This window comes from Schistocerca gregaria, chromosome 5 (genome assembly GCF_023897955.1).
Source record: "Schistocerca gregaria isolate iqSchGreg1 chromosome 5, iqSchGreg1.2, whole genome shotgun sequence".
In the NCBI taxonomy this organism is placed as follows: domain Eukaryota; kingdom Metazoa; phylum Arthropoda; class Insecta; order Orthoptera; family Acrididae; genus Schistocerca; species Schistocerca gregaria.
In genome coordinates, this window is record NC_064924.1 from 515,281,070 (window position 1) to 515,353,158 (window position 72,089).

A 72,089-nucleotide genomic window follows, 5' to 3' on the forward strand; every position below is an offset into this window, starting at 1 on the left:
ATCTGCAGAGCTAGTTGGCATATAAACTTGTACTACTGTAGTAGGTGTGGGCTTCGTATCTATCTTGGCCACAATAATGCGTTCACTATGCTGTTTGTAGTAGCTTACCCGAATTCCTATTTTCCTATGTGCAGTACCCGTCACTTATATGACTGCATAACAGATACTGAAAATTTTCATTACTCTCTTCTGTATTTCACATTAATTTTTAAAGGTATTTGATTATAAATTGCGAGAGAAACAGGCTGAGCCTTGGCCAACACATGTCCCATACACCCAATGCGTGTTAAGTTCAGCACACTGTGCGTGGTCCTGATCTAAACCAAACCATGTACTGAAGGCTTATGGATTCCAGGAAAGAACTCCCCCTCAAGCGATTCATGAGGAAGGAGCCATCCAGTTTAAGGTGAGCAGGAAGGGCTTCAAAGGTTTGGAATCAAGTGAACACCAACTGAGAAAATGTTCACAGGGATATTGGCATAGAGAGAGGTGGCATCAATGATAACAAGCAAGGTGGGCGGTGGAAATGGGTTAACTATCTAAGAAATGGTTGGTGTCTTTAATATAGGAGGGAAGTCTTCGTACTCTGAGTTGTAGCTTTTCATCAACTAAGGCAGATATACATTCGGTCGGTGCTTTGAAGCCAGCAACTCTGCGACTGCCAGGGAGACTGGGTTTGTGGGCCATAGGAAGAAGGTAAAAGCTGGAGGTGCTTGATTTACTTGGGCCAAGAAAGTCCAGGGAGTGAGGTGTTAACCCTTGTGAGGGGGCCTGAGGTTTTGAAGAGGTACTATAGATAAGTTTGTGTCACAGTGTTGGGACCTTGATGACAGGTGCTGTATGTAAAGTTGTCAAGACAAATGGTGTAGATCTGCGATTACATGCTCCCATCAGTCAAGTACCACAATGGTAGATCCCTTTCTGCTGGGAAGATAATGGAGTCCTCAGTTTTTAGTCACATTGCACAACAGTGTTTTGCATTTAGTAACGAATGAGCTACCATTAAACTAAAGTCAGCTTTTCCATTTTGTTTGAGTTTGCATAAAGGTTTAATGGAAAATACATAAATATTTCAGTTTAAAAGTGAAGTCATTTTCTTTAAACAACGATTTCAGAAAAAGTTTTTTTCCAAAATTTAAATCCATTCACGTTTCCTTCAGAAATGTTACATAAAATTTGCTCCCTAAGAGCTGGTGAACAATCTCTGTAGTTTTAGTTTGATTTTTCAGGGAAGTATTACTTTGGACAATGATTAGGGCATTGTTCTATTGCGGATTGAACCATCCGATCAACTCCCACACTTTGGTGATAAAGTTTGATGTCAGAAGTTCAGTAAATATTTTGTTGCTTAAAAACAGCAAGAAAAATTCATTGTCAAGTGCAGAAATCTACATCTACATAGCTACCCCACAAGCCACTGTATGGTGTTTGGTGGAGGGTACCCTGTACCACTACTTGTCATTTCCTTTTCTGTTCCTCTCGCAAATAGAGATAGGGAAAAATGGCTATCTGTATAAGCCCTAATTTCTGGTATCTTATCTTTGTGGTCCTTAAGTGCAATGTATGTTGGCAGCAGTAAAATCGTTTGGCAGTCAGCTTCAAATACCGGTTCTCTAAATTTTCTTAATAGTGTTTCTCGAAAAGAATGTCACCTTCCCTCCAGGGATTCCCATTTGAGTTCACGAAGCATCTCTGTAACACTTATGTGTTATTCAAATCTACCGGTAACAGCCAGCCTCTGAATTATTTTGATGTCCTCCTCCAATCCAACCTGGTATGGATTCCAAACACACTAACAGTACTCTAGAATAGGTCACACCAGCATCCTATATGCAGTCTCCTTTATGGCTGAACCACTTTTTCCTAAAATCCTCCCAATAAACTGAAGTAGACTATTTGCCTTCCCTACCACAGTTCTCACATCCTCATTCCACCTAGTAATACTGTATCTAAACCTATACTCCATATTGCAAGAGAAAATCTCTGACAATTGATGCGGCCTTGGCACACATGCTTTGCACATCCACAATGGTCAATCAGATCATGAGCTTTTGTTTTCGTTTCCGTGTCAACGCCCCAGTGTTGCCGCAGCGCTGGGCAACTGCTGCTTTCAGTCAGTTGCGCCACATGCTACGTTCAAGTTTGTGTGCATACATGTGCATTTCGCTACCTACTTCTGCGAGTTTCTTGCCGTGCTTATAAGTGAAGAAGCATGTACAAGTGGAAAGCTGCTGCCTGTAGTGCAGAGAAGAGGGCTTTTGGGAAAGGAACTACGCTGAAATTCCAAGCATGCAAATTTATATACAGATTGCTTGTTTACTTTGAAAGGGAAAGGGACAATGGTGGGCCTTTGATATCAGTGAGTAAAGTAGTTGACAGAGTGGCAGAAGCATTGAACATCTCTACAGCGGCAGTGAAGAGTGTCACAAATGAAAAGAGGCTACCAATTCAGCTATGAGTCCTGTTATTGTGGCACATGGAGAGTCAAGGAAGAGATCGTGTCGTGTGACTGAAACAGACAACTTTGACGAAAGTGCTATCAGGCAACACATAAAAGCATACAACAGTAGGAAGGAATATCTGACATTTAAAATGTTGGTGGCATCAGTGTCAGACAGGGGTTTGTTCACAGGCAGAATGACAAGTCTCTCCATTGTTTTGAAAAAAAATTGGCCTCTGTCGGGAAAGCTTCTCAGGATGAAAGGTATTAATGGAACGTTGAGACATTGTAGCAACGAGATGTTTCCTGTGCGAGTTGCTAGCAGTGAATCCGGAAAGTGCAATGTGGATTGACAAAACATGGGTCAACATGCAATATGCACATTCTGTTGTATGGACATTTGACATGTGCCACGGAACTATGTGTGTGTCAACTGGTAAGGGAGAGCAACTAATTATAGTTCATGCTGGCTCTACGAATGGTTTTATGGCCTGTGCTATGATGATGTTCCAGTAAAAACTGTCGACTACCACGAGGAGATGAATGCAGATACATTCAAAGATTGGCTCGTTACTCGTTTGCTACCAAACGTCAGTTCTGGTAGTGTTTTTGTAATGGACAATGCACCGTACCATTCTGTACAATTAAATAAGGCGCCAAAGGCTGCTGCAAGGAGAGATGAAATAGTCAGCTGGTTGAAAGATAGTAAAATAGGCTTTGAACAGAGTATGTGGAAAGTGGAACTTCTGGAATTAGTGAAGTGATACAAACCACAGAAGACGCATTATGTGATTGTTACGTTAGCAGAGAACCATGACTACAAAGTTGTATGTTTTCCACTGTACCACTGCCATTACAAAGCAATTGAACTCATCTGGGCTCAAATAAAAGCAGATGTGGAGCAAAACAAAACCTTTATGTTGCAAGACACAGAGGCTGGTAAAAGAGGCTGTCACACGAATAACACCAAAAAATTGTAAGAATGTCGTGACTCATGTGAAGAAGGTGTAAGAGAAGAATCTGTTCATAATATCTTAAATTTCTTTATCAGATGCAGCAGCGAAGATACTGAAGACTATGTGGTTGTGATGAGAGTTGACCAAACAGATGACAGTGATCTTGGAGTTCCTGTTCTCCTGCCCAAAAAATAGAGGTAACATCCTTATTCAATATTTTACACATAACATTTGTGCAATTTGCTTTATCTTGTTTATGTTGAAAATCTGATTGTGAGTCATTTTTATTTTGGCTGGAACCACAGTCATGGTAACTTTTTTTAATGATGTTACCGCTGTTTACAGTAATAATTTTTATTTTATTGTTAAACGATCCGGAGTTTGGCCATAGGCCAGTTTCAAGTAAAGTAACTTATTTATATGTCAAAAAGATATCAAACTGGTATCAAATACAGCAAAATCTGAACTGTATAACAACAACATAAAAATTGTCACAGTCGAGTGGCTGCAACATCATCAAAGAAAATATTTATGTGCAGGTTTGTGTAAGGTGACAAACACTGATAGAGCATGTGAAAAAATATTCCATGAAGGAACACATCGACAGCAGAATGCTGCCCCTACAGGAATCCTGCAATGAATGAATCGGCATTTTTAGGCGCTGAAGGAGCTGAGTGTTGCCACCGACTGAAGGGTAGGACGGGAAGGTCTGTCACACCGCTCCACTCCCACTGCTGGCTTGCTACCCGTCCGTGTCGAATACTGGCAACTGTGCTGCCAGCTGTCAGAGCTCTTCTCTCAAAATATGGAGTATAATCAGCTGTATTAACATACATTTTTCCACATTCAGGGCTAGCTGCCTTTCATCACACCAACTGGAAATTTTGTCCAAGTCATCTTTTATCTTCCTACAGTCACTGAACTTCGACACCTTACTGTACACCACAGCATCATCAGCAAACAACTGCAGACTGCTGCCCACCCTGTCAGCCATATTATTTATATACATAGAGAATAATGGTGGTCCTAACATACTTCCCTGGGGCACTCCTGACGATAACCTTGTCTCTGATGAACACTCACCATTGAGGATAACATACTGGATTCTACTATTTAAGAAGCCTTTGAGCAACTCGCATATGCGTGAACTTATTTCATATGCTCATACCTTCATTAACAGCCTGCAATGGGGCACCGTGTAAAATGCTTTCCGGAAAGCTAGAAATATGGAATCTGCCTGTTGCCCTACCTCCATAGTTCTCAGCATATCTTGTGAGAAAAGAGCAAGCTGAGTTTCGCACGAGTGATGCTTTCTAAAACTGTGCTGATTGATGCACAAAAGCTTCTCAGTCTCAAGAGAGTTTAATATATTCGAACTGAGAATATGTTCAAGGATTCTGCAGCCAACAGAAGTTAGGGATATTGGTCTATAATTTTGCAGGTCCATTCTTTTACCTTTCTTATATGCAGTCACCTGAGCTTTTTCCAGTCAGTTCGGACATTGCTCTGGGGAGAGATTCATGACAAATGCAAGGTAGGTAATGGGCCAATGCCACAGAGTACTCTTTGTAAAATCGAACTCCGATTCCATTCAGACCTGGTGATTTATTTGCTTTCAAACCTTTCCGCTATTTCTCTACACAAGGTACACTTATTACTATGTTGTCCGTATGGGAGTCTGTCCGATGGTCAAGTGACGCTATGTTTGTACAATTCTCCTGTGTGAACGATTTCTTAAAGGTTAAATTTAAAACCCCAATTTTCGTTTTGCTACTTTCAACTGCCACACTAGACAGGTCAACCAGGGACTGAATGGAAGCCGTAGACCCACTTAGCGATTTTACAGATGACTAGAATTTTCTTGGGTTTTCTGTTAGATCTTTTGCTAAGGTGTGATGGTGGAAGTCATCGTTTGCTTCGCGCAAGGATCTTTTCACAGACACACGAATCTCTACCAACCTTGCTTGTCATCATTTATGCATTCCTTTTGAACCAAGAGTGCAATAACCTCTGCTTCTTCAGCATCTGCAGAATTTCGTTATTAAGCCGTGGGGGGTCTTTTCCATCCTTTATCTACTTACTAGGCACATAGCTCTTCTGACCACGAATTACAATCTGCTTAAACTTTGACCACAATTTCTTTACATCTATCTTACTGGAACTAAGTGATGCCTATTCAATGTCTAAGAGCGTTGTTAATAACTGATTATTTGCGCTATCTAGCAGAAACACATTCCTAGCCTTCTTGACTGATTTATTAACTTTTGTAATCATAGTAGCTATGATGACATCATGATCGCAAAGCCCTGTTGCTATAATGACATTGTCGATAAGGTCAGACGTATTTGTAACCACAAGATCTAAGGTATTTCTTCTGCATGCAGGCTGCCGAGCTAGCTGCTCAAGACAGTTTTTAGAAAACATGTTCAAAAGTATTTTGCATGACTGTCTTCCTGTACCCCTCACAATGAATCCCTAGACATCCCGGTCTAAATTCAACATGTTAAAGTTGCCTCCAACCAATATACAAAGAGGCCCAGCTGTGTGAATGCATGCAGGGCAGCGACACACAGAACTTGGGAATTGCATGGCCAGCAACAACAGTGAGACGAGTCAGCAAAGTTTGGATTGAATGGTTGCAGATTATTTTAATGTCTTCCACGACACAGAAAATACTATCAATGAATGTCACAATAAGTGTAAAGGTGCATAAGCCATTCTTTATCATAGTTAAACTTAAATTACAGTACTATGAAACGATATAGTATGTCACACTTTCACTAACTTAAATTTCTAACCCTTCAGATATGAGCACAAGTGGGATATGAGGAAAAGTTGCTACGAATTGTTGTAAGAAGCTATCCATTTGTTTTCTAATGTACTCCTTTTGCCTTTTTCAGCCTGTTATTGCATAATGCTCCCTCAAACTACCCCATTTCTGGTTCTTTCAATTTGTCCACATCCCATCTCCTTAGTTTCTTCTTCTGTGGCTCTACAACTCAAGAGTCTTGGCCTCTTCAACTATCTCCTTCCGTTTATCCTAGTCCCTTGGTAGCATTTTCCATTTCCTGTAGCCCATCTTCCGAAGGTCTTCTATGACTCCTTCCTCCCATCTAGTTCTTGGTCAACCATGTTCTCTCTGTCCACCTGGCTTTTTTCCTTGTACAATATTTTTTGGTATTTCTGTATCATTCATTCATGTCACTTGTCCAGCCCATCTCAGCCTAGATGATTTCAAGATTCTTCTAACAGGCCGGTCTTTGTAGTTGGCATATGACTCATGTTTGTATCTCCTCCCCCACCTTTCCCTTTCTCAAACTGGGCTGATGATTCTCCAGAGTATCCTTCTCCTGAATGCATCCAGTGATTCAGCATCCTTTGCTGTGAGAGCCCAGGTTTCAGAGGCATATGTAAACACTGGTCTGATCAGTGTTTTATAAATGGTTAGTTTTGTCTTTCTAGTCAGGAACGTTGAAGACAGAAGCTTCGCCAAGGCAAAATAAGCTTTGTTGGCTGATGGTAGTCTCTGCTTTATTTCACATGAGATGCCATTTAGGCCGGTTACAATCAAAATCAGGTACCTGAAATGATCGATTCTTTCAAAGGTATGACTACCCATTGTTATTCCGGCTGGCAATTTCGCAGCAGCTAGGTATTTTGCTTTCTGTTCATTGATATTTAGTCCTACATTCCTGTCGACCTGTTCAAGTGCAGTGAATGTCTGTTCAATTGCCGTTGGAGGTTTTGCTACTTTGTCGACGTTATCCACATAGGTCAGTACATGCACAGATTTATGAAAAATCGTTCCCCCATTCAAGATATTTGCTTCTCTCATCATCTTTTCCAAGACAGCATTGAACAGGAAGTATGCCAGTGCCTCCCCTGCTGTACTCCACTTTTAATTTCCAAAGTACTCCAGTTTTTTATGCAACCTTGCGTTTCTCTCACTGTCATCCGTGCTACTCTTATCAGCTCTTTTGGAATATCCAATTCATCTAGAGCTTGATATAGTTGCTTTGTCTATATTATTGTATTCAATTCAAAAATTATAGCTTTCTTTGTTTTTTTCCAGAATTTGTCTTAGGGTAAGTAGGTCAATAGTTGACTTACCGGGGATAAATCCACATTGGTGCAGCCCCACTTCCATCACTATTGTTGGAAGGAGTTGGACGTACAGTGTGTCACAGAGGATTTTACATCCCAGTTTAAGCAGTGTGATCCCTCTACAGTTACAACAGTCCATCTGGTCCCCTTTCTTATATGTAGGGAATGTAATTTCCTCTTTCCATGTTTGAGGCATTTACTCTTCTTCCCATATCAGATTAACCAATTTCAGGATGTTGATTTCCAATTCAGTGCCTCCTCACTTGAAAAGTTCTGCTGGAATGCCGTCTGTTCCTGCCGCCTTCTTGTTCTTTAATTTCCTCATTACAGTTTTGACCTCTTCTAAGTTAGGTGGGTCCATACTGCAGCCTGGGTTCTCTTCCTCCAGTATTTCTATTGGGTACTTTAGTACAACCAGTTTGGATTAAGGAATTTATTAAAGTAGCGACACCATTTCTAACATATCTCTTTCTTGTCACTTATAATTTCATCATTCTGATCTTTTATTAACCTTGTGCTGCCTTTGAAAGGCTTCCATGCCTTATTCACCTCCCTAAAAAATTTCCTTGCCTCATTTACACTTCTTAGAAACACCATATCTTCAATATTTGCCTTAACCAACTCCTCTTTTCCTTTGATGGGTCCTTTTTCCAATTCTCTATTTTTCTTTATGTTATCCTCCTAGTACAATGTGGTTGTAATGTCCTCCTGTATGCTTCATTTTTTTCAGTTGTTACTGTTTCATATTCGGTATTGAACCATGAGGTTCTCATTTGCCTTATGCTGTTTCCAAGTGTCTTGCTGCTGTCTGCGCCTTTTCCCATTGATCTTCAATGCTGTTACATTCTCCAGCATTTTCCTGGTGTTGTACCTTTATTGCTTCTGCTTCTAAAGCTGTAGTGTTATATTTCTGGGTCTCGGGCCAGGTTCCTTTCACTGCATTAGATATTCTTGCCCTCACCCACTCCCAAACTAAGAAGTGATCCATGTCAATATTTGGACCTCTTAAAATTCCTTACATCCAGTAAGTTTGACTTGTGCCTCTCATCAATTAGTACATGGTCGATCTGATTTATTGTATTTCCATCTGGTGCTGTCCATGTTCCCTTATGTATTTCCTTGTATGAGAACAATGATGAGCCTACCGCCACATTTCTAGATGTTGCAAATAGTATCAACCTTTTCCAACCGTCATTACTTACAGCATGTTCAATACAGATGTCGATTATTGGCCTATAGATCTGTTCTCTTCCCACCTGGGCATTTAGGTCTCCAGCTACTATTTTTTTTATCATGCCCAGGAAATAGCTTACATGCTCTTTCCAGAGATTCATGGAAAGCTTCTTACTCCTCATCCTATGTTTCTTCAGTTGGTGCGTAGGTGTTAATTATGGAGTAACTGAAGAATTTTCCTTTTATACCAAGTGTCGACAGTCTTGGGTTTATGGGGTTGACTCCAATTACTAAGTGCTTTAGTTTGTGATGCACCACAAATCCTGTCCCGAACTCATGGTTTCTTTCGCTACAGTTATAAAACATGTTTGCTTCTGCCTTTTCTAGGATTCCTCTACTGGTCCATCTTATTTCTTGTTTGTAATGCTATGATGCTCTGCTTCAGGTTCATTATTTGGTCTAGCATCACTTTTAGAGCTCCTGGGCAGTGTAGTGATCTCACATTCCATGAATAAATCTGATTTATGCTTCATAATGTTTTTCTTTCTTTTCTTTTCTCCATTGTTTGGTTGCCTGTCCTCCATAGCCTTGTCCATAATCCTTTATCCATCTGGCTTTTCTTTGTTGAAGTTTTGTAACAGCTTTGTTTTTACAGAGTGGGCTGTCAACCCTATGTCCAACCTCTACCGGAGGACGGGTTTTCTTCCCTTAGCCTTTGGAGACATAACTCTCAGATGCAAGGCAGCATTTTGCTAGTTTTGATCCATCCCAGGTATTTTATTTCCTCAGTGTCCACCATATCTGGTTAACATTCCACTATCCGCCACCTGAGAAGTTGCCCTGTGGATGCAAGCAACTCTACACGGGACTTCTGTTAAGTCATAAACTTATTGTCTAAAGTGGGCCCTCACTCCTAACAGGAACTAGCTGGTCACTGTCCAACAACGTAGATTTCATTGATGTAGCTTTCATATTTTAATGACAATTTTATGAGTAATAATTTTAAAACTCTATGGATTACCAGATTTACATATTTTGAATGACAATATACTACTAAAAACCCTTCAAGCTTATACTATCATGAATTATACTTCTAGAATATATGGCATTGTACTTTGCAACATAACTCAGGTTCAGCATAGAATCTGCATAATTCACTCCGCCGGAACCACTGAGGCGGAACCACTGAGGCAAAACTTAACATTGATTGCATTTTACATGTCCCTCGACAGTCTTGTGATCTGCAAGTTTTGTTCATAGTAATATGCTAGTATCATCACAAATAGACTACTAGAAATATATAATACCATCTTCTTACTAATGCTGTGGCGAATGTGTGTTTTCAACTTTCTTTTATTCATAAAAAAAAAACGTCTTCCTTTCCAACTCAATATTTCTATATAGCAGTTGAATGATAAGCCTGGAAAATTTCAACACAATTCTTTGTCTAAAAGAAAGTATATCATGATGCAGATAGAGTTAAAATCATGGGAACTACTCACCAGCACTACATACCACTGAAGATAAATTTAAAAGCACTCACATGTGTACTGCAAATCTGACAGTCCACATATGTATTTTAGGCTTCTTAAGGAGGACTGATTGATACGAATCATGCTATCCTCATAGTGCAGAAATTTGAGATGGTGGACATTTTATATATACAAGGTAGTGTGGCACATGTGGTAATGTCAACTACAGGTGGCATTTCCTTTCATATTTTGTTTGCTTAGTCAATAATTATCATCAAAGTGTTGGAGCAAGCTTGGAAATTACAAGGGAACTGTCCATGATGTTCCTGGTTGGTGTTGATAAAAAGTGGTATATAAGTCTTCCAAAGCACAGCACTGCTCACTTTGTTAGTAAATAAGAATCTGTGACTCAAGAACTATACAACAAATATTGTCGAAGTAAGAGCTTTTTGGACAAAAGTATAGCTTTATAAGAACTGTTGCCCTTGAGCCTGAAGTCAGGCTTCTTCTCATCAAGGATGCACTGGACTAGGTCTGCAAATTCACAACCTAATGCCAGGTGCATTTTGAATCCTTCACTGCAATTAAATGGATTTCAGTCTGCTGGTCACAAAATTCATTTGCAATCTTGTTTCTGGACAAATCTTGTTTCTGGACACAGTACCCACTGTTAATCTGTTCCAGTTTTTCGTATTAATTGGTAGTAATGCAGTTATCTTTCAACCCTTTATTTCCAACCACACAAGACTGATCAACTGAAAAATACAAGTTGGTATTAAAAAATCCACAAAAATAAAAATACACATTTTGTGGGTATAATTTCCTACCTAAGAAAATCTTAGTAAGAAAAATGATGAACTGACATTCTCATTCATTCCCTTCTTGTTGGACACATTTGCCCATAACATGTTCACAATCCACATCTAAATTACAAAATGTAACAGGAATGTTTACATTGTTACAATTATTGTTATGTAAAAAAAAATATATTTCTTCAGTGTTTAGACCAATGGCATAACGCTGAGTATAATACTTCATTTCTTCTGACTAACTTTGATAATGCTTACGGTCAATGAGGCAGCATGATACTATTCTTGACAGTCTCCTAAAAAAAACAATATAAGTTTACACTTTACATTCACAATAGACAGAATCTAAAAAAATAAAAACCACTATGTTAATTACCCGTAATCCATCAATAGTATTATCCCACTGATGCTGGGCAATTAGTGTCACTGAATGTGAGATTAAATCCACAACTTTCTCAATATTTTTTTTAAATGTCTTCATAACATCTTCAACACACACAGTCTCACCAGTTTCTTTCCAACAGTCATAATCTGTGATCAGGGCAATTGCAACATAACACAGACCAGCTTCCTTAGCAAGAACAACCTGTAACAATATTCACAATGTAGACAAAGAATAATGAAAAATATGTTGCTCCTGTACAATAAAGAATTTTTACCTCTGGTACAGTGGTCATATTTATTGAATCTGCACCCCATGTTCGAAAAAGTTTGCTTTCTGCAAGAGAAGAAAAACGAGGGCCTTCAATGCATAAGGATGTCCCAGTAGGATGACACTGAATTTTCAGATCCTGTGCAGCTTTCAAAACAACTTCCCGTGTTACAGGACAATATGCAGGATTCATGGGGAGGTGACAGATCCCAACAGCTAACTTTGATGTATCATCATAGAAGGTCTGCTTCCTTCCTTGGGTCCTGGATTTTTTATCCATTAAAAATTAAATGAATGATCATTCCACTTTTTACAATCTTATAACAACAAAAATAATCAATTATTGATAATATAATGTAAATGGACAGATAAAAATAATATAATCATCAAGTGGCAGCAGTGGAACACAAACACAAAAGGATTTAACTTTTACAAGCTTTTGGAGCCAAGTGTGTGTGTTCCCCTGCCGACACTTGAAAAGTAGATTTTTCTTATTTATACAATCTTATGTAATATACTTACCTATCAATAAAGGAATCTAATACAACTATGTCACCAGGATGTAATTCCTCTTTCAAGGAGCCACTTGCTGTTGAAGCAAGTATGTGAGTACACCCAGCCTCCCGAAGAGCCCAAATATTTGCTCTGTAATTTACAGCAGATGGCATAATTGTGTGTTTACGGCCATGCCTGAAATGGAAAAAACTATGTTCAGCTCTAAAGACAGTATAAGCCTATTACATGATACACAGTTTGTGAATCTATAGGTATGAAAATGTGTGTTAATTCAGGTACAACTTTGGAATGACTGGAGCACTTTCGATCAAATATGAACAACAGATTTTGCTTGGTTGCAGCGAGGACAGTAATTTTGTAACTTCTACGTTTACAACCGACCATATTCAAAAAAGTTGTTCAAAAACAGAGCAGCCTAATGGATTGATATGTAGCACAGCCCTCTACTGGTGAGGGAAGGATTGACCATCACAATCTCTGCATGTGCGGTGAGGCATGTCATCTGGTGACGTCACATATTCAACATTTGTCATCCACTGTTGGGGCATTTCCCAACATTTGCAGCCCTGTATGTGTTCTGTTATACGACTTCTCAGGGTTATGTATGTCGCTTTGGTTTTTTAAACATTACTAACAAATTTATAATATATATGAGTCGATTACTGGATTATTCACTTTTGGCTTCTTAGTCTTTATTATTGTGGGACTTGTTTTCAAGACGTACTGCAAAGGCTCCATGAGGACTTGTATATTTTTCCTATGGGTCAGATATCTGAAAGTGAAAAATGGTGTACGTTTTAAAATATGTAGACAATGAAAACTTCTACAGTGTGGGTAAACAAAAAAATTAACAATTTTCATTACATAACTGTTTTTCAACCAGAAAAATGACATCTTTATCACAGAAGGAAAGTACAATTGTTTTGACATTATTTGGTACTTCAGAAGAGAGACAGAGAGAGGGGGGGGCGAAGGGAGTCAGGTATAGTAGTACTCAGTGGTTCTATATATACTTTGATGTATGTGTGTGCATATACCTTCTTTTAACAAATAAATGTCAATGTTTTTCCTATTGCTTTACTTCTCAACAATTTACCATGCAAACTTTTTCAAGAGCATTAATTACTAATTTTTGCTTTCACCACTGATAAACCTTAAGATTGATTTTTATATCATATCCCAACTTTTTCTATCAAAGATGATGTCATAACCTCACTTTCAATGTTTGGTAATAACAAAAGGTCTGTAACTAGGGTAGACAATGGTTATTACTTACAAAAGTTACTTATTTCTCATTCACAATTATATTTTACAGAGGTTACTTATTTCTCACTCCCAATTATATTTTGCACAATTGTGCCATTATAAAGGATGAAAAGCGCAGGTCAATCAGAAATTTTGGAACACATTAATGTGAAGAAATACAAGCTTGTTACTATATTTGTACTAGCTATGCCCCAATGATGCTGCCAAAAAAAGTGTCCTCTATCACTGTGACAAAGCTTTGCTCGAAACAGCTAGCTCGAGTGTGCCATTCCGGAGTTTTATATTTTCAAACAGAATTTTATAAAAATCAACACATGTAGTATTCTTTTCATCAGTCCACATAATTTGCAAATTTTTGCAGCAGATGTCTTGAGATGTAAAGAAGTTGAAAATGGTAGATCATTTTTCACTAACACATGGAACAGTCCTTAATTCACGGATTTTCACTTCACGTACTTTTTAATATGGTTAACTTCTTAAAAAGTTCTTCTTATACACTTCTTTCAGAATATTTCCATCAAACTATGTTAAGTTTAACAGACTTTACTGAACCAACTTCCAGAGCGGAAGATATCTGAGCTGAACCTATTCGAATGGTTTCAAGCACAGGAAATGGTTAAGCCCATTTTTCAGTAAAGTCTGTTAATGCCAAATAAAATAATCTTGAACTGTTCAAGGAATCAGAATCTTTGAGCATGCCACATTCTTGCAACACACTTATCAAAGACAGAATTTTCATTGTTTCCTCATTTTGACTTTCCTTATCAATACTTCAGCCTCCTCCAAAACTTCATTTGTAGACTTTCTTGCTGCCTCAATAGGTTTTTATTCTCGATAAAAGCATTTTCATTTGGCTCTGAATGAAATAGAGCCAAAGCAGTGTTTTGAGGATCCCTAAAGAATAATTTAAAGATAGAACACTTTTCTTGAGACAAAAACTACGATTTTAGTATTAATAAATCTATCAAAAACAAACAATGGAAAATCTAGGATGGAACAAAGACAATATTATGCAAAGGACAGATTAAACAACGGAAAATGCAGAATGGAATAATAACAATATTACAAAATGGATAGACTGTTATTCACCACACAGCGAAGATGCCGAGACGCAGACAGTCACAACAAAAAGATTACTTAACACATAAGCTTTCGGCCAGGTGGCATCCTTCTGAAATAGACAACATAAACACACACATTCACGCAAATGGTGATCAGCTCACAAACACATGGCCACTGTGTCTGGCTGCCGAGGCCAGGGCAGTCTGGCTTCGGCAGCCAGAGACCGTGAGCTAAGTTTCTATGAATGTGTGTGTCTATTGTCTATTTCAGAAGAGGGCCTTCCGTCCAAAGCTTGCGTGTTCACTACTCTTTTGTTGTGCCAATTGGTGACTCATTGTTTCCTATATGTGTTTTGTCCCTTTCTCTTTGCACCTCCAACATTTGTGTTGCAGTTGTCACCACAGACTGCAACAATTTCATCCCTCAGATGATATTTATTAAGAACTTTCATGATAAAATCTGTTATAACATCAACTGTTTCATCTGTTATATTCTGGATTAAATCACCCTTACTTGTCAGAAAACATCTAACAAGTGCTGATATCAAATTTACACTTTTGTGATTAGAAGCGTCCATCATAAATGAAATGTACTTCGCATTTTTCAGTTCCTATCAAATTTAATAAAATGGTCACAGTCAATTTATCTGTTGACCTGAAGGAATGATTATGTTTCATCACATGTAAACCACTTCAGGGTCCCGAAACACGTCAAGAATTGATAGGAAGGGACAGCTGAGAGCGGCAGGAGTAACGGAGTCCTTAGGGCCACATGAAAGGTCTAGACAAAGCTGTGGCCAAGGCATATGTGAATGGACTGCAAGTAGAGGTGGTAAGGGGAAGGACTTCAGTTCAGACAGAAGGGACCACATGTGAACCGCAATTGTTAGCCCTGACCTGGGCAGGTGTTGGACTACTGCGTGTGGTGAAAGGAGACGGTAATTCGGATGCTCGGTAGAACTACGAATGTGTGCAATGTAACTGGCGAGCAGTTGAGCATGTTGGATCCGCAATGGAGGGACTCCAGCCTCCACCAGTACACCAGTACGCTGGTCACCAAGCTCGTCCTACAAGTTCCTGGGGGAACCCCGCAGTGGGGCACAGGGTCGAGTAAATGCATCTCTGAAGGCACTGTTGAACCATAAGCCACACTCCCATAGTCAATTCGGGATTGGACAAGAGCTCTGTAGAGCCGCATTGTAAAGCATCGAAAACCAGTCCTAAGAATCGATATGTCTCCACTACAGTGAGTGGGTCCAGATGAACAGTACGATGCTGACAGAAGTGCATGACACGACTTTGCGGTTGAAAACTGGAAGCCGTGAGCTCGAACCCACGACTGCGCCTTGTGGATTGCTCCCTGTAGGCGATGCTCCACAACACCAGTACTGGAGCAGCAGTACGAAATGCAGAAGTCATCTGCATACAGAGGAGGTGAGACGGAGGACCAGACAGCTGCTGATAAACCGTTAATGGCCACTCCATTCTGCTGGATATGGATGGGAACTATGGGAGGCACCAACATGGAAATGGAAAGTACGGAGCGACAGGAATTTTTGGATAAAAATCTAGAGTGGGCCCCGGAGACCCCACTCATACGATGTGGCAAGGATATTATGTTGCCAGGTCGTGTCGTATGCTTTATGTAAGTAAAAAAAGACAGCAACCAGGTGTTGCCATCTGGAAGAGGCTGTTCAGTTGACAGACTCAAGGGATACAAGATTATCAGTGGTAGAGTGACCCTGGCAGAAGCCGCCCTGACATGGAGCCAGTAGGCTACGTGACCCCAGGACCCGACCCAATCGCCGATGTACCATACGTTCCAGCAACTTACAAAGAACCTTGGTGAGGCTGATGGGCTGATAGCTATCCACATCAAATGGGTTTTTACCGGGTTTGAGCACCAGAATGATGATGCTCTCATGCCATTGCACCAGATCAGGTTGAAGACAATGGGGAGATGTGGCTTGCAGTCAGATGAGAAATGTTTAATCATCTGGCTGTGGATCCGATCAGACCCAGGAGCTGTGTAGGGGCAATGTGCAAGGGTACTGAGGAGATCCCACTCTGTAAACGGGGCGTTGTAGGATTCACTGTGGTGTGTAGTGAATGAGAGGACGCTCCCTTCCAGCTGCCATTTGAGAGTGCGAAAAGTTGGGGGATAGTTCTCCAATGCAGAGGCTCAAGTAAAGTGCCCAGCAAAGTGCTTGGCAATCGCGTTTGTGTCTGTAGATAACTAGCCATTTATGGTCACACCAGGAACACCCGTTGGGGTCTGGTACCTGAAAAGATGATTGATCTTGGCCCAAACTTGGGAAGGAGACATATGGCACCCAATGGCCGAGACTTATCTCTCCCAACACTCCTGCTTCCGTTGTTTGATAAGGAACACGGGCATGGAGCTGTTTAAAGGCTATGAGGAGCTCCAGGAAGGGGTGTCGCTTATGCTGCTGTAGAGCTCACCAACATTCCTCAATTGCTTCAGTAACTTCCAGTGACCACCAAAGGACTGCCTTACGCCTTGGGCATCCTAAAGGGCGAGGGATCGCGTTTTCTGCTGCAGAAACAATTGTTGTTGTCATCTGCTCAACCATCACATTGATGTTACCATGTGGGTTATATTCAATGGTGACAGCAGAGGTGAAAGTTTCCAAGTCCGTCTCGTTTAAAGCCCATCTGGGTAGGCATCCTTGGGCCTGATGCCGGGGCAGTGACAGGAAGATGGAGAAGTGGTCACTACCACACAGGTCGCCATGTGCTCTCCAGTGGACAGATGGGAGAAGTCCTGGGCTGCACACTGATAAATCAATGGCCGAATATGTGCCATGAGCCAAACTGAAATGCGTGGCGGCCCCAGTATTTAAGAGACAGAGGTCGAACTGAGATAGTAAAGTTTCGACATCTCTGCCTTGGCCAGTAAGCACTGTGCCACCCCACATGGGGTTGTGGGAGTTAAAATCTTCCAAAAGTAGGAAAGGTTTATGGAGTTGATCAATCAGTGCAGCTAATACATTCAAGGGTACTGCACCATCTGGTGGAAGATATACACTGCAGACAGTTTTTCCTGTGTCGTCCTTACTCTGACAGCCACAGCTTCAAGAGGGGTTTGAAGATAGAGAGTTTCACTACAGAGTCAGTTTAGGACATAAACTCAAACTCCACCTGACACTAGATTACAGTCGATACAGTTCCAGTAATATCCTTTATAGCCGCAGAGGGCAGGGGTCCACATTGCCGGGAACCAGGTTTCTTCGAGGGCAATGCAGATAGCTTAACAGTTGCCATAGCTCAGCCAGGCGGTGGCAAAAACCGCCGCAATTCCACTGGAGGATAACATCATTGTGAGACTGGGAAAGCATGGAACATTCAGTGAGGTAGTTTATGACTCAGAGTCACCTGTTGCCACCAACTTATTGTCTGAGCAGTCTATATCCATTGTGCCTGAGGGTCTGGTGAGATCTAGGTTCTCAGCAGATGCCAAAATCTCCACTCCATCCTCAGACACAGAGCTTGTAGGTAGCGGTGGTGTGGGTGCCACCACAATTTCCTTGGTCTTAGGGCTGCTTTTGGGCTCTTCAGCCACTAGCAGAAACCTGGGAAGGGAGTGACCCAAGGGACCCCTTCCTAATGAGTGAAGCCAAAGAAGACTTGCACATCTCCGCCTCAGAAGTGGGGACCTATGTCCCCGATGATGGTTAGAGGGGTGTTGCTACCAAAGTAACTGTTATAGCGGAGGCATAAGACGATGTCATACGCACAGGATGCAGGCGTTCAAATTTTCTCTTAGCCTCAGTGTAAGTCAGTTGGTCCAGGGTCTTCTAGTCCATGATTTTCCTTTCTTTCTGGAGAATCCTGCACTCTGGCAAACAAGGCGAATGGTGCTCTCCGCAGTTGACACAGATGGGAGGCGGGGCACATGGAGTATTGGGATGTGATGGGTGTCCGCAATCTCGACATGTGACGCTGGAAATACAGCGGGAAGACATATGGCTGAACTTCCAGCACTTAAAGCACTGCACCTGCGGAGGGATATAGGCCTTCTCGGGCAATGTATCACCCTCGAAAGCCAAGATGAAGGCACAGGTGGCAACCTGATTATCCTTCGGACCCCGGTGGACACGCCGGACGAAATGTACACATTGCCACTCCAAATTGGTGTGCAGCTTCGTCATCAGACTTGAAAAGAAGGTCCCTGTGAAACATGGTATCCTGGACCGTATTTAAGCTCTTATGGGACGTGATGGTTACAGAAACATCCCCAAGCTTGACACAAGCGAGTAACGCCTGTGACTGGGCAGAGGATGCTGTTTTGATCAAGGCTGAACCAGATCTCATTTCGGACAAGCCTTACACCTCCCCAAACTTGTTCTCTAAATGCTCAACATAAAACTGAGGCTTCGTTGTCATGAAAGATTCCCCATCAGTTCTCGAACAAACAAGGTGCCAGGGCGAACAAGATCTGCTGCCATTCTCAGCCTGACGCTCCTATGATGGGGACAGGGAGGGGAACGATTTGGGGTTGTACTTCTGTGCACTGAAATGAGCTCATGAACGCTTAAAGACTGCTGGTATTTCACCACCAACAAGAGATGATGGACTATACTTCATCGTGTGTCATCCGCACTGATGCCATCCACTCCAACCAGGGCCCCTCCCCACGGGTGCCAACTAGCCGTAGCAAAGGCCACATGGCAGGATGACCATTGCCAGGAGTCCCGATGCCCCGGGGTGATGGACATCTACCCCTTGGCATATTTGGGGAGTTAACGGTGCTGGCATCATCAGCAGAGTGATTCCTGTGTGGTCAGGAGGCTACAACGAACAGGGTACATGGTGGCCCCACCACAACAGACTGGATACCGTGCTGGATATCAGGTGCAATGAAGTCCAAGGTCATCATCGACACAGAAAGCGACACTGCACAGTGCTTCGTGGGAAACGCACCCAGGAAGGTGTCCTCGCCCAAGAGATGGAGAATGGGCGGGACTGTAATGCGACGATGAGAAAGTGGGCTAAAGATCTCAATGCACGATGGATACAATGCACCATGTAAGGCGACCTTCCCCAATTGACTCGCTCTTCAAGAAAATTTTGAAGAATGGAGGTCAAACCCTACAGGGGACCATCACACACAGCCAAAACATGTGAGACACTCTTACAACAGGCAGGAATACCTCGGGCTGATTCTAATCCCTGGACCCACAGGGGGAGAACCGTATGGTGATATCTACACACAATCACGTTCACCATGACACAGCATTACATAGTCCAACCAAAGAATTTAAAAAATCCTGTCTCACTCTCTTTGGTTTAATCAAAGTGTTGAATCCTGCTTAGTCATCAACTATGGGGAGTCTAGGAAACTTGCTTTCTCGAGTAACTAGACAAACAATTCAAATAAGTCGTATTAATTAGTTTTATTATGAAATTAACAATGACAGTTCTTATGTTTGACACCAACACAGAAGTGTCGCAAGCAAAAGGTGACATGCAAATAAGAAATCTCTTCAGTGTATACAATTCCTAAGTTACTGGTCTTGAAGTACCTAATCTGGATGCTGCTGTAGAACTGGCTGCGACCAGTCAGGAGCGGTGTTTATGTTCTCTTCACATTGAGGTCACTGCCATTGTGTTGTCAAACTGAAGAGGGGTCGGTCAGTGTGCAATTGGCCGACGTCTTCTTCAGACCCCTCTCTGCTCTCTCGTTTCGGACTGGGGTGCTGGTGCTTGACTGTATGCCATAACACAAAGAGTGTATTTACTCTATACTTCAGGAATGACCACATTTGTACTCCATTTCAAAATATATGGGGCAGTTGATGAGAACTAGGATGATATGTCCCATTCGTATTCAGTTGAGACAACAGGGCACTTAAGCTATGTAAGGGAAGATCCCATAAAATATGGGGCATCTGGTCACCCTACATCAACATAACACCACCATTAAATGCATTATACTAATAATCAACATAGCTCATCTCAAACCAACACTTTTTCGACTTTTTTCACACCTTTATCTCTCCCTATATATATATTTTATTTATTTTCACTTTAACCTCATATTACCCTTTCTACCTTCTAATACCATGTCAACCTCACAACATCCCTACAACGACTCCATTAAATTTTATTTACATTCCCTCCGCAAACATGCCTTCACCCTAGCCAGATTACGCTCCCATATTTTATTTACTCAGGCTTGTCTGACATTTGGCATTACCCCCAAAGGCCTCACACTTAAAGTTCCCATCTCTGGCTGCAATCCTTCTTTCCATCAGTCCTTATACCAGTTCCAAACTGCACAATCCATAGCCCTCACCCGCCTAATCCTTCACCTATACATCGACTCTGCCAATGAACACACCCGTCAACTCCTATCCCAAATCAAAGTCCTCAATCTTTCCTCTCCCACATCCACACCGGCTGTTCATAGCATCCTCCTACAGGCCAACCACAAATTAGAACAGCATGCCGCCCTCCACCTCAAAAAACTATCCAATCTCCTGGTTTCCCACCTCCGGAAAGGCAACTCACTCACCCTCCACAACCTTTCCAACAAACCTCAACCTCCTCTCATTGCACACAAACCCAGTCTCTCAAACCTACTCAATCTCCCACTTCCAGCTCCACTCCCCCCAACACCTCAAAATTCTAGTCAACACAATCTGGAACCACAACACCCCAATTCAGTAGTTAACCTTTCCTCCAAACCTCTCTCCCAATCCGAAACCTCAGTCCTATCCAAAGGCCTCACCTTCAGCCCCACTCCCAGGTTCAACCAAACTGCCCTTGTCAAAGATTTACTGTCCTACACTCGTAGTCTCTGCTGGAAATATCAATTTGCCACGAAGAAAAATAATCCTGATCCCACTCCTAATGATCTAACTCCCCAAGACACTATCCAAATTGAACCCTGCCTGGAACAGTTCCGTCCTCCATCACAGCGGGACCCACCTCCTCTTCCTCAAAATCACCCTCTCCAAACCTTCCAGGAATTTCTCACTTCCAGCCTTGCCTCTCAATCTTTCTTGAAAAACCTTAATCCTACTCCCAACATCACCAAAGCCGAAGCCCAGGCTATCCGTGATCTGAAAGCTGACCGATCCATCATCATTCTTCCGGCTGACAAGGGTTCCACGACCGTGGTACTTGATCGTCGGGAGTATGTGGCTGAGGGACTGTGTCAGCTTTCAGACTACTCTACATACAAAGTTTGCCAAGGTAATCCCATTCCTGATGTCCAGGCAGAGCTTCAAGGAATCCTCAGAACCTTAGGCCCCCTACAAAACCTTTTACCTGACTCCATCAAACTCCTGACCCCACCGACACCTCGCACTCCTACCTTCTACCTACTTCCTAAAATTCACAAACCCAAACATCCCGGCCGCCCCATTGTAGCTGGTTACCAAGCCCCCACAGAACGTATCTCTGCCTACGTAGATCAACACCTTCAACCCATTACATGCAATCTCCCATCCTTCATCAAAGACACCAACCACTTTCTCGAACGCCTGGAATCTGTACCCAGTCTGTTACCCCCAAAAACCATCCTTGTAACCACTGATGCCACTTCCCTATACACAAATATCCTGCACTTCCAGGGCCTCGCTGCAATGGAGCACTTCCTTTCACGCCGATCACCTGCCACCCTACCTAAAACCTCTTTCCTCGTCACCTTAGCCAGCTTCATCCTGACCCACAACTTCTTCACTTTTGAAGGCCAGACATACCAACAATTAAAGGGAACAGCCATGGGTACCAGAATGGCCCCCTCGTATGCCAACCTACTTATGGGTCGCTTAGAGGAAGCCTTCTTGGTTACCCAAGCTTGCCAACCCAAAGTTTGGTACAGATTTATTGATGACATCTTCATGATCTGGACTCACGATGAAGAACAACTCCTGAATTTCCTCTCCAACCTCAACTCCTTTGGTTCCATGAGATTCACCTGGTCCTACTCCAAATCCCATGCCACTTTCCTTGACGTTGACCTCCATCTGTCCAATGGCCAGCTTCACACATCCGTCCACATCAAACCCACCAACAAGCAACAGTACCTCCATTATGACAGCTGCCACCCATTCCATATCAAACGGTCCCATCCCTACAGCCTAGGCATTCATGGCAAACGAATCTGCTCCAGTACTGAATCCCTGAACCATTACACCCACAACCTGAAAACAGCTTTCATATCCCGCAACTACCCTCCCGACCTGGTACAGAAGCAAATAACCAGAGCCACTTCCTTATCCCCTCAAACCCAGAATCTCTCACAGAAGAACCCTGAAAGTGCCCCACTTGTGACAGGATACTTCCCGGGACTGGATCAGACTCTGATTGTGGATCTCCAGCAGGAATACGACTTCCTAAAATCCTGCCCCGAAATGAGATCCATCCTTCATGAAATCCTCCCCACTCCACCAAGAGTGTCTTTCCGCCGTCCACCTAACCTTCGTAACCTCTTGGTTCATCCCTGTGAAATCCCCAAACCACCTTCCCTACCCTCTGGCTCCTACCCTTGTAACCGCCCCTGGTGTAAAACCTGTCCTATGCACCCTCCCACCACCACCTACTCCAGTCCTGTAACCCGGAAGGTGTACACGATCAAAGGCAGAGCCATGTGTGAAAGCACCCACGTGATTTACCAACTGACCTGCCTACACTGTGACGCTTTCTATGTGGGAATGACCAGCAACAAACGGTCCATTCACATGAATGGACACAGGCACACAGTGTTTGTTGGTAATGAGGATCACCCTGTGGCTAAACATGCCTTGGTGCACGGCCAGCACATCTTGGCACAGTGTTACACCGTCCGGGTTATCTGGATACTTCCCACCAACACCAACCTATCTGAACTCCGGAGATGGGAACTTGCCTTTCAATATATCCTCTCTTCTGATTATCCACCAGGCCTCAATCTCCGCTAATTTCAAGTTGCCGCCACTCATACCTCACCTGTCTCTCAACAACTTCTTTGCCTCTGTACTTCCGCCTCGACTGACATCTCTGCCCGAACTCTTTGCCTTTACAAATGTCTCTCTCTCTCTCTCTCTCTCTCTCTCTCTCTCTCTCTCTCTCTCTGTGTGTGTGTGTGTGTGTGTGTGTGTGTGTGTGTGTGTGTGTGTGTGTGTGTGTGTGTGTGTGTGTGTGTGTACAACCGTCCCTTTTCCCCCCTAAGGTAAGTCTTTCCGCTCCCGGGATTGGAATGACTCCTTACCCTCTCCCTCAAAACCCACATCCTTTCATCTTTCCTTTTCCTTCCCTCTTTCCTGACGAAGCAGCCACCGGTTGTATGTTTTATTCATTGTGCCTATCTATCGGTGCTTTCCCGCTTGGTAAGTCTTGGAATCTTTGTTTTATATATATTAAAGGGTTGTGTGGCATTATTCTGATGATCATCTGTTGGGATGTTGTTCTACTACGAGGGTCATACAGAAAGTAATTAATTTATTTTCGCTCTAAGCAGGATGGTTTTATTCATGATTTGAATACACCAGACTGCTCCCCAGTTATTTGGCTATAAAACTATTTTTCAACATTATCTCCTTTCATCCTTGTGGCTTTACACCACCTTAATGTGAAAGCTTTGTTTTGCCATGGTACCACATTATTGGTCTGAGTCTCAGCCAAGTTCTTACTGCATCAGCAACTTCACTATCATTGCTGTAGTACTTCCTGCACAGTACATCTTTCAGGAGGTCAAAGACATGAAGTCAAAAGGTGCAACATTTGGGCAGTAGTGCAGATGAGGAAGAAAAGTCTACTGAAGTTTTGTGATATCCCCTCATGTGTGTACACTTGTGCGTGCTCTTGTGTTATCTTGGAGAAGTGGGTTCACAGTTTTGTGGCCACAAACATGCTGTAATTATTTCTTTAATTTCCTAAGAGTTTCACAGTACATCTACATCGGTACTCTGCAAATCACATTTGAGTGCCTGGCAGAGGGTTCATCGAACCACCTTCACAATTCTCTATTATTCCAACCTCATATAGAGTGCAGAAAGAACAAACTCCTACATCTTTCTGTACGAGCTATGATTTCCCTTATTTTATCGTGGTGATCATTTCTCCCTATGTAGTTCGGTGTCAACAAAATATTTTCGCATTCGGAGGAGAAAGTTGGTGATTGGAATTTTTTGAGAAGATTCCGTTGCAACGAGAAACACCTTTGTTTTAATGACATCCAGCCCAAATCCTGTATCATTTCACTGACACACTCTCCCGTATTTCGCGATAATACAAAATGTGCTGCCCTTCTTTGAACTTTTTCGATGTACTCTGTCAATCCTACCTAGTAAGGATCCCACACCACACAGCAGTATTCTAAAAATCGATGGACAAGCATAGTGCAGGCAGCCTCCTTAGTAGACTTCAGAGTTATTTGTTTCACCATTAGGGAGAACACAGAAAAGAATAACCCTTCAGAGATCCACACCACTGTAGCCATGACTTTACCAACTGAGAGTTACGTTTTGAACTACTACTACTACTACTACTACTTCGGAGGAGATGATGTATGGAGCCACACCATAGATTGCCACTTTGTTCCGGTTCAAGATGGTGCAACCATGTTTTATCACCTGTGATGATGTCTGACAAGAGATACTCACCATCATCAGCAATTATCCATTTGCATTCCTTCTTTCTTCCTTATGCTCTTCAGTTAGGCTTCGAAAAACCCGGCTGGCACAAGCCTTGGAATACACTGACTGATGGAGAAATGTGTCATCACTGAGTTATTTAATTGTTATTTGCCTAGCACATCAAAAGTGTGTCCACAAGTTGCAACACTGCAGGTGTCACCATTGCATATGACCAGACGGCTTGGGATTGGACGGATTTCCTTCTTGTACTGTTGTCAGCTGTTTCTCCCTGTGCCTTACTGCACTTTTATCCCTTCTCAATGTTTGTAAACATGTTGTAAATGACTGAAAATTTGTGATGGCCTGGTTTCTGTCACAAGAAATTCAGTAATTGCTCTTTACATGGAATGCCCCACAGTTGCCAATGCCATTTTGAAGACTGGTTGGTATAGAATGCCATGACCTACTTGGGGTTTTTGGAAAAATGAGTCAACACAGGAATTTCTAAGGCTGTTACAAACAAAATTACAAATTACTTTTAAACCAAAACTGGTCAAGAAAGAAAATATGTTGCATTATCCATCGTATTTTCTCTGTTAATTTAATCAGAGAGTTGTCTCTCATGTTCATTTAGTTATTTTTCTTTTCTACTCAATTTTCTAGTAAGGGCTGTTTTTTCTTATTCTTTATTATTATTAGTTTTTGACTTATTCCCATAGATTGGCTTGATTGTGTTCTACAAGATGCTCTGCAAATGTAGAGTGATTGGCCCCAATTTGCAGACTCTTATTTGCCCTTTATATTGGATATCAAATGTTCTGACTGCCCCTTCCTCACTTCCCCTCACATCACATTGAGACATGCCAACAGGGAAGATCTCATCATTTTTGTGCAAACTCCATCAGATTATTAAGTATGAAATGAAATGATCGTATGGCATTGTTGGCCGGGAGACCCCATGCGGGGAATTTCAGCCGCTGTATTGCAAGTCCTTTTTAGTTGACGCCACTTCGGCGACTTGCGAGTTAATGATGATAGGTATAATTACATACGATAGGCAGCGGTATTTTGCCAAGTTGGTGCCGGCGAACTGAGGTTATCGATTTAATCAGCTCTCCCACTTGGTAAGCTGTGGACAGCTGTATAATCCTCTCTCTAGTCGCCACCCATAGCAAACTAGCCTTTTGGCTGAAATCTTTGCGGGAAGGTATTCACTGAACATGTCCTTGTGGTCGGTACAGTACAGATAGGGAGAGTAGGGATAAACGGTTGATTTTTCATTTTTTGAATGGTAGCATGGAGAGGCATTCTTGCCACTGCCGCCGAGCTGACCAGACCTACCTTCCAGAGATTGCTGCTGCAACAGGTAGTATTGCTACACTGCTCCACAAACTGCTGCTTTTGTTTGTGCATACTTTGCAGTTCAGTTGCCATGGTATTTCATGACCACAAGAGTTAATTAATCGCATTTAATTCACAATTACATTGTAGATTTGTAGACATGAGATACTCCGTGTCCTATGGACAAAGGAAACCATTTCTCACTTTGTAGTGAGCCAAATCAGTGATCTATATATGCACCACTCACTTTATTATACATTAAAGGTTTTTCTTTTCATATCTGGTTTTCCAAATTAATTAACTTTGTGGCAGCTGGAACATACACCTCAGCAATTTACTTTTGTAACCCTGAGTACCTCATAATTAATTTCCTTGATCTTTAGCAATGGTAACTTGCTTGAGAGTGCTTACAATTATAGAGAAGATCCTAGAATGACAGAGTATTTTTAATGAAATAGAATAATTAATATGCTCATAAAATGAAGGGAGGGAATAAAAGTTTCACATTAATTGTATTAATACAACTTCAGGCCCATAATTAATATCCTATTAATGTATGTAATCAGATTTTAGTTCACATATTAAAATATGCTGTACAAGTGTTTCAATTAAAAGAATGGCCACATACACATGATAACTGAATTGGACTTGCATATATGCAGAAGTCAATATTATATATCCGCAATTGCCTAAGCCATAACTATATGTATAATGGAATTTTGGATGCTGGCAGCGCCCGTTGTAAACCATAGGTGGTTAGACAAGTCACAATCTCTGGAAAATCCTTTGTGCATTTCCTCAACAGACAGAATATTTCTCAGCTTTAAGTTGGTGTACTCCAACATTCAAATGGTTGTCATCTATCATGCACTTGGCACAAGTTTTACACGTGGTATATGTGATAACTTAAAACTGAGATTAAACTCCATATTGAGAACTTTAGCAAGCATTGCATATTTTATGGATTAAATTCCTGAATCTTGGCATTCTTTTTCCTACAGGCGGTGCATTTCAACCAGTTTTCACACTTTTAATGTATACATTATTTGTTTTGTCTTTTTGTGTATAATGACCTCTGTATTTCAGAAACTTATTAATGTAGTATCTAAGAACATCCAGTGAAGCTTCACTAATTTTATGCTCAACATTGCCATCACTATCTACATCTTCACGAACATTATGCATTTTCAGGTCTCCTCTAAATGTAGATACTCTTTTTCACAAAGCAGCAAATAGGTCACAAATAGCTTCCAAACATACTCTAAGCAATAGACCAGTTGCCACTGTCATATGATCAGCAAATGACTCTCTTCTGCTTACATTTTTTAGCTTTGCCCCAACTGCAATCCTTCCACTCAATAACACTACTGAGGTATTTACTTCACAAATGCAGCTTGTAAAACCCACAAAATAATAAGTTTTTAGAATCTTCGTCAAACACTGAATAGCTACACCAACTGAGGTTAGAATCGTTTGATTTGTTTTTACAATTAACATCCAGGTCCTTTTTGCTTAGCTGTTACTTTTTTCCTGGTTTTATCATTCACATATTTAGGTCCACTGTTTCTTTTCATCTTTACATTTTCTCTCTTCTATGTCTCTGGGTTAGGAATACATTTTTACAACCACTTTCGACGTTCTCTGATACAGAAGTTTCATGTTTACATACATGTACATAGCATGTATACCAGAAATACCACTTCCATTGCCGAGAGGCATAACACATACATTATAAAGTGAGGCACAATATCAATTCAGGTGCAGTGTGCATAAAAGAAGATATACAAGAGCAAAAATTAAACAACAAACAAACCCTTCTCATATGATAAAATTTACTCAACCATCTGTAACATTCCATGTTGGGAACTCTGCTACACACATAGCAGAAAACAATAATAAGGGGCTTAGCTCCTCTTTTCAGTCAAAATGCTGATAATGACATATTTCTCAACTTTGAGAATCTACTGCATAAAATGTGTGAGCTATGCCACGTCATTCTAGTTCACAACAGACAACAGTAGTATACTGGGAATGGCAAAAACTCTGCTTTACACATTTTGTGGAATTGTTTCATCTCTCACGAGACACTTCAATTGTACCTCAAAGCAAGAGATGAAATTGATTAGCCCAGAAGCAAAAGCTGCTAAATGCATGATAAGCGAAACTGAGATAATAGCGAAAAACTCGTCCCGTCCAAAGTTAAAGACTTCATTTCTTTAAAGAAAAAAATGAGTAAAAAATAATTAATTATTGGTATTAATAGCTGAAATCTGTGATTACGTTTTATATGTTAAAATCTTCAATATTGGCTTAGCAGTTTTTGCATCCGATTTATGCAGTTAGCAGGTTTTTCAAAATTATAAGTCCAATTACAAAACAAATATTTGGTTGCAAAATCTACTATTTGGTGATATGTTAGGAATGACATTTAATTATTGTGAATATAAAAAGAAAACATTTTATTTCAAAGAGAAGTCCGGAAATTCTACAAAATTGGCATACAAAAATATGAAAGTGACATCATTTTACCAGGAAAACTGATTTTTGTAATGTCAAAAAGAGAACAAAAATGAATGTTCGACTTAAGTTTTCTTTAAGAAAATACAAGACTGTGCTTTTGACATCACAAATTACTGTAGAAAAATAAATAAGCTCCAAAGTGCAAAAAAAGACAAAGTTTTAGAAGATGAATAAACTGGTGGAAAATTGTATCTTAGTTAAAACATTACATATTCTAGAAAATGAAATTGGCTGAAAATTGATTTTAAGTGACATTGACTTGAAAAGAGTTCATGAACTCAAAATTGCTTCTGGCTTCTTCCTTGTTCGGAGGGTTGGCAGCAGCTCTAGGAGTGCCTTCCTGCTCTTGAAACACCTAGGTGTAGAACTTTAGTTTGTCAATGGTTGCCCAGTCTTCACCAAAGTGTAACTCCAAAAGCTTTTTGACATCTCTGAGTTTAGTTTACAAAAGCTCTACACCTGCTGTGGTTGATGTTGGGTCATTAGCTTAGCTCGGCTGGACGCTCTTCCCCTCTCCAGCTTCAAAATTCTAGAAGGGCCCTCCACAAACTAAAGTTTGTTGTTTTTGCTTTTCATGAACATGATTTTTTTTTTTTTTTTGCATTTTGAATATGCAAATGCGTTACCAGTAAATGTCAGTTACCAGTCACCAAGCCTTCCGCGTATTCTTTCCAGTCTTGAATGGGACATTCATTTTGTCCAAGACTTACCACTGTTGCAAATTTCTCAATGTGCTCAATGTATATGGATGGGTTTCCAATGACACTCAATTTGCAAAGTTGTCTTTCAATGTTACCAAAAACCCTGTCAGGCAGGACACATGAGTGGCCCACTATTGGGAACCACAGTTCTATTTCTTCTGGACTGTCAGGAGCTTTGTGGAGAAACCAGTGAACTAGCAAGCTGATTATAGCTTTGTTTTTATTCTGAAACCTACACTTGCAGAAAAACAACCAATTTTTTTTCTCTCCCCTGAAGTTTTGGTGGATTAGTCTATGGTGAAGCACTGATGCTATTTGGTTTGAGATTCTGGCATACTCATGAAAACCACATCTGTGTTCTGAGGGGACCCCAATGAGCCATGGCACACTTCACAGTTGTAAAGATACATTTCATGGGAATAATAGGTTGCTTGGTCTGGCACCTTTGATAGTACTAGATCCTTTTGACGGCTGTAGCTGAGAATTATTTCATTCTCATTATCTTCTTTCAGCACTATGGAGAACATGTCAGCTATCATTCTGTGGACTCTGAGCTGGGTTTGCAGGCTCTCCTTTTTGGCACTTCATTTTTTCACTTCAAAATGATTTTCCACTGATGGGCCTCGTCAAGCAGGTATCAACACATGGCACACCAAAGCCAATATTGAAATCTTGGCAAAAAATGCTCCTATTGTAATTGTATTTGACAGTGTTTTCAGTGTTCTCTTCAAAATACACGGTCCACATCTTTGTTATGCTCAGTTTGCTACCTAAATAGACTCTTTGGGCGATGGTTCCTTGTGTGTACCGATGTTCTAAGGTGATGAACTTCTCAATGTGATTTTTCACATTCTCTTGGTTCTTATGTTGCCTCTTCTCATCTCAGTGGGAACTGTATTCTATCAAAAATTTTGTAGCACAACCTGGAAACCCTATCTTCCTTAATTTGTAAAAACTGACAAAAAGGCCACTTTGCTAACAGCAATGTTTTTGATATCCTTGTCCTCTTTTTTGGTGAAGAAAAATGGGTGGTGATGGTTTGTTTCCTTTTTTGTCCTCGTCGAATCTTCTTTTAAAGAACACGGCAGAGAGATGTTGAGCAACACAATTGCTCTGTCACTCTGAGGTATTTTTCTGGCAAAATGTTTGGTGAATTTTTCTTGCATCTTGCATGGCAAGTTCATCACATCTTAATTTTCCTAAGGGATGTTTACAATCAGGCATCTTTGGGAATGCCTTGCGTTTGTATTACATGCTTAAGTAAGTAGAATCAGTAAATGGTCACGAGGGAAAGCAAATGGGGAGGGGGGGGGGGGGGGCGCACATCACGAGTCTTTAAAAGTAGGCAGAAGTCTCTGCATGCAGATAAAATAAATGTGATAGTCAGTACCATGAGCTAAGTTTAAAAAAAAAAAAAAATGTAGCATGTATAAAAAGGTGTGGACAAACAACATGATTCGTAGAAAATTTCATTTATTACTGCCAACACTCCTCCCCCAGTGGTTGCTTTAAAGCCTCCCCAATGGACAATTCCTGTGAAACAAACTGGGAGAAATCTGACAACAGTGTAAGTGTACTGCACAGCAAACTATGTGTGACTGCGTGCACTTCTTGCTGCCCACTACGAGATCTACTGAATTTTACACCAATTTTCTTTAGTTCTATTATGCAGTACACACTTACTTTGTTGCCAGATTGTAACCAGTTTTAGTTTTGTAGGAATGACCACTACAATGGTCAGAACATTCCACTGTGAAGACGAGAGCACAAATCACACTACAAATCTGTTGAGGTTATGAAATAGCAATGTCAATACTGTTTTCATTACAAAACATTGCTTTAGTAATGCTTTTCACGTTCTTACCTTTCTGTTTTGGAAAAATTTCTCATCCACTGATCAGGACACACCGAGATTGTTTTCACAGGTGGCCCTGCATCTGATGGGATGGGATAGGATGAGCCTTTGACAAGACTGGGGCACAATGAGCTAGGTGGGTTTACATAGGACAGGTGTTGTACCTGAATCTTCCACTAGGAAGGTCTCTTATGTGGCAAGGGATTTGAAGGTGGGTGCGCTTGTGGATAAAGTGTAGATTGGATAGACTGTGGAGCACTGATCTGGGAGGGGTTGGCAAGATTGTGGGTAGGCCATCTTCATTCTGGGCATGGTGATAAATAGTCAAAGCCCTTGTAAAGGACATGGTAAATTTTTCAGTCCAGAATGACAATGGTTGATAAGTGGAGTGCCCCTCTGCATCTGTTTCTTGGGGCAGGTGGGAGGATTAGGGGTGTATGAGGATATGGCATAGAAAATCTGTCTGTGGACAAGATTTGTATGATAGTATGTGCCTGTAAAGGCCTTAGTGAGATGTTCAGCATATTGGGCAAGGAATTTCTTGGCAGAGTAGATGTGTTGTCCATGAGAGGACAGACTACATTAGGGATTTTTTGGTGAGGAAAGCATGACAGCTACGAAAATGCAGCTCCTGTTAATGGTTAGGGGGTTTGATATGGGCAGAGGTATGGATTTCACACCAGTGAAGTGGCTGCCAATGTCCAGGATGTGGAACTTTGAGCTGAGGAGGACCAGTTGAAGTGTGTGGGAGAGTGTGTATTGGGGCCTTTTGAAGAATAAGGATAGGTTATCTGGGCCATGGGTCCATCATGAATCGTCAATGTTTTTGCATAGGATGATTCCATGCGGGTGTCCACAGCTGTGCCAACGGTATGTTCAATTATCTTCCTCTCAAAGATGTAGTAGTTATGAATGAGGCTATGTTAAATAAAATAGAAAGAAACTTCCACATGGGAAAAATATATTAAAAACAAAGATTCCAAGACTTACCAAGCGGGAAAGCGCCAGTAGACAGGCACAATAAAATAACACACAAACACACACACACAAAATTACGAGCTTTCGCAACCGGCGGTTGCTTCGTCAGGAAAGAGAGAATGAGAAGGAAAGATGAAAGGATGTGGGTTTTAAGGGAGAGGGTAAGGAGCCATTCCAATCCCGGGAGCGGAAAGACTTACCTTAGGGGAAAAAAAGGATAGGTATACACTCGTGCGCACGCGCGCGCGCACACACACACACACACACACACACACACACACATATCCATCCATACATATACAGACACAAGCAGACATATTTAAAGGCAAAGGTAAGTCTTTCCGCTCCCGGGATTGGAATGGCTCCTTACCCTCTCCCTTAAAACCCACATCCTTTCATCTTTCCTTCCCTCTTTCCTGATGAAGCAACCGCCGGTTACGAAAGCTCGTAATTTTGTGTGTGTGTGTGTGTGTGTGTGTGTGTGTGTGTGTGTGTGTGTGTGTGTGTGTGTGTGATTTTATTGTGCCTGTCTACCGGCGCTTTCCCGCTTGGTAAGTCTTGGAATCTTTGAGGCTATAGTTAGTTAGAGGTATAAGGAATGAGGTACTGGGTCTGGAGTTGAAATGATGTTGGAAGAGGTAATGTTTGATAGTGGCAGGCACAAATATATGGGAGAAGTTTGTTTAAAGGGATATGTCATCAACTGTAACGAATGATGTCGAAGTGGTGATGGTGTGAGGATAGTGGAGAGCCAGCCTAGGAAGTAGTTCACATCTTTAATATTAGAGGCTAGGCTACAGGTAATTGGTTGGAGGCCATGACTAACAAGAGGAGAGAGAGAGTGTTTTGAGTGGAGCACAATAAATAGCTATAATGACGCATGTAGGGTGTTAGGTTTATGAATTTTGGAAGCAAGCTGAATGTTGCTATTGGAGTGAGGAGGGAGATGCAATTTGAGGAAAGATTCTGGGATGCCTCCATGGATTTGGATAGGGACTGGAGGATGCTATGAGAAGTTGCAGAGGCACTTCATTGGGTGTTGATAGGTAGCAATGTTCTGAGATGGGAATAATTTGAGAGCTTTTGAATGTGGTGCCTGGAGTACTCTTCCAGGTACTGGAGGGTGAAGATTTCAATATGGAAGATATGGTGTAGATAGGTGGCAATGCACAGTATCGATATCTTATGGAGGGAAAAGAGGTGGACACAGATGCCTGAACCATGGAGATTTGATTTGCCAGTTTCAAGTTAGTATTATGTTTCTTATACAGGAGATCAAATCGTATCAAGGACTCTTGGAGCACAGGTGCACTTTAGTGAGCACAGTCCCAGTAAAACATTCACACCATGCACCTGCTACTAACACCATCAACAGACACAAATGGGGCCACTGCTGCTATGGCTTTCATATTTGATAAAAACTGGTACATAGGACACATTTCCCAGATATCAAAAGGATTTAAGGATATTGGTTAAACCACATGTCCCCTGATGAATCAAGTCCTTTCATGGTCCAGTAGGAAAGAAACTGTTTGGGTCCCCCTTCTTTTCCAATGTTGTTTGTAAGGGGGATGGCTTTTACAAAGCTACAGTGCACAGTGCACTTGAAAATAAGTGCTACGAAAATATCTTATTTGTCCCCTTTAAGTAAATTTACTTTCCTTTTTTGTTTTGATGATGTCTAGGAAAACAGAGTTATATACAAGGTGGAAGAATTTTTAAAATACTAATTCCCTCTTTATAACTGAATTTGTTTATGAAACTGCTCTTAGCTGACTGTGTGTGTGTGTGTGTGTGTGTGTGTGTGTGTGTGTGTGTGTGTGTGTGTGTGTGTGTGGGCGCGCGCACGCAAACTGGAACAATGCAACAAATTGAAATATCTCATAGTTTGCATCTTTTTTCCCCACTTAAGTCCTTTTCTTAATTTAGAGCAACAGAATACTCATATCACCACATTCTTGTAATTCTTTACAATGAAAAGACCTTTAACAGTGAAATACATCAACAAAAATGACTGACAATGGTTTCCATCTCTCACCTACATACAGTTCTGACCTACAGGTCAACAACAAATAGTTCAGGAATGATTTTTTCAAGGAATGCACACGGTTTTTATTTTATCAGTTCCCTGTAGTGTTGAATGTGGACAGTATGTGTAAGTGGCATTTCCATTTCAATCTTTGCCAATGAACAAAGTGAGTTAGGATATTCCTTTTTTGCACATACAACAGCTACCAGCTATGTAAACGTTTCAGTAAAAAATCAAGTTCAGATTCAAATATTCAACTGTCTTGGTAGACAAGACTTTGAAATTCACCAAATTTGACATTTTTTCCCAAATGGCCGTCTTTAAGTGAAGGTGAGAACTATTAATTACAATGCCAAATGCTTTCGATCATTATTTATGCTTAATACTAGGACTGAAATGAACCGCACTTTTTATACCTTACATCAACTTAGGGGCCAACATAGTCGATGCATATTAGGTCTATAGCTTATCAACTCAGTACTAAGTGCTAGCCCTCTGAAAATGGGGAACTTGTGCCTGATTGTTGATCAGATACACATCCATGAACTTCCAAACCTGAATTTATCAAAAATGGGCAGAGTTATGACAGTCACTTGGCAATATTACCATTAAGACATGCAGGTATTCACATACCAAATATAACATTCTGGAATGTTCACTTTATCACCCCCTGTAAGATTACACAAAATGACTCCAAAGTGGTTAAAATATTGTAACACATACAACTGTGTGCATGTGTCTATCTGCAGATTGCTTTAAACTGTAGAACAATTTTGTAAGTGTGTTTTAACCCATTAGCTGCTTATTTTTCTGTAAAATTTGTAGAACTAATGGAATAAAGGTAGAATTAACATGAATGGTTATACTACGCAAGGACAAACAATGCCTCGCTACCAATAGTTACAAATAATAATAATAATACATGGGGAACTCCGCCAAAGCCGGTCCCAAGCCCGGTTGCAAAAGGAGGAGGGGGAGGAGTAACACCTCGTTAAAAAACCTTGGTTCACCTGGCCCGGGTGATAGTACCTTGTGAGGGCCCCTTGTCAGGGTACGATGAAGACCTCAACGGCAGTGAAGACGGAGATGAAGATCATTGGTACGGCGGAACTGGCGGAAGAGGCTAGCTTTACGGAGAAGATAAAGCCTATCCGAAGTCCAGACACGTCTGTGTGGCAACCACCGGTACTCTGGCCAGCGTCTGTTCACCATGTGAGGTGCGGCTGAACACCATGCTCCAGGAACTAACAATCCCTGGTTCTAACCACCCAGCATAGCTGGAACTGAATTACAAGCAGTATGATTCGTACAAGTAAAATTAATATTACCCCAGGTGGACAATCCACTCGCCCTGTGGCGACAACCAAGCTATCGGATTCTCGGGAGCTTGGGCTAGTACGACAGAGAGAGTCGGAGTTCTCTGGTAAACTTCCACGAAAGTCGCATACATTTATTGGCATTTTCAACATCCAAACACTAATACAAACTGGCAAGTTACATAATCTGATGACAGAACTCAACAAACAGAAAATTCAAATCCTTGCTTTCCAAGAGACTAGATTCACCGATTCAGAAACAATGGACTACAATAACTACCGTATCTTTAAAAGTAAAACAGGCAAGAAAATATGCAAAGGAGCTGCATTATTTGGCATGGCCTTTATTGTGAGTAAGGACATCCTTGATTCTGTTATAGGTGTGAATCAAATCAGTAACAGACTAATGACCATGCGAGTCAAGCACACCAACAAAACATATACATTTATTAATGTTCATGCACCCACCAACATTGATAACAAAAAAGAACCCGAGAAGACAGAAAAATTTTGGGAAAAACTTGAAAATGAAATGTCCAGAATTCCAAAGGAGGACGTAAAAATTCTCCTCGGTGATTTTAACGCACAAATCGGCAAAGAAAAGAAATATAAAAAAACAGTCGGCAACTACCCTGCACACAAATTCACGAACAAGAATGGCATGAGGCTCATCGAGCTGTGCCAGCAAAACAACCTAAAAATCATGTCAACATCATTTAGAAAGGACCCTAAGAAACAAAAAACGTGGCGATCCCCTATCCTTCAGCTAGGGGAATTTCAAATAGACCATGTTGCGATTTCCTATGATTTCCAAAAAGAAATACATGACGTTCAAATCCGCAGAGGGGCAAATATAGATTCTGACCACTATCTTACCAGAGTGAAAATTAAATTCACTCCAAAAAGGAAAGGAGGAAAGAAAACTCCACTAATTCCCAAAGTTGATCTGGAAAAAATCGAAGAATCAAAAATTACAGAAGTATGGGAAAAGCAACCTGCAAGCAATTGGAGAGATTTCCAAACAAAAATTGTACAGAAAGCAAGAGAACTGATCCCATTAAAGAAAAAATCCAAACACCCATGGTGGAATTCAGATTGTGATAATGCAATAGAAGAGAGACGATGTGCCTTCCTAAATTACAATTGTGACAAATCAGAAACCACGCAACAGGCATTTTTCGAAGTGAGAAAGCAAACAGCTAAAATACTTAGGCAAACTAAAAGAAAATATCTTCATGAACAACTAAACTCAATAGAAGAAGACTTCAGGAACCACAACACACAAGATTTTTACAAAATGTTCGCAAATCAAGTCAAAGGATACAATCCACGAAACCTCTGTTTCAGGAAAGAAAATGGAAAATTAGCATTAACTAACAAAGAAAATTGCCAAGAACTAGCTAAATACTTTTCACAACTTCTAAACTGCCCACAACCAAAAACAAGATTCCCCAGATTACAACCAGAATGCACGAATGAAAGTTCACTAGCGCCAACTCAGGAAGAAATATATAGCCACATTAAGAAGCTCAAACATAATAAGTCACCAGGAGAGGATGGAATTGTAGCTGAACTACTGAAGAACCTTGGCCCAAACTCCCTAAAAGAGATCACCCAAATCATCACAGAAATCTGGCAGACAGAAAATATTCCAGAGGATTGGAAGTGTGCACTAATTCGTCCACTGCACAAAAAGGGAGACAGAGCAGACGTAAACAACTACAGAGGCATTTCACTTTTACCTGTGACTTATAAAATTTTATCCGCGTGTCTACTAAAGAGGACACAAGAACAACTAGAACATACAATTTCAGACTACCAAGCAGGCTTTCGACCTAACAGATCATGCCCTGAACAGATCTTTAACCTTAAAGCTATTTTAAAAATGAAAGCAATCCGGTCTAAACCAATAGTGTGCACATTCGTTGATTTAAAAAAAGCATATGACTCTATAGACAGACAGTCTCTATTTAATATTCTCGAAGAACGTGGACTAGACACCAAAACCCGAAAACTAATTGAACAAACACTGACAGAAACCAAATCAAAAATTAAATTCATAGACGAAATCTCGGAACCATTCTTAATTAAAACAGGAGTAAGACAAGGAGATGGGATCTCGCCACTATTATTCAACATAGTTTTAGACAAAATAATGGAAGAATGGGAAATCGAACTAAGGAAACAAAACTTCTGGAAACCAATTGAACTAGGAAGAGGTAAAGGAAAATTGAACATCCCATATTTAGCGTTTGCAGATGACCTAGCAATTATAACTGACAGTGAAGAAACTGCAATAAAACAAATTGAGATCCTTAAAGAATGTGCAGAGAAGGTTGGCCTGCAAATCTCCTTTGAGAAGACTGAGTTTATGTGCTCCAAATTAGATATCCCGAAACTGGAAACAAATTTTGGTGAAATCAACAGAGTCAAACACTTTAAGTATCTTGGCGAAGTTATTGAACCAACAGGACTCGAAAAAATAGCACAAAACAACCGAGTACAGAAATTCAAGAAAGCATTCGGACTTGTTCAAAGCATATATAACAAAAAATGCCTGTCAAAAGGAACTAAAATCAGACACTACAACACAGTTATCAAACCTACAGTCACATATGCAAGTGAAACGCTCTCACTGAATAGAAAACTAGATTTACAAGATATTAAGAAAATAGAAAAATTATTAGGAAAATTCTGGGACCACGATACACACAAGATGGATACAGACTGCAGACCATCGAAACAACTGAAAAACTATCAAATATCGAAAGTGACATCAGAAAGAGACGAATGAAATTTTATGGACACCTACACAGATTACCTGGAAACAGGTTAACTAAACGTCTATTGGACTATGTGACATCACTTAAAGCAACAATACCCTGGGTAACTGAAGTTAAGAATGTAAATAAAACAGAAAGAAACTTCCACATGGGAAAAATATATTAAAAACAAAGATTCCAAGACTTACCAAGCGGGAAAGCGTCGGCAGACAGGCACATGAACAAAACACACAAACACACACACAGAATTACGAGCTTTCGCAACTGGCAGTTGCTTCGTCAGGAAGGAAGGAAGGAGAGGGAAAAATGAAAGGAGTTAAGAATGATTTGACAAAAGCAAAAATTGACATAACAGACGCATCAGACAGGGATACATTCAGAAGAAAAATTGACAAGTGGAAGTTTACTTCAGAGACGGCACCAAAACCATACCGACCAAAGTGGACTGAAGAAAGAAAGAAGGCCTTTGGGGAGAAAATGAAGAAATATTGGCAAAACAAGAAGAACCTAAAGAAATATTGATAAATCACCTGTTTATCGTTCTCCTATGGGGACATTCGCTAATAATAAATAATAATAAATGGGGCATTCAGTAAGTAATGCAACATATTTTGCTTCTTGGCCAATTTCACTAGGAAAAAATCCGGAATTTGTTGTAAACATTGTGGAATATTTCTGCTTCAGCCCCTATAGTTTCATGAAGTTCCGATAGGTGGTGCTGCTGCTATACGTAGTCTCCAAAACATCTCTAATGGAGGTGCGTTCCAACTAGAGAGCTGCACCCCACTTCTTTTGGTGGAAAACCACAGTATCATAGATTTTTCTTTGTGCTTGTAGAATATCTACAGAGATATGGAAATTAACAACAGCATGATGAGTCATTGGCCAAGGCATACGTCGTCATTGCAAGGTAGTGGAAACCTGTCTGATCTCCCGTGTGCCGGCTGGTCCACACAGCTGTGATTCCTGCAATGCTGGAACCTGCGGACACACTCAGTCAAGTTGATCAACAGATCACAATCCAACACCTTGCTGCACAATTGGAAGTCTGTTGGTAGTGCTGACAAACACATCTACAATCAATGAAGAGCATAAAGAGCAATGAAAGACCGTCTCTGCATTATGGTTTGCCTGTTATGAGGCTGATACTGACAATTTTTTGTTGATCATCATCACAGGGGATGAAACATGGGTTCATCTCTTCGAAGTGGAAACAAAATGGCACCCCATGGAGTGGCACCACACCACCTCTCCTTCAATGAAAAACTTCAAAGTCACACCCTTAGCTTGTAAAGTTATGGCAATGGCCTTCTGTGACTGTGAAGGGGTTATTCTATTTGACATCCTCCCTCAAGGTGGAATAATCAAATATTAAGTGTACTGTGCTACCATCTGGAAACTGAAGAAATGACATCAGTATGTTTGTCACAACAAAAATGAAAATGAACTTGCTGGCTGCTGTGGCCAAGTGGTTCTAAGTGCTTCTGTACGGAACCGCGCTGCTGCTATGGTCACAGGTTCAAATCCTGCCACAGGAATGGATGTGTGATGTCCTTAAGTTAGTTATGTTTAAGTAGTTCTATGTCTAGTGGACTGATGACTTCAGATGTTAAGTCTATAGTGCTTGGAGCCATTTGAACTATTTTGAAAATGAACTTTTCCTTCTCCATGACAATGTTAAGGACTCACAAGGCATGCCTATCCAAGAGGAGCTCACCAAACTTCACTAGGCTGTTCTTCCTCATTCACCCTACAGTCCGAATCTCAGATTTCCATCACTCTGTGGGAAGCAGTATGTGGCCAATGGGGAGGTTATTGACAGCTCCAAAATCAACCAGTTGAGTGGTACCATGCGGGCATAAAGGTCCTCCCAGTAAGGTGGCGTGAGGCCATCACAATGAATGGAGATTAGGTTGAAAAATAGGGTTTTGCAGCCAAAAGTGTGGGGAATAATACAGTGTATTGAAATCCTGAATAAACAAACCTGCTTTCAGAAAAAAAAGTGTTGCATTACTTACTGAATGCCACTTGCAAATATAGAATCACAGCAGATGCTGGTACAGGAATGACATACATTCACGTGTCCAATTTTTTTGCTAGTATTTTGAGTGCAAAATGCATTGTTAGAACCAGTAAAGCAAAAGTGTACAAGTGACTGCGAAAGACACTATCTTGATCCAGGAGTTAGAAATGCCATATTGTCTTCCACCAGTTTGAGTTTCAGTATTATATGGGAATTCTTGCCATGGCATGTTCTTTTTCTGCCTTGTATGAAGGTGCTTAAACCTCTTATGTTCACATTCCGAAATGTAGATGTTTTTGTGACGAACATTTCTCATTACTTTGGAGACCTTAATGTGAACTATGTGAACTTCAGTGTAACACTATGCATTGTACTGATACTAATATATGGATACACATATACTAAAGACATTGTGTAGATGTTATGAACAAATAAATTGCATTGTCGTGTAAAATAAAGTTAAAAAATATGCATGCCAATATACAATATGAAAATGATCTAACAGAGAAAATGGTCAAAATACTTTACATACAAGTAGTAATGCATAAGATACGTTTCTTGTAAACTTATCCTCAACTACCTTGCTAAGAAGACACAATCAACGCCTTTTATCTTTCCTTCAATGAGTGCATCTGACGGTTTTCCGAATGGTGTGTCAACATGAACTTCCTTCTGATCCTCCAACAATTTTGGGTCTGCAAGGCCAGTTCCACCAATTATGCCAATCTGTAAAATTTATAAAGCTTACAGATATATTCAAATAATAAAAATTCCCGGATAGAGTAATGACAATATTATAAAAGTATAAATTGCTTGCTATACACTGTATAGAGGAGCAGTTGGGTCGCAGACACGCATAACAAAAAGGCTACTATACATTTTAGCTTTCGATCTAAACACCTTCTGAAGTATGCAACACACACACATTCACCCAAGTGCAACTCACACACCCGTGACCACTGCATCTGAGCACTGAGGCCTGCCACTGTGGATAGAAACAGTGGTCCTGTGTGTGTAAGATGTGCTTGTGTGTGTGCATGTGCATTTTCTTTTTAATTATTTCGGAAGCCCCTTTGGCCAAAAGTTTCAATGTATAGCAGTCTTTTTGTTGTGCTCATCTGTGACTCACCATCTCTATACAGTGTACAGCAGTCTATCTAAGCTCTTTTGAATGTAGAAAAGTGACACTTTCTCACAGCTGCCCTATTTCTCTTAGTTATTAAACACACATTTTGATTAGCAGCACACATTCTGTTAATAGAAACAAAAGTCTTTGAGTCAATTTCTGTATCAAGAGGACTGGTGACATGAACCCTCTTGTTACATTGGGTGCTGATACCCACCAGCAGTATACCGATTCCACAGTGAGTTTAAACAGTAAGTTCAAAGGTTCCATACCTGCCTCATGAGCAGCAAGAGAAATAATGGTCCACCCAGACAGAGCCTAGGTTTTCCCTGCGTAAGTCTTATATAACTGAAATGCAGCAGGTTCCCCAAAGGCTGCTCGCTAATGACGGTTCTTCCTCAACAGCCTTGCATCTCTCGGGCACACACGCATGCCTTGATATTCACTTTTTAAAGATATTGTTATCATCCTTACAAGCCAGATAGTTAAGCTGAGGTCTCCATTCCTTTTGAAACAAAATGTTCTATGCCTGTGAAAGATAGTGGTTGTTGAAGCATGCCCATAACTTACAGTTACAGACTACTGACGGCATTCATTCCTCAAATTAGGAAACCTAGGTTGGCCAAAACTGTAACCAGGAAACAAAAGCTGAGCTCCCTGATGTTCTCAACATTTAGCACAACCCAGTGGAGGAGGAGTGGGGGTGGGGGTGAGGAGGCTCATGTGGTTTATTGAGTGCTACAGTCATGGTGAGCATTACTGCTCAAAATGGTTCAAATGGCTCTGAGGTCATCAGTCCCCTAGACTTAGAACTACTTAAACCTAACAAACCTAAAGACATCACACACATCCATGCCTGAGGCAGGATTTGAACCTGCGACCGTAGTAGCAGCGCAGTAGCATTACTGTTCCTAAATGAAATTAGAATATCACAGAAAACTATGAGAAGACTTGTTAGCACAGAGGGACACAGATGATGACTGGGCTAAATTATTACAAACTGCCTGTAAAACTGTAACTAAATGAATCAGAGCTTCAAAATATATATGTATTTTCCTCCACAAGATATAAAATCTTGTTTAGAAAAAATTAAAAATTGAGAAAGGAAAAATGATTCATGAAAATAAAAATTTTTTTAATGGTGAGTGCAGACAATTAATTTATTAAGGATTGGAATGTTGTCCCTTACTAGCTTAGAAAGCCCACAGTTTCTAAGAAAAGTACTGTATTCCAAAACAAGTTTGAAAAAATGCAATTATGTCCTACATCTTCAAAAGCAGTTTAATGTTAGCAAACATATTAAAAATAAATTTTCAAGTAGCTATGACTATGAAATGTTTTCCCAATAGGTAGACTGCTAAAATAATCAAATGACGTTTCACTGAATGGTGGAAAAAGTACGAACATGCTGCTGTCAAGTCACTTCACAATGAGTCACCAGAGAAAAATTATTGATGCATCCAACTATTGTCTGTATTTTCAAAAATGACTCAACTGAACAGCCTATACTTACCCCAGAAGATGATGTACTATAATCAATAAATCACAAAGGGAATATAGTTTGACTGGCTACGGCTTTCAATTGTGTTAATTGCAATATTTCCATGCAAACGATAAAATATTATATGACTGCAGAGATAGCAAGCTCATGATTTTTATTGGATCTGCATGATAAACTACTAAATTCTGAGACAGAATTGCGGGCCAGTAGGGTGACTGACAGAGGAAGCGAAATGTGTAGTACTGCTAACAAACACAAATATATGTAAAAGCACACTTGCCAAAGTAGTGTCAGGGTTTTGTGTTGGATGCACAATGCTGGGCACTCCAAATTTGAAACAATAAGACATTGTGTACCATAAGGTTCCAATATACAGAAGTGATCTTTAACTTGCACTGTCATACAATGTGAATTTTGTCATATTTGTGGATGATACCAGGCCCCTTTCTGAAAAGGCAACTAATGCAATATTTAGAACTATCAACAGATGGTTCAACGTAAATTGATTATCCATACCATTAAATTTTGCTGACTCAGTATTGTATATACAATTCAGTATTTGTTATAGACCTGTATGTGGTAGAAAAATAAGTTTCTCCCACAAAGAAATACTACAGGCAGAAGTGTTAACTTTCTGGGACTACAGATACCTCGCAACCTTAATTCGAAAAGCTATTCCCTGTAATTAGTGAAGCAACTTGGTTCAGCGATGTTCGGAGTAGGTAGATCCTAAATGCGACTATTGTTATAAGCGACTTAAACATGAAGAAACTGCCCAACTCCGTAATTCGCATTCACATTCGTTAGCTTTGCCAAGTCTCAACAAGTTATCACCTTACAACCTAATCTACACTTCTGACTACACTAAGACATTAAAATACAATGTCTAATATCATTATAAAATAATCCGATGATGAATAAAACAACCAATAAGCGAAATGATCCACGGATTACAGCTCAACGTGTCTGGCGTTGTTCTTCCCAGTGCGTGTTTCTATAACTTATATAATTTTCAATTTCTTTACACCTTTCTATTCGTAGAACAGAAAATAAAGGACCAGCAATAAATGATAAAATACCGGTGTCACGTAACACTAACCTTAATCTTGTACTTTGACATCGTATACCACGATAGGTCTTAATCGTGTTGCTTGTTTCTGAGTTTCTGACTCTGTCAGACAGCAAAGTTCCAAATTTTGTCGGGAAATACCCGCGCAATTCCAACATAAACAAAACCATGCGACACGTGATTCTGAGCAGGAGAAACAGATGCGTGAGAGTATGTTGACGACAAACATTTGAAAAATAAAACAGCGGCGGCAGCGTTGTACGGAGATTCACTCTAGATGGAGAAAAATGTTGTATTTCTAGAAAGTGTTATTTGTGTGTAGCTGTGTACTTAGAAGAGGCACAGATAATTGCATGTAATAAGTCAGTTACTTGTTTCGAGTGCTGGTGTCACTGCTTAAAATCGGTACTTTTCATATGTGTAATTTCAAAGTTGTCATTTGTGTCACGAATGGTGTCACGGGACTTGAAAGCAGAGGTTGCGCGTAATCGCTTGTGCTCAGCAGGTCAGCATACTTGAAACTCAGAGTAGGTGGTTAAATCAATTTACGTAATGTCTCCAAGAGCACGTTTTGTGTAAGCGAGCTTGACACCAACGCAAGTGTAGTAAATCACAACATATTCACAGGAATAGCAGCTATAAATTTGTGACAATAAAGATGTCATTGATACCCGTTTCAGTCGCACAAATTTATGCTGCTCTTGCCTAGCCACACACTCGGGTATTGCAGTATGTACGGAAATAAACTGCTGGATGTTTGTGACAAGCAAGAACGTAAATATCGTTGCCCTTAGTTTCATTCCGAGCAATTTCATCCTTTGTTTTTTAATCAGACACAAGTCATAAGATCGAAAAAACTCAATTCTGAGAGGGCGCGCTCATGTATCTATAACATCGAATATTGTGTTTCACTGATAAGGAAACCACAGAATCTGTTACAAAAGGGAAGATGGAAAAAATTATAGAAAAAACAGTAATAGCAGATCTGTTTCTTCGTCTCTTTTTTTTTTCCCGTAGTGGTTCTGTGCGAATGCCGCATGATATCTTTCAAATTCAATCGATGCGACCCCCACTTTTTTTTAAAAAAAGTTCTGGATAATATTATCATTCATCTTTGAACCTCTTGAAGGCTTTACCGCCGATGTGTCATTAATTAACATTTAATAATGAGAAATCGCACCAAGGGAAATGTGTTGCTGTTGCCCTCTGCAGTTTTTACCCCCTACGGCTTTCTTCTACTTCTGTGGAAGTTATTCCCAGATGCCTGAACAAATGTCCAATCCTCTTGTCCTTTCTTCTTGTTTTGTTTATGTTTTCCATATGTTCCTTTCTTCGCCGATTCTGCAGAGAACCTCAGCATTCCGTACTTATCTATCGGTACACCCAGTTTTCAACATTCTTCTGTAGTACCACACCTCAAATGCCTCAGTTCTTTTCCTTGTCCAGTTTACCCACAGTCCATGATTCACTAACATACAAAGCTGTGCTTCAAACATACATTCTAAGAAATTTCTTCGTCAAAGGCCCATGCTTCATATGTGCAGAAATGCCCTTTCTTCCTGTGCTAATCTGCTCTTTATGTCATTGCTTTATCCATCATGGGTTATTTTGCTTCCAAAGGTGCAGAGTTATTTAACTTTGTCTACTTACTGGTCACCAGTTTTGATGTTAAGTTCCTCGCTATATTCCTTTCTGTTACTTATCATTACTTTTGTCTTTTGGCAGATCCTGAAAGTCTGCATCATCTTCAGTTAGCATAGCAATGTCATCAACGAATCTATAATTGATATCCTGTCAACCTGAATTTTAATTGAACTTCAGAAACTCTGTTTCATTTCCTTAATGTCTTCTTCGATGTATAGATTGAACAGTAGGGACAAAAAACTGTGTCCCTATGTTACACCCTATTTAATTTGTGTACTTCATTCTTTGTTTTTTAATCTTATTGTGCCTTCTCAGGCCATGTACATATTGTATATTATCCATCTTTCCCTAAAGCTTACTCCTATTTTTCTCAGGATGTAGAACATCTTGCACTATTTTACGTTGTTGAATACTTTTTTCAGGTCGACATATGTCTTTATTTTTCTTCATGTTTGCTTCCATTATCGAACACAATGTCACAGCTGTCTCTCTGGTGCCTTTACCTTTCCTAAAGCTGAAGTGGTTGTCATCTAACAGATCTTCAGTTTTTCTTTCCTTTCTTCTGTATATTATTCTTGTCAGCAGTTAAATGCTTGAGCTATTGAGGTGATTATGCAATAGTCCTGACACTTATCAGCTCTTGTTACCTACAGAATTGTCTGGATTATGTTTTTCCAAAAGCCTGGTAATATGTCTCCAGTCTCATAGGTCATATGCACTGACTTGAATAGTAATTTGGTTGCCATTTCCCCCCAATGATTTTAGAAATTCCAGTGGAGCGTATTCTATCCCTTCTACTTAATTTGACCCTAAGTCTCCCAATGCTCTTTTACATTCTGACTCTAAAATTGGATCCCTTATCTCTTCAACATCTACTTCACTTTTTTGTTGTATCATGTCATCAGACAATTTCTCCCTCTCGTAGATGCGCTCAGTGCACCCTCTCCACCTATCTCTCCTCTCCTCTGGATTTAACAGTGGGATTCCTATTGCACTCTTAATGTTGCCACACTCGCCTTTAATTTCACTGAAGGTGGTTTTGACTTTTCTGTACGCTGAATCAGTCTTTCTGCCAATCATTTCCTTTTCTATTTCTTCACACTTTTCTTGCCACAGTTTTTATTTGGCTTCCCTGCACTTCCTATTTATTTAATTCCTAAGTGATTTATATTGCTGTGTTCCTGTCTTTCTTTGAACGTTTTTGCACTTTCTTCTTTCATCAATCAGTTTAAGTATTTTTTCTGTTACCCAGGGTTTCTTTGCAGTTGACTTCTTAGTACCCATATTTTTCTATCCACCAACTGTGATCACTCTCATAAAATGTTGACTCCTCTTCAACTGAACTGTTTATAGTGTTATTCCGTATTGCACTATCCTCATCTTTAGTGAACATCAAACATGTCTCATCCTTCCTCAGTAGGTCGGTATTCCTCTTCCTTCGACATGATTTTCCTAAACTTCACCCTAGTTTTCATCATTACTGAACTGATATAATGAGTAGGTCTGCCCCAGGGTATGCTTACAATCCAATATCTTATTTTGTAATCTCTGTTTGAACATGATGCAATCCAGCTGGAATCTCCCAATATCTTTGGGCATTTTTCTTGGATGCTTTCTCAACTTGTGTGTCTTGAACAGAGTATTGAGTATTACTAACTGAAATTTATTGCAGAACAAAGTTAGTGTTTCTCCTCTCTCATTCCTACTATCAAGCCCATAGTCTCTCATAACCTTCTCTTCCACTTCTTCCCCTATAACTGCATTAAATGACAATTATATTTTCATCTCCCTTTATGTACTGAATTACCTGTTCAATATCCTCATTACTTTATCTCCTCTTCTCCCTCTTGGTGTGTCAGCATGTATACCTGAACTATGTTGTCAGTGTTGGTTTTGCTGTCAATTCTGATGAGAACAACCTATCACTGAACTGTTCACAGTAACTCACTCTCTGTCCTACCTTCCTGTTTATTGAGAGTCCTACTCACATTATACCATTTTCTGCTGTTGTTGATATTACCCTATTTGATACAACAGAAATTTTTGACTTCTTTTCACTCCACATCACTGACCCTCACTGTATGTAGACTGAGTCTTAGCATTTCCATTTTCAGACTTTCTAGGTTCCCTGCCATCTTCAAATATTTTATTTATGCCCCAACTTGCAGAATGTTACTCTTTCATATGTTGTTGCATTTTTTTCTTGTAGTTATCTTCCCCTTGACAGTTCCTTCCTAGATATCTGAATGGGAGAATAACCTGGAATCTTTTGCCAGTGGAGAGATGATTATGATACTTTTTCAGTTACAAGCTACATATTCTATGCATGCACTTGATGTGTCTTTACTGGAGTGGTTTCCCTAGCCTTCTGTATCCTCAAGCTGTTGATCATTGTTGATTCATCTCCCTTTTAGTGCCACTGTTGACTGTGAGGCAAGAGAATGTGCTGAACCTCTTTCTAATCCCCTTCCCTCTTTTACTAAGCCATTGGTAGAATGAGGATGACTTCTTATTCCTGAAGTGTTTGGCTGTCATTGCTGAAGACGTTTATTCAAAACTGAAGCCATGGACAGTTTTGAAACCAGGATTCTGCGATTACTAGTTGAAGACGCTACCCATAGACCTCTGGTCCAATACAAAGGCATAATACAAAAACAATAAATTACAATGAAAGTTGTCAATTGTTGTCACATAGCGACATGTCACATAGGTGTCAGTTCCAAGTAAGCCATGCATCACTAACAGACCCTGTGAAGCATGGATTCCATACACACTTTGAAACCAAGGCTTGTGCTTCCTGAACATGTTCCTGCCATCAACTCAAAGCTTCATCCTGTCCCAAGTCTCCTGTCCATGCCATCTATATCTTTGAGTTCCAGTTTGGCACACACAACTTGTCATGTAGAACGAACAGGTGGATATGACAAAGGCATGATACTTTGAAGCTGAATACACTTTTTAAGACAAGTTGCGAAAGACAATAATACTCAAGATTTTTTAATTATTTATTTGCCTTATGGTATAATTTAATTTCTCTGCCAAGTTTCCACCACTGATAGTTTCAAGTAGGTGGATCATGGAAACCAATGAGAATTGAGCATACGAATATGTTATATATTCTTTGTCTCATAATGGTATAGGAAATATTTATTTAGTGTATTTCATCAAATCTCCAAGAAAAAATGGACCTTGAGATGCGTGGCTGTCTAACACAAACAGCCGTATTGTACATGCAACCACATCAGAGGATTATCTGTGGTGAGGCCACACAAATATGATTCCTGAAGAGGAGCTGCAGTCTTTTTAATAATTGCAGGGGCATGACTTAGGATAACTGATATGGTGTTGTGACGTTAGCCAGCATGTTGCTACCGTAAACAGACGAAAGCAAGAGGAAACTACAGCTGTTGTATTTCCCAAGAACCTGCAGCTCTACTGTACTACATGAGGATGATGGCATCCTCTTTGGTAAACTATTCAGTGGATGTTAGATCTCTAAGGTGATGAAGTAGATTAGAGAGTTTAAAAAGAGGGATGGAAGGGTTTAAGTTACATGTAGTGGGAATTACTGAGGTGTGTTGACAGAAAGAACAAGACTTCTGATGGAGTCAGTATGGGGTTATGAACACAAAATCAGATAGTGGTAATGCAGGAATTGGTCTAATAATGAAAATACATGGACTGTAGTAGGTAAGGTGAATGCTTGACTTCGGGTTATGGGAGAATTTTAGGAAAGTGTAACTTGTACATGAAGGAGATCATGTATGAGGTGCGACAATAAAGTAATGAGACTGATGTGAAAAAAAAAGTTGCTTACCGTTTTAGTCAAGTTTAGTGTTGTCACTCTCAAAGTAGTTCCCTTCTGATTGCACACACCTGTTCCAGCACTTCTACCACTGATGGTAACATTTCTGAAACTCATCTTCTGTAATATCCTCCAAGATCCTCGACACAGCTTTTTGGACATCTTGTGTTGTTTGAAAGTGGTGTCCCTTGACCACCATTTTGACTCATGGAAATAGAAAAAAGTTGCACGGAGCGATATCTCGTGAATAAGGTGGCTGTGGTAGTTCTGAAATTTGTTTTGAGGTTAAAAATTGCTGTACTGACAGAGCAGTATGGGATGGCGCATTCGGGACCATTTTTGCACAAATCTTTCTCATACCGAGATCTTCAGTTATTATTAGATGAACCATTTCTTGATCGATGTTCAGTTCTTCTGCAATCATTTTCATGGATAATATTCAATTAGATTGTACGAGTTGACTCACCCTGGCCAAGTTGACATCCGTCTGTGTGGTTGATGGTCATTCACTGCGGTCTCCATCTTCAACATTCGCTCTGCCTTCACTAAACATTTTATACCAATGAAAAACTTGAGCTCTTGACATAACCTCCTCTCCAAAAGCCTTCTGAAGCTTACCTAAGTTGTCGTCACGTTTTTACTCAATTTAACGCAAAAGGAAATGGCATACTGATGTGCAATTTTATGCGGTTCCATTTCTGTGATGAGAGACACAAGCACGTGTTACCTTCTTGTGAATGTTGGATGTTGGCCAAACTACAGATCCTTAGGGTCACAGAACACATTTATGATAATGATATAACAGTCATTGCTCACTGCTACCCAGCACAATATGCCAATGATATGGCACTCTAAACAACTGGTCTCAACACCAGCCAACGCATTGCTAGCCCCCAGAGGCTGGTGGATGCAACAGTCACCTGGTGGTGTTCAAACAAGATTGCCCTCAATGCTGCCAAAACTTTGGCTGTCTACTCCACTGAGTACCATATCCTCTGCCCCAACATCACTACCCCAGGCATCTGGGTCCCATGGTCCCCAGTTACAAAATATCTAGGTGTGTGGGTGGCTAAAAAACTGCTCTTTCATCGACATGTGGAATGCATCACCCAAAAGGGGCAGAAGCTGATAAAAGTGTTGTACCCACTCTTCAACAGCAAGGATCTGACCTTATACACCAAGCTATGACTGTACCAGATGGCTGTTCACTTTCCCTCACCTGTGGCTCCTGGATGCAGACTCTCAAGCGCCTGCAGAATAAGGTTCTTCAGTGGAAACTGAATGCCCATCCCCTTATGAGCATTGTTACCCTGCACAAGGAGACCAAAATGGTCCCTCTATAGATGTCCTTTCAAGAGAAGGCAAGGCGCCTCTACAACAAAGTGGATGCCCTGCGCGACTTGGTCAATGGATTGGAACACGCTGGCGCCATGAATCCCAAGCACTGCCACTGCCACCGCCACCCTGTTCCTCTTACTATCCTTGATGAATCAGGTTCAGACCATAGCCTTGGTACAGCCACTAATAGTGTGTGTTTTATTACAGCCACTCGTTCTGTGAAATTCTTGTGCGACCAGCTCTTTAACTACCTGTGTAGTTGTGTTGCATATTACTGGCACTTCAGTGGTGGACACTCACTTAAGATGGCTGAACAGTTGTCAGCTGAAATATTGTGGCAAGAAGTCAACATGATCTGGCTGCAATCCCGAAACATCATAGATTATTCTATTGCTCTTTTATGTTCTTATTAGGAGTATCCATTCATTTATCTTTATTGAGGTTGAATCACAGTTTGAATTAAAAAGACGAAGTTAATTGTGTGTAAGTAATAATTTGCTTGGAGCTTTTTTGTATGTAAACTCCTTTGTATTTGTAATAGATGCACAGTTTATAATCATCACATTACTTCATATTATCTTATCTCATCTTCTCATAATACTGACTTGCTCAGTATCAGTTTGTATCTAAAATGAAGAAGATGATCAATAAACCAATACAATACAATAAAACGCAGTCCATCTGATGGAAAGTCAGAGGGGGAAAAAAGAGAAGTAGAAGGATGAACTTTCAGTGTGGAATGGGAAGCAGCACCGCAAGGGCCAGGGCCTCATGTTAGCCAGCCACATACTCACAAAAGGGATGCTAGCCTCCTGTGGGAGTCAGATAAATATCCTGAATGTGTTCCTGATTGCAAATATGATTCAAAAGTTGTTGCCAATCAGGTAAACGTGAATAAATATTTACGCAAGTAATCAATAGTTTGTGTGAACTTACATGACACTGTGATGGCAGAAATGTTAAGGGCGACACTTAACATGATTTACATGCTACAATAAAGCAATGCTAAAATTAATTTTATATTGTGCTGAACTATAAATTAATTTTTGAGATTACGGTTCTTTATTGCTGTAAATAAGGGTAATACATATCTTAGTATAATAAACTGAAACAATGCAGTCCTTTTAAATTTTGCATTATTGTCCAGTTTCACAGTAATATTTCGTTAACTCACCCAGCAACTCAACAGTTGTAAGTCAATGTTAACTCACATTAAGAGCACTCATTTTGCAAGTAAACAATGTTAAGTATCCATTGATGTACTTTAAGAATTAAATTTTTAATAGAATTCATAATTTTGCAAATATGTCTTTATTCATGTCACATTTGAAAACAATGACTTATATGAATAAAAGAACAATAATAAATGTACTTGAAATATTTCATTTGTTAGATGTTATTGAAACTTAAGTGAAAAATTTCTCAAAAAAACCAATCTGTTCCTTTCCACTGTTTAAAGCCGAGATCTTTATATGTCGAGGTAGGTGTGAACTGCCTTTGAAGAATGCCAGGTACTATTGCTTTCATAGCCTGTACATTTGTCTGAAATGTGACTCATCAAGGATATAACTGATCAGAAATATCTATGGTGTGTATACGCATACTGAAGCAAAGAATGAAAACTCGTATCAAGGCTGGAATTTGGACCCAAGTCTCCTGCTTACTAGGCAGGTTCACTAACCAGTAAACCAGCCTCACACAGTGGCTTTTTACATCTGCATGGACCACCCTAGCACACTCCCTTCCTCAACTCGCATTCCCATTCGTTTAGAGAGGCGGGAATACCAAAGAGGGCTGTATTATTTTTCATTTCTGTCCGATTAGTAGTGCATTGTCACAAATGTTACTTTAGATGGTAATTTAATTTTACATCAAATAGCATTCGAAAATCAATACAATATGGAAATTTTAACAACATGTTACACCTCCTTTCAAAGAAACTTTTCAGTGTTTACTTCTTTGGAAAACATAAATGCCATATCTTCAAAGATTATAAACTATAGTTGATGATGGTGTGTTTAAAGTTAATTTCAAATTTTTTAGTAAAATAAATAACGACAATGAAGGTAGTCTAAATACACCATTGGCATAACTCGACTTGGTCAGAGAGAATCCCAAACACGTGTAATCTTAGCCTGGCTGCATAGAGCAGGAATCCTATGGAGTTGCCATAGCATTATTTATTACAGTATAATCTTGGCAATACAATTAAGAGTAGAACAAAACATACAAACAGCGTTCCCCATGCTGTCTTTTGCTATAAGGAAAAAAAAAGTAAATAGGAATTTTTGACATGCTACGTTTTTAAATCAGACTAAAAAGTATAAAACAATTTCTCCTAGCCTCGTACAGATTCCTATCCCCACCCAGATAGTCCTGAAAATTCATAACTGTGAATTTTTAATAGCTATGAAAATACTTGTAAGATTTAAAACAAAAAAATGTGGAGACGAACAACTCACCGTATCCATTATGTATTGCATAATTGCACGCGCCCCAAGTTTTTCACTTATTTTAAACTTTGTAATCCAGTTTAAAAATGTAGTATATTAAAAACTCATTTTTATCTAAATAATTATTTTCTGCATTTTAGTTGTATGTGTGAATTTATCAAACGATAAAGATTTTGATGAAATTACAACAGAGACATGTGGTAAATTTAAGATTTATTTCAATTTCTCTTCCCCTGATTCAAACAATGTATTGCTTCCTTCTACATATATCGTACAAAAAGATGGCGAAGCTAAAAATTATACAGGTTTGAGCTTACACTGGGGCTTAATAGCAATCTTTTTGTCTGCAACCATTCTCAATTGGAGCAGGAAAAGGAGAAATGACAGTGGTACGTAAAGTGCCCCCTGCCAGACACCACACAACAAAGCGCATTCATGTTGCATTGTCATCCAGTTCTGGGCTATGTTGAAAGTTTCAAGTCTCTATCTAGGTCATTGGCAAACGGCAGTGGCAACAAAACTGTCTCCGCACACCAAACACAAAAGTGAGTTAATATTGCATTGTCATCGCACATCTAAGCTCTGTTGAAGTTTCAGACCTCTAGCTCATCAGAAAATTAGTTCAAAATCAACAGCAAAATTTGTAATGGTTAGGGAAATCTGGGATGTGACTGTTTGCTGCAAGCAAGCAAAGTGCCCTTGCATTTCTCTCTTCAAAACTTTAAACAAAGGTTATTCAAGGTATTCAATGCAAATTATTAAGATATTTGTGAAAGATGTGTACAAAGTCCACAACACTTTTGAGCGAGACCTGCCTTTGCTACCAATATAATGATATTCATATTCCGCAGAGCACTTAAGCGAAATCTTAATATACAAAATCCGCATTGTATTTAAACATGCACTCTTAATATATGCCATATCCTTAGACATTTACTGCAGCTCCATTTTGTTGTCCCTTCTACTTGTTTTTCTGCTTACTCTGTGTTAATTTCTTTTCATGGTCTCCCATGTCCTTAAATTTTGCAATTTTTTATTTTGCATAACTTCAAGATTTAGTAGAATTTCAATGTACTAAAACCCTGCTTCCACATCCATCTCTGCCAGGATTAACTTTGAAGATGGATGAGCATAAATGAGAACAGAAATTGATTCCAACATATCAATAAATGCAGAATATATGTAAAAATATGTGTGAGGGCACCTTTTCCACATAGAACAAATATTAGGAAAAAGCGGAGGTCAGACAGATTCATGGGAAAGAACTTAAGGAAGTGTACTTTTTCCATAAGAGATGTGGCTTATAAAACATTTGCTCGACCAGTTCTTATGTATTGATCATAATTCTTGGATCCTTACCAGGTTGGACTAATAGAACAGATAGAAAAGATACAACGAAGAGCGGGGAATTTTGCCACAGGATCGTTTCGACAGCTCCACTGGCAGAAGGTACAAGATAGGCATTGTGCACCAAGTGGTCACTTACCACTGAAGTTCTGGAGAGTTCATTCTGGGAAGGATGGGACAACATATTATTTCTCAAGAAATGACCACATTGAAAAATTTGAGAAATTAGAGATAATACAGAAATTTAATGACAGTCATTCTTCCCATGCACCATTCATGAATGGAAAAGTGAAGGGGAGATCAGGTAGTGGTATCAAAGGTACCATTCGCTGCACACTGTCAGATGAGCTGCACAGTATAGATGTAGATATAACTGCACTAAGAGATTCATTTGTGACGGAACTGAACATATTCGCACTGTAAAACTAGAGAAATACCTGGAGAATCAAGGATATGAGGACCAGTCTCGAGACCAGTGATCTGTATGGAGATCACTGTTCAAAACAATTTTATCCACTATTTTGTTGACTTCCTTGTACACCGGGAGTATTGGCCATCATAACAAATAAAGAGAAATTGGAGGTGTTCACTTATCCTATGTACTATTTGAGAGTGTAGCTGCTGATAATTAGTCTGAATGTGGTTCTATGAACCCTCTGTTGAGCACTTAAGTCTGAATTTCAGAGTAATAATGTAGATGTAAAGGTTTGTGGAGAATGTCTTTGAGCCATGCCTATCTGAACATTAAAATTCAACATGTCATATCTCAACAACTATGAAAGATATTTGCTTTAAATAACTTTTTTTATTTGCCCTCTGAAGTTTTTACTCTATTTATCCAGCCAAAACATTTTACAGAGAAAATACATAAATGCAAATTTACAGAATTGAAAACTCAAGCTGTCACAATTTTTTTATCACACCATTTTTTTTAAAAAAATAGCATGAAAAGTAATCTAGATATTGAGAATGAGATTTTCACTCTGCAGTGAAGTGACAGATTAAAACTGTGTACCGGACCGAGACTCGAACTTGGGACCTTTGCTTCTCGCTGGCATGTGCTCTACCAGCTGAGCCACCCAAGCACGGCTCACGTCCCGCCCTCACAGCTTCACTTCTGCCAGTAACTCATCTCTGCCAGTATTTCATGCTTAGATAGCTCAGTTGGTAGAGCACTTGCCCGTGAAAGGCAAAGATCTTGAGTTCGAGTCTCGGTCCGGCACACAGTTTTAATCTGCCAGGAAGTTTCATATCAGCGCGCACTCTGCTGCAGAGTGAAAATCTCATTCTGGAAACATCCCCCAGGCTGTGGCTAAGCTATGTCTCCGCAATATCCTTTCTTTCAGGAGTTCTAGTTCTGCAAGGTTCAGAGGAGAGCTTCTGTTAAGTTTGGAAGGTAGGAGACGAGGTACTGGCAGAAGTAAAGCTGTGAGTGCAGGACGTGAATCGTGCTTGGGTAGCTCAGTTGGTAGAGCACTTGCCCGCGAAAGGCAAAGGTCCCGAGTTCGAGTCTCGGTCCGGCACACAGTTTTAATCTGCCAGGAAGTTTCAAACTAGATATTCTTGTGTTGTAAATTAATGCTGTTTATTAAGTTTAATCATATGCATTACATAGTGATGAAAATATGGCCATTTCTCATTAACATTTAGGTTGAAACTAGTCTGTGCCACTGTTGTCTCGTATGCTCTAAGGACATGCCTGTACCAATGCAGGCAGCTGTCTCTCATTTTGTCCACTTTTGGTGCAACACTGTATAGCCTGCAGACTTCATTATTTGTGACGTGATCATACAGTGTTGATCCCAATGTCCACCTAAGCATTTTCGTTATGGAGAATGGAGTTCGCAGGCTATTCGGTGTTGCACCAACAGTAGACAAAATGAGAGAAAGCCACCTACATGGGTATGGGCATGTCCACAGAGCAGATGGGACAACAGTGGAAAAGACAAGTTTCAACCTAAATGTAAATGGGGAATGGCCAGCAGGACAACCAAGGCAGCAATGGCTTGACACCCTGCATGAAGACATCAAGATCTCAGGCCTTCATACTGGTCGGGCACAAGATTGCAAGAGTGGCAGCGAGTCAAAGCAGTGGAACCCGCCACCACGCAGGACAAATGCAAAGGAACAAGGAGAAGAAGAAGAAGTAATGAAAATATATTGTTGTTGTTGTGGCCCTCAGTCCAAAGACTAGTTTGATGCAGCTCTCCATGCTACACTATAATCTATAGGGCGCTTCATCTCCAAGTAGCTAATACAACATGTATCCTTCTGGATCTGCTTTGTGTATTCATCTCTTGGTCTCCCTATATGGTTTTTACCCTCCATGCTTCCCTCCAGTACTAAACTGGTGATCCCTTTATGCCTCAGAAAGTATCATACTAATCGATCCCTTCTTTTAGTGAAATTTTACAACAAATTCCTCTTCTCCCCAGTTATATATAGTACCTCTTCATTAGTTACGTGATCTACCCATCTAATATTCAGCATTCTTCTGTAGCACCACATTTGAAAGGCTTCTATTCTCTTCTTGTCTAAACTATTTATTGTCCATGTTTCACTTCCATACATGGCTGCACTCCATACAAATACTTTCAGAAAAGACTTCTAAACCCGTGAGTCTATACTCGATGTGAACAAATTTATCTATCTCATAACTGCTTTCCTTGTCATAGCCAGTGTACATTTTATATCCTCTCTACTTTGACCAGCATCAGTATAGCAAAACTCATATCCTAATCAGATTGCCTCAGCATCACCTAATTTAATTTGACTACATTCCATTATCCTCATTTTGCATTTGTTGATGTTCATTTTATATCCCCCTTTCAAGGCACAGTCGATTCCATTCAATGACTCTTGCAAGTCCATTGCTGTCGTCGGCAAAACTCAAAGTTTTTATTTCTTCTCCCTGGACTTAATTCCAACTCCTAATTTTTCTTTTGTTTCCTTTACTGCTTGATCAATATACAGATTGAATAACGTCAGGGATAGGCTACAACCCTATCTTACTCCCTTCTCACCCCCTGCTTCACTTTCATGCCTCTTGACTCTGATAACTGCCATGTGGTTTCTGTACAAATTGTAAATAGCCTTTAGTTCCCTGTATTTTATCCTTGCCACCTTCATAATTTGAAACAGAGTATTCCAGCTAACAATGTCAAAACCTTTGTCTAAGTCTACAAATGCTAGAAGTGTGGGTTTGCCCTTCCTTATTCTAGCTTCTAAGATCAGTTGTAGGTTCAGTATTGCCTCATGTGTTGCAACATTTCTCTTGAATCCAAACTGATCTTCTCCGAGGTTGGCTTCTACCAGTTTTTTCATTCATCTGTAAAGAATTAGTGTTGGTGTTTTGCAACTGTGACTTATTAAACTCATACTTTGGTAATTTTCACACCTGTCAGCACCTGCTATCTTTGGAATTGGAATTATTATATATATTTTTTAAGTCTGTGGGTATTTCACCTGTCTTATACATCATTCTCACCAGATGGAAGAGTTTTGTCATGGTTGGCTCTTGAAAGACTATTAGTAGTTCTAACAGAATGTTGTCTACTCCTGGGGCCTTGTTTCGACATAGGCCTTTCAGTGCTCTGTCAAATTCTTCACGCATTATCATATCTCCCATTTCATTTTCATATATGTTCTCTTCCTTTTCCATAATATTGCTCTCAAGTTCACTGCCTTTGTATAGACCTATTTATACTCCTGTACACCTTCCACCTTTGTGCTTTTCCTTCTTGCTTAGGACTGGTTTTCTGTTTGAGCTCTTGATATTCATAAGGTGGTTTTCTTTTCTCCAAAGATGTCCTTAATTTTCCTGTAGGCAGCATCTATCTTACCCTTAGTGATATGTGCTTCCACATCCTTACATTCATCATATAGTCATCCCTGCTTCGCCATTTGGCACTTTCCGTCGATCTCGTCTTTGAGACGTTTGTATTCCTATTCTCCTGCTTCATTTACTGCATTTTTATATTTTTCTCCTTTTGCCTATTACTTTCAGTATCTCTTCTGTTACCCAAGGATTTTTCCTAGCCCTCCTCTTTTTACATACTTGATCCTCTCCTGCCTTCACTATTTCATCTCTCACAGCTACTCATTCTTCTTCTACTCTATTTCTTCCCCCTGTTCTTGTCAATCGTTTCCTAATGCTCCCTCTGAAACTCTCTACAGCCTCTGGTTCCTTCAGTTCATCCAGGTCCCATTTCCTTAAACTCCTACCTTTTTCAGGTTCTTCAGTTATAATGTATAGTTTATTATCAATAAATTTTGGTCAGAGTCCACATCTGCCCTTGGAAATCTCTTACAATTTAAAACCTGGTTCTTAAATCTCTGTCTTACCATTGTATAACCTATCTGAAACCTTCCAGTGTTTCCAGGTCTCTCCACGTATACGACCATCTGTCATGATTCTTAAACCAAGTGTTAACTATGATTAAGTTATGCTCTGTACAAAATCCTACCAGGAGGCTTCCTCTTTCATTCCTTACCCCCAATCCATATTCACATACTACTTTTCCTTCTCTTCCTTTTCCTATTATCGAATTCAAGTCCTCCATGACTGTTAAATTTTCATCTCCCTTAACTATATGATTAAGTTCTTTTATTGCATGATACATTTCTTCAATCTCTTCATCATCTGGTGTACTGTAGTACTGTGGTACCATAGCTGTGGACTTTGTGTCTATCTTGGTGACAATAATGCGTCCACTACGCTGTTCGTTGTAGCTTATCCATGCCCCAATTTTTTTATTCATTATCAAATCTACTCTCGTATTACCCTTATTTGATTTTGTATTTATAACCCAGCATTCATCTGATCAGCAGTCTTGTTCGTTCGGCCACCGAACTTCACTAATTCCCACTACATCTAACTTTAACCTATCCATTTCCATTTTTAAATTTTCTAACCTTCTTGCTCGATTAAGGGATCTGAAACTCCATGATCCGACAGGCCAATCTTGTTTCTCCTGATAACGTCGTCCTCCTGAGTATTCCCTGGTCTTGAGATCCGAATGGGGGACTATTTTATCTCCAGAATATTTTACTCAAGAGGACGCCACCACCACTTAACCATGCAGTAAGGCTGATGCCCTTGGGAAAAATTATGGTTGCAGATTCCCCCAGCTTTCCGCCGTTTGCAGTACCAGTACAACAAGGCCATTTTGGGTGCTTTTACAAGGTCAGATCAGTCAATCATCCAGGCTGTTGCCTCTGCAACTGCTGAAAAGGCTGCTGCCACTCCTTAAATCTAGAGGTTTTTCCTTGTATGTTTAAGGAAACTAACAGTCACTTTATAAAGGCGACTGTCTTTAATAAATAAAGTAGAAGAATCTAGTTGCAGGAGGTGGTATCACATATTCAGCAATGTCGTCAAATGTTCTGATTCGTAGTCAATTTTTGTACATAAAAACAAATGTGGTTTACATCAGCTTATGACTCAGAACCATACCAACATGCAGGAAACCGGAAGTGACCGTTCTATATAGACGTAGATGAAAAGAGGCGTGATTAAAGAGGAGTTCAGTGTTAGTGGAAACCACTGATCAGTCCAAATGCAACCTCTTAAACCACAGCCTTGTCGGAATTTGCGGTTGTAAAGCCACATAATAGCCACTTTCCGTTTGTTGGAACACATTCCACTACTACTGCAGTTGCTGTTTCCCATGGCTCTTGACTTCATATAGGTCATCTATATATGGCAATTTCAAATCAAGGACAGTTCCTGTAGATGCAACTTGCTTCGCTAAGATGACAAATTCCTCATTACAATGGATGCAAACGTGGGAATGTTTCCACAGCAGACTGACTGACTGCCCTCTCCGCTTACAATGAACATGTTCCAGTGTCGCATCCAATATGATTGTAGCGCTTGGTTGTTATATTGTATCTCTGGCACTGAACATTTTTAAGAACACACTGATAATCGGACATGATTGGTATCTTTAAGAAGGAATTTGAAGGTACAAATGTACGTCTTTACAATATTGGCAAGCTGTTTTGCATAGTTTGAAGGTTTTAGTGACATTGATAGTAGTGCATAGAAAAGCATATGTGGTATACACCTCTTGCAGAATTTTGGATCCATCGATACATCTATACTGCTATATAAGGACGTGTGTGTGTGTGTGTGTGTGTGTGTGTGTGTGTGTGTGTGTGTGTGTGTTAAATGAAGACATTGAATATCTTGAAAGCTACACATCAGACCAAAAAGAGTTATAATTCCATTTGTTTGTCTCAGAGGGAGACATCCAATGATACCATACTCGACCCCCACCCTACACCATGTGTGGGTGGCTGGGAACAACTTTGAAATCTTGACTGGTAACCCCGCTCTTACTGCGGATTAAGGTTCTATGGCAAAATCTTCATATGCTTTATCTGAAGCAGTTTTTTTGTTTCACCACAGATGGTGCTGTAATCAGAGGAACAGAAATAATAATTTATGGCATTGTACTTCATGGCAATTGAATATCCAGTGGCTCGTGGGACCCCCACCTCCATGCTACAAGGGTAGGATAGGTCAGTATTTCATAACTTCCAATTGGAAACTCCACTTGCAACATTGTATTCCTCCATCATCCACATGCTTCACTGAGTGGTAACGTGCTTGCCTACCGTGCAGCAGGCCCAATTGGAGATTTTCTCTGTCCATGGTCTGGGTGTTGTGTTGTCCTCATCATCATCTCATCATCACCGATGCACAAGTCTTGCAATGTGACATCATCTCAAATAAGACGTGCACCCAGCTGCTGAACTTCCCTGGATGGGGCCTCATGGCCAACAATGCCCATGATCATTTCATTTCATTCCTCCCTCATATTGAACAAGGGGCTACTCGAAGCACTACTGTGGCAGTGGCTCGAGGCAAATGCTACTCTACTTTTCCACTTAGAGTATGTGTTCAAACATACCTGTAATGATCTGTTTTCCAAATGACCGTGCACAGGACAGAAGCACATCTGTAGGAATGTCAGCACAGGAACTTGTGATACGGTCGACCATGTCATCACGGCCTGTTGTCACTTGCTGGTACAAATTATCTTTTAAATATCCTTGCAGAAAGGAATCCGGCGACCTATCGGGCCAATTAACAGGACCAGTTCCACTGATCCAGTGACTAGTGCAAAATGGTCTAATTCCTCCCATACTTAAATAATGTAATTCACTGCGCAACCATCCTGCTGAAACCACATAGTACATTGTCTAATGTCCAGGGTTACATCCCGTAGATGAACTGGTAGTTTCTGATTAGATTAGATTAATACTTGTTCCATAGATCATGAATACGACACTTCGTAATGATGTGGAACGTGTCAGGTTAATAGAAGATGTCTGTACAAGAAATTACATTACACAAAATATTGCATGACACTAATGATTAAGGTTTTTTTTTTTTTTCTTTTTTTTTTTTTTTTTTTTTTACTTTATATCTAAAAATTCAGCCAATAAGTAGAAGGAGTTGTCATCTAGAAATTCTTTTAATTTATTTTTAAATGTTAGTTGGCTATCTGTCAGGCTTTTGATGATGTTTGGTAGGTGCCCAAAGACTTTTGTGGCAGCATAATTTACCCCTTCCTGTGCCAAAGTCAGATTTAACCCTGCATAGTGAAGATCATCCTTTCTCCTGGTGTTATAGGCATGCACACTGCTATTACTTTTGAATTGGGTTGGATTATTATCAACAAATTTCATAAGGGAATATATATACTGTGAGGTTACTGTGAGGATCCCTAGATCCTTAAATAGATGTCTGCAGGATGACCGTGGGTGGGCTCCAGTAATTATTCTGATTACACGTTTTTGTGCAATGAATACTTTTCTACTCAACGATGAATTACCCCAGAATATGATGCCATACGAAAGCAGTGAATGAAAGTAGGCATAGTAAGCTAATTTACTGAGATTCTTATCACCAAAATTTGCAATAACCCTAATAGCATACGTAGCTGAACTCAGACGTTTCAGCAGACCATCAATGTGTTGCTTCCAGTTTAACCTCTCATCAATGGACACACCTAAAAATTTTGAAAATTCTACCTTAGCTACAGACTTCTGTTCAAATTCTATATTTATTACTGGAGTTGTGCCATTTACTGTACGGAACTGTATATACTGTGTTTTATCAAAATTTAAAGAGAGTCCGTTTGCTGAGAACCACTTAATAATTTTGTGAAAAACATCATTTACAATTACATCACTTAGTTCTTGGTTTTTGGATGTTATTACTATACTTGTATCATCAGCAAAAAGAACTAACTTTGCATCTTCATCAATGTGGAATGGTAAGTCATTAATGTATATCAAGAACAGTAAAGGACCTAAGACCGAACCCTGTGGGACCCCGTGCTTGATAGCACCCCAGTTTGAGGAATCAGCTGTTTTAACATTACACGAACCACTTATTTCAACTTTCTGCATTCTTCCAGTTAAGTATGAATTAAACCATTTGTGCACTGCCCCACTCAAACCATAATGATTTAGCTTATCTAAAAGAATTCCATGATTTACACAATCAAAGGCCTTTGAGAGATCACAAAAAATACCAATGGGTGATGTCCGGTTATTCAGAGCATTTAATATTTGATCAGTGAAAGCATATATAGCATTTTCTGTTGAAAAGCCTTTCTGAAAACCAAACTGACATTTTGTTAGTACTTTATTTTTACAAATATGGGAGGCTACTCTTGAATACATTACTTTCTCAAAAATTTTTGATAGAGCTGTCTGAAGAGAGATTGGGCGGTAGTTGTTGACATCCGACATATCCCCCTTTTTATGCAATGGTTTTACAATGGCATATTTCAGTCTATCAGGGAAAACACCCTGCTCCAAAGAGCTATTACATACGTGGCTGAGAATTCTACTTATCTGTGGGGAACAAGCTTTAAGTACTTTGCTGGAAATGCCATCAATTTCGTAAGAGCTTTTACTTTTCAGTGAGTTCATTATTTTACTGATTTCAGAGGGAGAGGTTGGTGGAATTACAGCTGTTTCAAACTGTGCAGGTATGGCCTCTTCTATTAATAGCCTTGCCTCTTCTAGTGAAGATCTAGATCCTATTTTCTCCACAACATTTAAAAAATGATTATTCAAAATATTTTCAATTTCTGATTGTTTGTTAGTGCACTTGTCATTCAGTTTTATTGCACTAAAGTCTTCCTATGCTCTTGGTTGCCCTGTTTCCCTTTCAATAATATTCCAAATATATATTCCAATAATATTCTGTTCCAAAAACATTCGATGTTTGTGTGCATTCAGTGGTCTATCAACAAAATTTGGACCAATGAGTTGCTCGTCTTGATACCACACCATACGTTGACCGACCAAGTACATTGATGGTCAATTTCCCGTAAGTAGTGAGAATTATCTACACTCCAGTAATGTATGTTATGCCAGTTAATGCTACCATGGTTTGCGAATGTAGACTCATCGGAAAATAGTACCTTGGCAAAGAACAGGGGAGTTGTTTGCATTTGTTGACGTGCCCATTCATAAAACACTACCTTGTTATGGAAATCGGCGCCATGAAGCTCTTGATGCAGTGACACGTGGTATGGACGATACTTACAACGATGCGATATTATGACAATACTACTTACGGACGTACAGAAACTTTGTTGTAATTTCGAGGCGCTAATCCATGGGCTGTGGTGCACTGCTTCTAGTAAAGCTGTCCCATTAGCTTCTCCTGTAACACATTTGCTTCGTTTCCTTTTGCCGGTCTGTACGATGCCATCAGATATAAAGGCGTTCACAACCTTCTAAAAGAACGAACGAGAGCGAGCTTTCTCTGGAAAATGGTTGCATACACGGCAACAGCAGCCTCAACATTTCTCCTGTATTTTCTGTAAACCAGGATCATTTCAATACTTTTCTTCTGTGGTTGCAACATTTATCGTCCACTAGCACGTCTGTTCTCCAAATGATAGGTACGTGTGCAGGCAACAAACAGTGCACAAGAATTGTAATGTTTATAGTCACTCCGTTCTACGTCTTCGTGATGTGTGAGCTCCAGTCGCAGTGTACTTACTGCCTTTTATGTTAAGTTTTAGTTCGCTACAGGCCATGGTGGTGCGTTGAGTAGTACCCTGTTCGATATGTTGGAGGAATACAACGTTGCGTATGGGGTTTTCAATTAGAAGTTATCAAATACTGGCCTGTCCGACACTCGCATCATGGCGGTGGGGTCTCATGTACCATTGAGTATTCAAGGGCCATCAAGTGGCATGTCGTAAATTACGGTTGTGTACCCATTTCTATTCCTCCAATTACAGTGCCATCTGTGGCGAAACGAGAAAAATGCTTAAGACAAAACGTGTGTAGATTTTGCCGTAGAATCGTAACATGCAATAAAAAATGGGGGTTCCTATTGAAGATTTCGAACTTGCTCACAGCCACCCACGCACGGGGTGGGGGTGACCGGTTGAGTGTGATATCGTTGGATGTCCTCTTCGTGACAAACACACTGGAATCATGACTTTTTTCGATTCATTGTGTAGTTGTCGAGGCCTTTCAATGTCTTCAGCTAAAATGAACAACCTATATAAAGGGGAAACGTTGTTACTAAAAATCTTGAAAAGTTCTTGACATACTTACTTCAAATTTATATATAACTAGCTGACAAACCCAGCATTTTCCCAATTTTCTGTCAGAAACCAAAACAAAAAAGAACTGTTTAAGTGTACTACGAAAAAAAAATGTTCACGATTTCATTGTTTATGGCGTCATATCTTCTGAACTATGACACGTAGTTAGTTCTTACCCACACAGCGATTGTTGCCCGACAGTAAGGGACATGTATTCGAAGTTAGGTTGAAATTGGTCCAATGGTTTAAGAGAAGATATGGAACATACAAGCATACATAAATCCATTTTTGTAACATGTATGGCTGTCTGCCCCGTTAGTTAAGTGGTATAGCGTCTGACTGCTATGCAGAAGGCCTGGGTTCGATTCTCAGACGGGTTGGAGATTTTCTACGCTCAGGTACTGTGTGTACTGTTGTCCTCCTCCTCATTGCATCATCATCATCATCATCATCATCATCATCATCATCATCATCGACATGCCAATCGCCCATGTGGCGCCACCCGAAAACACTAGAAGCCAGTGTTGCCAATTTGTGGGGAATTCCCCAAACTGCGGGGAATTTCAATTCGATTGGGGATTTTGTGGGGATGACACTATGTGAGGAATATGCGTGGTTTTTAACGTTTTACTATTTATTAATATAGCAAAGCTGTTACATCGATAATTTGATGGTTGGTGAGTTTGTTGCTGGTGTTGATTCTAATGAACTGCAAGACCTTAGCCCCAGAATGAGTTTCGTAGAGAAGATTTCAAGCAGTATCATATGAACAAGGTACATGCATACTCTTTTATATACAGATACTACTTAAGCGAGGCTGAACATAACGGTGGCTGAATGCAAGCAAGGAAAAACGGTTGACCGTAGCAACTGTTGACAGCAAAGATGGTTCAAATGGCTCTGAGCACTATGGGACTTAACTTCTGAGGTCATCAGTCCCCTAGAACTTAGAACTACTTAAACCTAACTAACCTAAGGTCATCACATACATTCATGCCCGAGGCAGGATTCGAACCTGCGACCGTAGCGGTCGTGCGGTTCCAGACTGTAGCGCCTAGAACCGCTCGGCCACCCCGGCGGGCCACAGCAAAGAATTGTTCCCCTTGCACATTCTGCTATCTGGGCAGTACTCTCTCGCCACTCTTCAGCTCGTTTATCGCTTATTCTAATACGTTCGACTGCTTACGTTTTGGTTTCTTTTCTTGGGAAATAACGTTTTTGTACAAAAATGGATAAATGGTTGCTAAAAGGTGCAGATAAAAAGGCAGAGACTAATCCTAAGGTAGGTTTATTGAATTCTTATACACAGCTCGTATATAGCTTGTTTTCTGCTACTTTCCAACTCCTTGCCACCCTCTACCATAAATCAATGTGTTACGGTCCATTAGTCATGAAGGCAGTGAAAGGTTTATTTTTGTTATCGTCAGTTTCTTGTGCACTGCGAACGCACGTGATATGTGACAGCGAAGAAAATGTTCATAGCACAATATCATCGACATCTTTTAACGCCTCGAAGGCGTGTAATCCGACTATAAAGTTTTAATAAATAAATATCATAGCTATCTCACTCACTGAATATTTGTTTATCAATCTGCTTAATTTCACATCATATTCTGTGTAACAAACACGTAACCTATGTGAATATGAATGACTTTGTACAGAATGCTTTTACAAGACCTTCTTACTTATTACTTCTTAAATGTCTACCATAGCAAGGGTCTTAAAAATAAGGTTGAACAATAATCATTTTGCTCTGCTTTCGGCTGGCTGCTGTGACGTCACGCCACATAAAAAAACGTTCTTGTGGCCTTTCGAATTTCTGTTGTTTCTCGTAGATACTTACACTATGTATCAATTTTAAAAGCATATTAGTAACATGAGATAATGTAATCAATAATTTACTCAAGACGAGTACAAGAAAACACTCAAATGTCCTATTATGTGGGATATCGGGAAATTTTTATCCACATATCTGGGGACTAGCGGCCATCGTTGCCGATCATATGTACAAGCGTTGACAGGTGATTCATTGTCACCAGAATTCTCGTCATATGATTCGCTGATTTATCACAAATTTTAACAGAATGAACATTTGATAAATATATTTTAAACGATAATGTACTTGTTTTTTGTTTAAACCAACTGCGAGAAAGAAAATGCTGCGATGTGAAAACGTGCAATTTCTTTTCATTCTGGCAGTCACTTTCTTATCGGCTTTTGGTTACAATACTACTGCGGAGTCTGAATCGTCCGAAACTTCGTAATCCTGCCAATTTGCAGATTAAAACTGTGCAAAGTACTCTCGTTGAAGCTACTACCCTCACAGATCCAGCAACTGGAGAGATCTCCCTCACTGCCCATGTGCTAATGACCCCACCCGATTTACCCATTCATTTTAAACGACTCCAGTTGTTGACAACCAAAGTTTCATATGCAGTAACAGTAAACAAGCTCAATGTCAGAGAGAAGGATGAGAGGACAGAGGGCGAGGGAGCGAATAGGGTACAGTGGGGAGGAGGAGGATATGGACAGTGAGAGGGGAAGGAGATGATGTACAGAAAGAGGGGAGGGAGAAGGAGATCGAGAAAGAAAGGGGCGATGAGGGGATGGGCAAAGAGAGTGGGGGTGGGGATTATATCCATTTCTCATACATATTTCAAAGAATGGTAAGTCCAGGATGGAATGTAACAATATTATGAAAAGGGAAGTTGCTACTCACCATATAGTGGAGATGCTGAGTCGTAGATAGGCACAACAAACAGACTGTCACAATATTAGCTTTCCGTCAACAACGTTCTTTGTCGAGAATACACACACACACACACACACACACACACACACACACGCGCGACCTGCGGCCTTTGGTAGCTGAAGCCACACTGGTGTTGCTTGTGTGTGTGTGTGTGTGTGTGTGTGTGTGTGTGTGTGACTGTCGTGTATTTTCGACAAAGACCTTGTTGACCGAAAGCTAATATTGTGATAGTCTTTTTGTTGTGGCTATCTGTGAGTCAGCATCTCCCCTGTATGGTGAGTAGCAACTTTATTTGGCAATTGTGACGCAGTGCCAGGTTCGCTATTGGACACATACAGGGTGAGTCAGCAGGAAAGGTACAAGATTTGAGACGCGATAGTATTAGTGATTCTGAACAAAAAACTTCAGATGGACATATGTCCTGTTGCGAATGGTTTCCGAGATAGAACACATTGAATATCACTTTTGTAGGTTTTTCTTTAATAACTCGAAAACCGCTCACTCCAACGAAAAACGTGCCTCAGTACGCAATCAAAGTAAATTATATTTGCTGCAAAAAATGTCCTACTTATTTTTTGTTTAGGACTAAAAGTCAGCGCGGAACGATCACGAGAATATTGAAAATTTCGGGCGACGTGCGTGCGTTGTAGCTCAGGTACTTTTTGTAGGCTAGTTTGAGGTAGTTTTCCGACTCTGCTAACGGTATACCACTCCTTCCACATCGCTGGCAACGAGTTCTACACAACGCTGGTGACTACTTTGGACAGTAACAGGAGCAAACAAGTAACTAATTTGTATCGGTTGTGAATAAATAGTTGTCACTATCTAAGTCTCAACCCCCGTATACAGTCGTTGTGCACAAGGGTTCCGTATGGAGTCAAAAGCGGTGTATCTCTACGTTTATAGAGAGGACTATCCGTGAAGGACATGCTTTAAATGAAAAACTTAAGTGGCAGCATATGACGTCTAATGGTGAAGGGCGCCTCGCCTATCTCCATTACAAGGGCGTTTGTAGGCGTCGAACGCATGGCAACAAGACAGGTGCGAATGGCTCTGTATGCAGTATGTAACTACAGTCCAGTCTGGGTGTAATAATCTCTCCGTACACTGTGAGTAGAATGCTTTCATACCTCCCCGCCATTCACAGTCGAAAGAGGGAAATACATTTAATCCTGCTTCGTAGTTATTGACAACTGATTGAATGTGAGGCGCCCAGTCGGGCTGAGAGTCAAATATCACTCCGAGAAATCGAGCGTGAGATTTTATCTGTAACGTATACTTTCACACCAGCAATGTGAGCAACGGTCGATTTGTAACAAGCTACGATCACCGATCTGACTGCCTAAATATGGAGCCCATTGTCAGGCAGCTAGTCAGGTGTTCCTAAATTATGCTAAGTCGTCTGTACGGAATTCCCTGTTGTTAAAAATTCACCAAAATTCAGAACTGCCAAACAAGCAGGGGAGAGAAGGGAAGGGAAGGAAAGAAGGAGAAAGGTGGGACGACTCGGTGCTATGCAATAAATCTTGAGGACGCCGAGTTGCCCGAGCGCGCCCTCTGTGGCCGTGCATTGGGGTTCTCTGGTAGTATGGTATACACGGCCGGGCGGGAGTTGCGCTGATGTACGGCTTCGGCAATTTGGCGTCGCAGCCCCTTTGGAGCTAGGTTTACAGGCGCGCGGCTGCAATATACGCGTCCCGGTATGAAGTAAAATGAGGAATTCACGGAACTGTGGGTTCGCTTCCTCGCCTGCACTTGTACCGGGATCGCGAATCGGCTGTGGTTATAACAGGTAGGAACGTTTGAGAGTGTTACAGGTATCGTGACAAAATTCATACCCAAGTTTTCAGTAATTTTTCAGTGAAACATTTATACTGCACTGATGCTCACAACTTGAGGACAAAAGTAACTTTCGCATGATGTGTCACTGCCAACTAACATTTCGATGAAACTTGGACCATATATCGAAAGAACTGCTACAGTTTAGTTCAGAAAGTAACTGAAAGAAATACGCAATGGGACGAACGGAAATGACATTTTCATTCAAAAACAGCAGTTACAGTGGCGGCATCGCGATTGATGATACTGTATTCCGCTGAACATCACAAAAGGCGGTACGTAGATGGCGGCTCCTGCAGGTCCGCGCAGTGTAGAGGCACGGGCGGGGATTGCAGCGTTGCCGGTTGGCGGTACGCATAGAGACGTAGTCGCCAGACAGTCCGTAAGCTTGTGTTTAAGGCCGCTATTCACTATCTTTGTCTAAGTGGATAAGTCAAATATTTATGTCAAAGAAATTTGATGGTGTAACAGGGAACTTTGTCAAATCTCGCCCGTCGTAAAATAAATATGATCAAATCTTTGGCCTCGCCGAAGGTTTGATCATAGAAGTCGTTCATCTTCTATTCACTGCACTGTGAAATGTAACCGCTTGGAGCGCTGGCGTCGCTGCAGCTCTAATACGCCTCTGTAGAGTGTTTGTAGACATGGCTTCAAAGTTGGTCTGTTTCGTCGACTCTTTTTCTTTTTAAAAAAATTTCTTCGACTAGGATGGGAGGTGAGTAAGGGGCACAGTGCATGCTATTAAGTGGGTGTTGATGTGCAGGTGGAATATCCAGCAAGTGACTTCACATCCACAATCACAGCCATCCACCTCTACATCTAGAAATATCCAGGAAGCTTTTCAGCAAGCCGCAATGGAGGATGTTCAAATGGTTCAAATGGCTCTGAGTACTATGCGACTTAACTTCTGAGGTCATCAGTCGCCTAGAACTTAGAACTAATTAAACCTAACTAACCTAAGGACATCACACACATCCATGCCCGAGGCAGGATTCGAACCTGCGACCGTAGCGGTCGCTCGGTTCCAGACTGTAGCGCCTAGAACCGCACGTCCACTTCGGCCGGCCGGAGTATGTTAAGACACTTTAAAATAAAAAAAATCCTTCTTAGCTTTCCATTCTGATTTGTCTATTTTTGAACTCTGGATGCAACAAGTTAAGAAGCGCTTCATCTGTTTCGTACTTTTTATTAATTTTGTAGTTGTTGGAACACTAATTCCATTATTTTATTCAAAATTAAAAATAGTTCTTATTGACCGTATTGCGTAATAAACATTTATTTGCCTTCACATATTCCCCCTTCAGTGCTTTATAAATCTCTTCACACATTTCTGGAATTATTGTGTTAAAATGTGCAGTGTGATATTCGAGTGCTGTGTTGTAAACTAGAGCAACTCTCTCATGTATCAAAAAAAAATAATGTCACAGTTTGCCTGTCTTCTGCACCTATAGCATTTCTCAAAAAGTATTAAATTTTGTAAGATGGGAAGCCACTTTACTGAGCCAATACTGAAATACACTCTCATTCATTCCTATTATATCCATCTTATACGCACATCAAAAAAAGTTTTGCATCACCCTGGTTCCCAGAACTCCTAAAGATAGACGTTGACTGTGGATACTGTTTCACAGACACAGTCCCTTTGACTGTTCAGACATGTCACTAAACCCGCCCAAAGATGTAAACAACCATGAATGAGCAGCGCCTATTAGACGGAGGGGGTCCGGCAGCCGATGAGTTCCAATCATTCCACCAGGAAGGAGGTACACGGCTCGTGTTGTCTGTAGTTCAAACATGCCTAGACGGTCAATACCGCTGTTCGATGGCGTTCGCATTGTTACTTTGAGCCAGGAAGGTCTCTCAACAAGCGAGGTGCCCAGGGGTCTCGGAGTGAACCAAAGCAATGTTTTCGGATATCAAGGAGATCGGAGTGAACCATAGCGATGTTGTTCGGACATGGAGATGATACAAAGAGACAGGAACTGTCGATGACATGCCTCATTCATGCCGCCCAAGGGCCACTACTGCAGTGGATGATCGCT

At 40.3% G+C, this 72,089-nt stretch overlaps 1 protein-coding gene across 1 annotated transcript; it reads right to left on the bottom strand.

Moving 5' to 3' along the window:
• Positions 1–10,857: 10,857 nt before the first annotated feature.
• Positions 10,858–44,514, bottom strand: LOC126272854 (S-methyl-5'-thioadenosine phosphorylase). The gene is made up of 6 exons (XM_049976067.1): positions 44,308–44,514; positions 41,162–41,307; positions 12,129–12,296; positions 11,614–11,869; positions 11,331–11,540; positions 10,858–11,250 (listed from the first exon to the last, which is right to left on the bottom strand). The coding sequence occupies exons 1-6, from the start codon at positions 44,326–44,328 to the stop codon at positions 11,215–11,217; spliced, it is 837 nt and encodes a 278-aa protein (XP_049832024.1). The 5' UTR covers positions 44,329–44,514; the 3' UTR covers positions 10,858–11,214.
• Positions 44,515–72,089: the final 27,575 nt, after the last annotated feature.

What these genes read in the sequence shown, in the direction of transcription:
- LOC126272854 (XM_049976067.1), bottom strand. Translation starts at nt 44,328, where the DNA reads ATGTCAAAGTACAAGATTAAG. An exon ending in GATTGTGTCTTCTTAGCAAG is followed by an intron (nt 12,297 to 41,161) that starts GTAGTTGAGGAT and finishes TTTCCATTTCAG; the next exon opens with GCATGGCCGTAAACACACAA. An exon ending in ATATGACCACTGTACCAGAG is followed by an intron (nt 11,541 to 11,613) that starts GTAAAAATTCTT and finishes ATATTGTTACAG; the next exon opens with GTTGTTCTTGCTAAGGAAGC.